Source organism: Polypterus senegalus, chromosome 1 (genome assembly GCF_016835505.1).
Source record: "Polypterus senegalus isolate Bchr_013 chromosome 1, ASM1683550v1, whole genome shotgun sequence".
In the NCBI taxonomy this organism is placed as follows: Eukaryota; Metazoa; Chordata; class Cladistia; order Polypteriformes; family Polypteridae; genus Polypterus; species Polypterus senegalus.
In genome coordinates, this window is record NC_053154.1 from 187,578,615 (window position 1) to 187,650,703 (window position 72,089).

Here is a 72,089-nt window from a genome sequence, read left to right on the forward strand (position 1 = left end):
TTATCTGCTTAATTGATAATGACATAACGACGGACTTGCCCTCACCTGCCCATGAAATAGCCTTTGAGTCAATTGTCCAATTACTTTTGAGCCCCTGAAATGAAGGGATTGTGTTAAAAAAATGCTTTAGTTGCCTCACATTTTTATGCAATATTTTTGCTTAACCCACTGAGTTAAAGCTGAAAGTCTGTACTTCAACTGCATCTGAGTTGTTTCATTTAAAATTCATTGTGTTAATGTACAGAACCAAAATTAGAAAAAAGTTGTCTCTGTCCAACTATTTATGGACCTAACTGTATATTTTTGGCGCAATATATATTTGCTTCACTACTACACCTATTACTGTTGCACACATTTAGTCTAGACCCATGAATATCATTGTGTGCATAATATTTATTGCTTGTAAATACCTGTTGTACATTATTATCATGTGTGTTTTGTTTTGGGATTTATGCCTTGTCTTTCTGTTTGTATTGACTCTGAGAACTGATTGAAAAATACCTTATCCCAAAGTCTTTTTGTTAATACAAATGCAGCATAAAAGCAGCTGAGTCATTACTGCGTCTACCACAAATGCTTAAGTTTTTTGCTACATTGCTATTGTCATCGTATTTTTTACACTCTAAAAAGTCATTGTTGCTGAATAACATCAATGCTCTTCTGTCCTTAAAGTAAACTGAAAGCATGGCAAAGAGTTAAAACTGGGAGGACATTTGTAGAGTGAGATTAGTGAGCTAAAGCGTAAAGTAAATGTAAATGTCCTTAATTTGCCCGGTCAAAGCCAAGACTGGAATTCAGTTGAACATCTTCGATAAGACTTGAATATGAATACTACGGTCCATTAGCCAATGCAGGTTTGAGTTTGTTTTGCTAATAATAAAAAGTCACCATCTCACTCTACAAACTGACAGTTTCTTATCCAAAATGAATGATGGTTGTCATTGTTGATGAGAGGGATTTCATCAAGCCATACCTTGAAGTAGAATCCAGTATGCAACTGGATATGTACTTCTTATTTTTTGTGTATGTTTTACCATGATTACTGTTCATCGTTAGACCCTACTTTTATGTGGGGGTAGCTTTAGTGCAGCTAGCTTTAGTGTTAATGGTGCGTCTCCTAAAATTGTAACTTTTAGTATAGTGTATATAGATTGCTGAGGTAATCTCTTCTCCTAATCATCATATTTCTAGGTTGAGCTTCCATGGCAGAGATTCTATTTGAAGACAATTTGATGTAAAGGATATTGATCCTGATGGGATGAGATTTGATAGAGGTAAGACTTGCAAGAACTTTAAACTTTACTGTGTAGTTGACAGAAAATGTCTATTTCTGGAAAGAGATGACAATTTACACAGTCTGTTTGGTTTGTGTTATTTCACACATTTCCTTTTTCTTATATGTAACTTTTAATGATTTTATGTATTTATTACTGTGAGTAAGTTACATATCAGTAAAACACAGTATTACAGCTTATTAAAATCAGATCAGATACTTCACTCCTCTACACAGCAGGAAATCTGAGGAAAACTATGAAGTAAGAATCCAAAAATTCTGAAATATCCAAAAGGTTAGTAATTGTTCAGCAAGTTTAGTCAGTGGAAGACAACATTAATAATTGTCTTCCAGAATGTAAAGATCTGTTATTTACTTCATGGGGTGCAATTTTTTTAATCTCCCACTAATTTCAATATAATTTTGCTCCAGACATGCTGTTCTATAATATTTATATATTTTGCATGCATTTTGTACTTCACTTCCACAATCAGCATTTTTATAACTATTAATTGTTAGTTTGTATTGTCATTTATAAAACAGATCCATTTTTCTACCACACTGCTCTGCTTTTGGGTTCACCAATACACTAACAACAGAAATTAAACACTGCTCTAGCACCCTTAAAGAATCATTTTACTTCTGATTTTGTTCTGTTTCAAACTTGAACCCAAGATCCCTGAATAGCTGCTGTTTTATATTAAAGCTATTAAGCATTCAAATAAGAGCTGATTTCCTTTCTCATTAATTGTAATGGGAGATAACTACCATATTTCTGATTTTCCTTTTTTCTGTTATAACAGCTTTACAATTGTCATTATAAGAAGCATTTTCAGTGTCCAGAAAGCTACTACAACCAACACAAGTCTTTTGGAGGCTGCTGGCTTAACACATAATTCCTCAAACAAAGGCAAAATGAAAAATAAGTACTAAGGTTACATGTATTATATGTTTGGTTAATGTGTAGAGGGGGAAAAGAATCCCATTTAGTTTAATCCTGTTATGTTATTTGGAGCAGCAGGCTGGAGGAATTTTGTATACTTCATATATGCATTACATTAACTGGCATGTGAAGTGTCCGGATTCCACTTTTCTTTTCGATCATGTCACTTTCCTTGCACAGAATATTCTGTTTTTATGAAGGAGCATCAGTACACAAGTTGTAAGTGCGGCATGCATTGAAGATATGCTGCTAGCAAAAAAACGAAAACATTAAAAATAACGAAACATACAATAATATGTTAAATACAGACATACACATATTAGCACCTAGATTCTGACATAGACTGAAAGGTCAATTTTAATATTTACTTATTTTTATTGAGTATTCTAACCCATTTTTTGTAAGATTTCTCAGCCCTATTAATGGCATTACACCTTATTAGGGTCTTAACATTGGTACATTTTGGATACTCTGCATTGAGAAAGATGCATTCCATATGCAAGAGGTGTCCAACTCCAAACCAGGAGGACTACAGTGGTATCTGGTTTTCCTTCCTGCAACTTTCGTGATCTATGAACAATTTCTGCAGTAAATTTACTGCTTTTCCATTTATTTTAATCACTCCTCTGAGCTGCTTCTTTAATGGCAGCCATTCAAAAATTAGATGTGTAGGGAACCAACAGATGATTAGTTAAGAAGTGAAGGGGCCTCAAACTCCAACGAATTCTGCTCCAGTTAGTTTTTTTATCTAGAAGCCCATTCTTGTTTTTTTAAACTTGTTATTTACTTCCCTGACTGTTTGGTGCTCTCATTCTGCCACATACAACATTTATAAAACTGTTGATTTTCTTTTTTCTAAGACCACTGTCAAAATATTTGGGGACCAGAACAGATCATCATTCTGGAGACTTTCAACTTTCTTTCTTTTCAAGCATTGTAATGAAGACACTGGTTAGGTGGTCATGTGTTAGCTTGTTTTGTATCTCATTATTGTTTAGCTGCTAATCAAGAAAATGTTGTTCTTTAAATAATTCACGTCTCCTCAATCTGAGTGAGGCATAGGGGATAGTACAGTTGGTGTTTTGAGCACTCTCTGTTATTGTTGCAAAATGTTTCTTTTATTATTTGCAGAAGGGTGTCTAATACAGCTTCTCTTAAAACATTGGTAATAATTACAGGATCACAAAAGCATTTTTATTTTTGTTTTGTTTTTGCATTTTTCAGTTTCCCTGACTGCATTGTGAGAGTGAGTCGTTCAAGATGGATCTGATTATTGATGTAAATATTCAGATTTACCCTGTGGACCTCTGTAAGTGATTTATATGCAAGTAGCATAGCAGATTATTGAATACATTGCAAACTGAGGCATTAGAGTAGACTGTGGATTGTTCTGCTGTTGTTTCTCTATCTACATTGTTACTAATTTTGCTTGGTAATTGCCAGCACACTGTAAAAGACAGCATCTGCACACCGAATATTGAACTACTCAAGTTTGGACTGTCGGATTTCACCCATATTGTTTACCATGAGAGTTTAATCAATTATTTTTGACAGACGTTTACATACAACCGCATGCTGATGTGGGAGCTGCAGCTGAAACGATTCTTGAAACTTTTCAGAAACTAGAAATCAAATTACCTGGCTGTTTCAAGCTTGTGAAGAGTGATTTTAATTTATGCAATCTGGAATCAGTATTACCACGTTACCATCAGTACATGAATATTAATACTAGACAGGACAAATCACTAGACAAGTGTTATGGAAACGCCCCTAGCACCTACATATCGCATCACAGAGCAGCCCTGGGTGCGTCTGACCACGTTGTTGTTCACCTGCTACCGAAGTACAAACAGAAATAGAAACAAGAAAAACCAGCCAGTGGAACTGCAGGAATGCTTCTCCTGTAAAGACTGGGATATGCTGTCAACCTCACAGTCACTTAATGAGGCCACTTTCACTGAGAGTGAATATGTTTAATATTGTGAAGCTACAGTATGATCATTAAAGAATGAACTGTCAAGGTCTACCCCAACAGTAAACAACGGATCACTAAAGAGTTTAAAGCACTACTATTGGAAAAACAATACAATACAGTTTATTTTTGTATAGCCCAAAATCACACAGGAAGTGCCGCAATGGGCTTTAACAGGCCCTGCCTCTTGACAGCCCCCCAGCCTTGACTCTCTAAAAAGACAAGGAAAAACTCCCAAAAAAACCTTGTAGGGAAAAATGGGAGAAACCTTGGGAAAGGCAGTTCAAAGAGAGACCCCTTTCCAGGTAGGTTCGGCGTGCAGTGGGTGTCAAAAGAAGCGGGTCAATACAACACAATACACAGAACAGAACAAATCCTTAATACAGCATAATAATAAAAATTTTAGAAGTATGGAGCAGAATTTAACAGTAGATGATATAACATAATAAGATTTGGATATTTTTAGAGTTCTGGAGACCTCATCCATTAAGCTGCCTCCCCATTTGGCCATTCCACGGCTGAAACGTTCCGATGAAAGGACCTCTCTTTCCCATGATTCCTGTGATCCTTCATCAGGGATGACTTTACCATAGGCAGGCAAACAACTTGGCAGGTGGGCCGTGGCACCAATTGCCACATTTGGGTACCGAGAACAGAAACAGAATAGGCGAGGGTTAGTATTCAATTCTAACTATCATGTTACTTATGTTTAAGTGCTAACAACTAACAACAGAGATGCAGTATGTACAGTTAATCAGCAGCTCTAGTCAGGATATGCTAAACTGAAGTAGTGAGTCTTCAGCCGGGATTTAAAGGTTGAGACTGAAGGGGCATCTCTTATAGAAGCAGGAAGATCATTCCACAGTTTAGGGGCCCTGTAACTAAAAGCTCGACCTCCCACTGTTATTTTATTAATCCTTGGAATCCTAAGTAGACCGGCATCTTGAGATCTTAATGTGCGCTCAGGTTTGTAAGTCATGATAAGTTCAGACAAGTAAGTCGGACCTTGGCCATTTAATGCTTTATATGTTAAAAGGAGGATTTTGAAATCAGCCCTAAACTTAACCGGGAGCCAGTGTAAGGATTTAAGAACTGAAGTTATGTGTTCATATTTTCTTGTTCTTGTAATAATTCTTGCAGCCGCATTCTGGATTAACTGGAGGCTGTATAAAGAACAGTTTGAACAGCCAGTGAACACCGCATTGCAGTAGTCAATCCTACTAGAGATAAATGCATGAATTAATTTCTCCGAATCCTGTTTATTTAGAAAGCGCCTTAATTTCCTAACATTTTTAAGATGGAAGAAACATGTTTTGGACAACTTTGTAATATGTGCTATAAATGACATGCTAGAATCAAAGATAACTCCTAAATTGCGGGCTGATTCAGTAAAATTAATTGGGATTAATTAATGTGACTGAAGCTGACTGGCGACTACTTTTTCTAGTATTTTAGAGAGAAATGGTAAATTTGAAATAGGCCTATAATTATTTAGTATGTGTGGGTCTAGGTCTGACTTTTTAAGTAAAGGTTTAATGACTGACACTTTTAGTGCATTAGGTACGGTGCCATGCAGTAATGAACTATTGATAACGGTTAGAATAGGCGCTGCAAGAACATCCATTGCACTGTTTACTAGTTTTGTTGGCACTGGATCTAGGGAACAAGTAGTGGGCTTCATTTTAGTAATTAAAGTTAAGACTTCCTGGTGAGTTACAGGATTAAAATTACTAAAGTGCTGAATGCAATGTGCGGCAGGGTAGTATTGGTTTGTACTGTGATGCTGAGATCTGGGATCTTATATTTTTCATTTTCTCATTGAAGAAGTTCATAAAGTCTGTACCGCTAATATCTGTTGGTATTTTGCACTGTTGATCTGAATTTGTTAATTTAGCCACTGTTCTAAACAGTACCCGAGGATTTTTATTATTGCTATCTATTAATGTAGAATAGTATTCTGAGCGAGCTTTAAAGAGGGCTTTTTTATATTTTTTAACACTCTCCATCCATACAATTTGAAAGACATGTAGCTTTGTTGTTCTCCATCTGCGCTCCAGTTTTCGACACTGATTTAAGAGCTCGAGTATTTTCATTGAACCAGGGAGAGTTTCTATGTGCTTTGATCACTTTTGTTTTAAGGGGAGCCACTGTGTCCAGAGCATCTCTCAAGGTCACATTATAATGTGATATTAGCTGATCTAAATTGTATTCCATGTTTACATTTGATGTTAACTGATCTAAACGGTTTTCCACAATTACGCTCGACTTACTCAAGGTATCTATAAATTTTGAAGCAGAATTACAATCTAGATGTCGTACTGTCTTTGTTTTAATCTGTGAGTGCGTTGGCATGGGCAGAACTAAATCAAATGTAATTAAGAAGTGATCGGAAATAACTACATTTAATGGAGTAATATTTAAATTTTGAATTTCAACTTTTTAAGTTATAATTAAGTCTAATGTGTGGTTATGATTATGAATTGGACCTTTGACAATCTGACAAAATCCTACTGAATTTTGTGCAGAGTGCTTTGTGCACATTATTGTTAATTAATAAAAAAGTCTTGGACTTTTATCCAGTGTCTGGAGTCGCACCTGAGGGTTGGAGAGGTGGAGAAATGCCTCACTGTCACACAGGTTAATTAAACAAAATAAAAAGATGTACAGGGAAATAATCAAGAGGTGGTTTAATGATAACAATCCAAAGCAGGTTTGGAAAGGCCTACAAACAATCACAGGACTAGGTTCTAAAAAGAATATGAACTTTTCAGTTGACAAAGACCAGAAGCTTTTAACAGATGAACTTAATAATGTTTTAACCAGATTTGAAATGTGAATTCAGCACCCAAAATACAGAAGTAAAGAAGATGCCTTATAATAACGCCAGGAATTCTGGTGTGATATGATTCAGTTTATCTGAAGTGGAGAAAGGATTGCGGTGGATTAAAACAAACAGGGCAGTGGGGCCAGGCAGCATATTAGGTTGGCTCTTAAAGACCTGCTTTAAGCAGCTCTCTCCAGTTTTCCGTTTGCTTTTTAACCAGTCTTTGACCTGTGGCATTGCACCTAAGCTGTGGAAACGATCAAAAAGTACCCCTGTTTCTCAGGTTTCCAGGCCAAGCTGTCTGAATGACTACAGACCAGTGGCACTCATCTCTATTCCAATGAAATGCTTCGAACATTTGGTGAAAAACAGAGTCAAAATGACAAAGTCTTTTCAAGATGACCACCAATTTGCTTACTGTGCAACCAGAAGTGTCGAAGATGCTCTGCTTGTTATCTTACATCAAATCTATACTTTTCTTGATCAGCCTGGTACATATGTCAGAGCACTATTTCTGGATTTTTCTTCAGCATTTAATACCATACAGCCTGACATACTGAGTAGAAAAATGAATGGTATGAATGTAAACCCATTTATCATATTATGGATTCAGGACTTTCTTTTAAATTGTTCACAGATAGTAAAGGTACAGGATGCTTTTTCAAAAGTAATTCATTCAAACACAGGAAGTCTGTAGGGGTGTGTCTTATCACCATTACTATTTATTCTATACACAAGTGAACTGAGACAGAACAATGGCCTCTGCTCCATTATCAAATATGCGGATGACACCATGCTCGTTAAATGCATATCTGGGGAGGATGAAAGCCACTATCTAAATCAAGTGGACTGTATGGTAAACTGGTGTAATAAAAACTTTCTCACTCTGAATGTAAAAAAGACCAAAGAAATTATATTTGATTTTAAGAGACAGAAATCTGTATGTCCACCCATTGTGGTTTTGGGGAGGAGGTAGAAATAGTGAATAAATATAAATACTTAGGAACTAACTTAGATAACAATCTTAACTGGAATGCAAACACAAAAAATACTCTCTAAATGCAATTAGTGTTTATTTATCCTCTGTAAACTCTAATTTTTTAAAGTAGACAAGGACCTCATGTTGTCCTTTTATCGCAGCATGATTCATTCTGTTATCACTTTCAGTTTCATTTCCTGTTTAGTGGTCTAACAATCCAAAATTTAAAAAGGCTCCAGCACAAATTACTAAGAATGCAAATAAAATTATTGGGATTGATGCAGATGATCTGGCAAGTGTGTGTCAGAGGACAAAGCTAAAGAAATTAGAAATAATCCCAAATGACGACAGTCATCCATTACATGTAGAACTTAACTTCAGTAAATCAGCAAGTATAGTCGCTTTAAAAACCCACACAAATCGCTCCAGAAATTCCTTTCTTCATAGTGCCATACAACTTAGGAATATCAGACAACATGATTAAGGTTTGATTTGTATCCTGTAACAATTTTTGTGTTAATATGCATTATTAAACTGCCTTATCTTAAACTGTCTTGTCTCGATATGTTTTGTTTCATTTCCTTCTGTCTTGTTATTAGATGCAACTGAGAAGGCAAATTTCATGTTTTCTTTTGTAAACATGACTACATAAAGCAACCTTGAACCTAGAACCTTGAAGGTGGGACCCCAGATGACAGAGAATACAATCCCACTGATGAGCGACCTTCCAGGTATCTTTCATTGGCAACAGTAAATTAAAAAGTTAATCGTGCAAACCTGCAGCTAATTTCAGTGGCTTGCGTCTGTTTTCAGGGCTGATCAACTTGACTATGTAATGTATGGAAAAGTTTATCGAATTGAAGGTGATGAGACATCAACTGAGGCTGCTACTCAGCTGTGAGTATTAATGCAGTTCAACTGTACTGTTGTCCTCTACAGTATGTTCAGCTGAACCTGTAATCCTAGGATTTATTTTTGTCTATCACTTCATTGATTTATCCTTCAGTTTTAGAAGAATTTAAAAGAGGGGGGAAATATTTGTGTTATGTATAAATGTTATATAAATGTTAGTATATCAGTAATTTACTAGGTTAAAACAGTGACACAAATTTTATAGGTGTTCTGTATCTTTATTGTAACAAATAAATAGGACACATTATTAAACGCTACATTTTACATTTTTTAACTAATCTAGTATTTAATGATTTCATGTTCCTTTTTGAGTAGTTTCCTGCTCAGTTATGGTTGTACTGTATACTGTGTGTAAAGGGAATGCAGAATATGCAGGTCGCAATACAAGCTGCATTTTACATTGCAGTTAATTAATGTTAATAATCACAATTATTATATCAACGGCACTAGCATGTTGTACTGTGTTATTCATTATGAATGTAGTGAGAAGTCAAACAAAATGACACCTTTTATTGGCTAACCAGTCCTAGTCCTAGTGTGTATATAAACACAGGGAACTCCAGTTTCTGTATTACATCTTGCCTGAAGAAGGGACCTGAGTTGCCTCGAAAGCTTGCATATTGTAATCTTTTTAGTTAGCCAATAAAAGGTGTCATTTTGCTTGACTTCTCACTATATCAAAGGCAATAAATGTCAAGTATTCATTTTGGTGTAGTCATGCAGTCCTATTAAAATGTTCCATTCATTGCATGCAACACATAAATTTGTAGCCTATAAACATGTGCTACAAGGTGAAATTATGCTTAAACCCAAAATGTCTATTATTACTACTAAATACCTCTTTGAATTCAAAAGAATATAGTTTCCTGTAAAACTGTGATTTGTTGTGACCATCAACAAAAGCCAAGATCAGTCAGTAGGAAAAGCAAAAATTGATCTGTTTTACTCATGGCCAATTGTATCTAGCAAATTCCAGAGTAACCAGCACCAGGGAACTCATATTAGCCCCTGATAAAAATAGCATATATAGTGTACATAAAAAGTATTCAGTTAGTTACATAGTACTTCTGATACTCCCAATTAACTGGCAGCGCTATAAACAAAACCCCTTGTCTTAGAAAATTTTCCAGGCAAGCTGGGTAAAACAGCTAGTTTATACTATTTAAAATATATTCGGTTCTTGTTGCCTGATTATCATCTCAATTCTGCCTTTTTCCTAAAAAAATCAATAAACATTTATTATATACACAAAAAACTTATGAGCCTAGTCCCCCTATATGGTATTCAGCAAGGTACTGGGATTTTAAGGATTTTGGCCCACACTGACTTGATAACATCCCTTGGATCTTGTAGATCTTTCAATAATACATTCATCCACTGAACCTCATTCCCAGTGGTTCTGTGTTGAGGTAAGATGTCAGAACTTGTACTTGTCTTCTTATATTGACAAGGTATATAAATATCAAAAATATAAAACTACAATTCACATAGAAAATTATACAGACTTTTGTGCAACCCATCTTATTTTTAGTCTATTAAATTTAGCACATAAATTAATAATGGTGTATTAAAATGTGCAGTAATGTGTCATATTTAACCTTTGCATATCAAGACTGTCCATTGTAATTGTTATTTTTGACAATGGTAATCTCTGGCATTTACATTTTCTACTCCAATTCTACAAATCAAATGTGTTATTTCATGTGCATGTGGAGCTGTACCTAGGACTAGAATCAGGCTAAACTAGTGACAGTGCAAACTGAGTGCCTTCTAAAGGGAAGTGTACTAGATACTGCCCAGGGCAAGCCCAGGAGATGCTGCAGATGTTATACTGCTCACCTGGTCTGGAAAATGTCAGAATTCTCTGAAAGGATATGGAAAATTGTGATAGGAAAGTTGGGACAGCCTTGCTCAGTGTGCTACCATTTTGATCTTCTGTATAACAAAGAGGTACAGAAGCTAAGACGTGAATATGAAAATGTATACAGTGTATACTGTACACTACCAGTCAACAGTTTTTACTACACCACAGTTTTTCCAGTTATTCTTCAAATTTAATCAGTTGAAATGTAATGAGTGGATTAAAATGGTTGGCGAAATCTGAAAAAAGAAAATTTCAGAATATTACAAAGGGCCTTCTTCAGGGAACAGCTAATAGGTTACAACCTACATATGTCCTGCAGCAATTAAAATAAATTAAGTCTTGCAAATTGAAGGAAACAATTTGTATAGGTGTCCTAACTTCTGTTGATTAGTGAAAACCCTTCTGTCTGTCATAAAGCAAACTTGCAACTTACCCAGCTCTGCTAACCTAAACTGTAAATTTAAATCTCTGGCAGTTTACTACTTACCTTTTCACCACTTTAGTTCATTCAACTGATTAAATGTGAAGAAAAACTGAGGTGTTCTAAAACGTTTGACCGGATGAGTACGTGCATGTATGTGTGTATATGTATATATGCACTCAGTGGCCACTTTATTAGGCACACTTGTTCAACTGCTTGTTAAAACAAATATCTAATCTCCCAATCACATGACAGCAACTCAATATATTTAGGCATGTAGACAAACTGCTGAAGTTCAAACTGAGTATCAGAATGGGGAAGAAAGGTGATTTAAATGACCTTGAACGTGGCATGGTTATTGGTGCCAGATGGGCTGGTCTGAGTATTTCAGAAACTGCTGATCTACAGGAATTTTCATGCACAACCATCTCTAGGGTTTACAGAGAATAGTCTGAGAAAGGAAAAATATCCAGTGAGCAGCAGTTCTCTGGGTGAAAATGCTTTGTTGATGTCAAAAGTCGGATGAGAATGGGCAGACTGGTTCAAGCTGATAGAAAGGCAACAGTAACTCATTGCAACGAAAATGCGCAGAAGAGCATCTCTGAATGCACAACATGTTGAACCTTGAAGCAGATGGGCTACAGTAGTAGGAGACCACACTGGGTGTCACCCCTGTCAACTAAGACTAACTGAGGCTACAATTCACATGGGCTCACCAAAATTGGACAATAGAAGATTGGAAAAAGTTGCCTGGTCTGATGAGTCTTGATTTCTGCTGCAACATTCAGCTAGCAGGATCAGAATTTTTTGTCAACAAAATGAAAGCATAGATCGATCCTGCCTTGTATCAATGGTTTGGGCTGGTGGTGGTTTAAAGGTGTGGGGGGTATTTTCTTAGCACATTTGGAGCCTCTTAGTACCAACTGAGTGTTGTTCAAATGCCACAGCCTACCTGAGTATTGTTGCTGACCATGTCCATCGCTTCATGACTGTAGTACTATATACCCATCTTTTGATGGCTACTTCCAGCACAATAACGCGCCATGTCATAAAGCTCCAGTCATCTCAAACTGGTTTCATGAACATGGCAATGAGTCCACTGTGCTCAAATGGCCTCCATAGTCACCAGATCTCAGTCCAATAGAGCATCTTTAGGATGCTGTGGAACTGGAGATTCGTATCATGGATGTGCAAACGACAAATCTGCAGCAACAGCATGATGCTATGATGTTAAATTGAATCTATCCCATTGAATCTATCCCATCAAATATTATGGCAGTTCTGAAGGCAAAAAGGGGTCCAACCCAATACTATCAAGGTGTACCTAATATAGTGGCTAGTGAGATTGTGTGTGTGTGAGTGTGTGTGTGTGTGTGTGTGTGTGTGTGTATCTGTATAATACAATTTTGACTGACTCACTCATTCATCAACAAAATCTATTTCTCGTTTAGTTAAAAAGTTAAAATTTGGTAGGCTGTTACATCTAGGTAAGTAGGTATCCATAAGCAAAGAATATTTCAATATACAGTATATCAATTTTTAGGGGTAAACCAACAACACTTTTTTATATTTGTCTTAATTTATTTATTTGATATTTAATAATATTATACTAACTTACATACTCCTGGGGCTCTATACAGACAAAGGACACAGCAGAAGCAATTGACTGCAGCACTATCCTGTAGGGCGGATGGAAGACTGAAGAAAAGGTGGCGTCCTGGACAGGGAAAACCAGATGTTATCATGTTAGCCCAATGGTTAGCAAGCCCTATAAAGCTCCAGGGAGGGTGATAGTCACTGTGGCTGTGAGCGTTGGCATTGCTTTTTTAGAAACAAAAAGGCAGGGAAGACACATTGCTACCTGGTCTGTCCTTAAGGTAAAGGAAGGAATGGCATCTGTGGATCCAAGACAAGCTTCATAAGAGGCATACATTTAAGCTTAACCCCACAAGCTACTCCGTTGTATTATACATTTCTATCTACGGATTTTAAAAGGGGACAACCACCACACCCTACAAAATCATTTACATTTACATGCATGTCTGCTTACTTTGAAAGAGGATGCCCCAAACCACTCCCAGCAACCACCACAACTTTAAAATTTTCGTTATTGAATCATCCGCAGAGCAAATACACTTTTAAACAACTTAAAAGTTTACTCTTTCAAGATCAGCTGCACTCAATAGCTCATAAATCATTTATGGATTTAAAGCCAGCTGACTTACCCAGTATTATGTTCTCTGTCCCGTCCCGTAGACCCCTAAGATTCTACTCCTGACTTCATTGAACTGAACACTTCTGAGGAAGATGAATTCTTTTAATCTGAATGAACATCCAACGGGACAAAACAACTAAGAACTTGTCAGATTTGCTGTGTATTTGAATAAAGCTCCCATACTAAATAAAGCTACATCTTGTATATTCAAGTGCCAGAATAAAACTCTCTTTGTCCAGTTCTCTTTTGGCTGTCATTTTGTGAAGCTCAGGAGACCAAGTGCAACAATATACATTTGTATCTGTGGACTTTAAAGGGGGATCCCCCAATCATTTAAGAAGCAGCAAAAACAGTAATGGAGGTTATTTTCTTCCACTTCAAACACTACAGAAAACAACCCAAAAAGTAAACACATTCAGTTCATTGCATAGGCCACCTACTGTATATGTGCAGAATGTAAGTGCTATTGCAATTTGTAATAAGTTAAAGTAAAATAAAATTTGGTTTTAGCACCTTATTGTCTGCCTATGCCTATGGCAAAAAAAAAATCTTGAACTTACAGATGATAAAAACACGTAAAGAAATATCTTGAGTGAACAATGGAGACAAGTGAAAACTGTAATAATAATACTTACATTTTCACATTATTCCTACTGATTGCTCGATTCAATTCAAATAAATACCGTTTTCAGTAAAATTGTGTTTTTCAGTGACCTTCAACAAATGCTAAGTCACTTGGAAAATCAGAATTTGACCTAATGGACAATTAATTGTGCAGTATATATATTTCTGGGAAAAGGAGAATAAAAAAAGAGAACAGAGAAGTATGGTATGAGACTCAGGACTGCTTCGTGTTTCTGATATGCTTTTCACCATATCGCTGTGGCTACACCCTGTAGCAACAGTGGCTTGTACCTGGCCCAGGTTCCCATAGGCCTGAGGTCGGTAGCACATACATGAAAGTAATTAGTTATGTAGTACTTCCAATACATCTGATTAAGTGATGGTACTTATAACTGAGGCCCATTGTCTAATGAAATTTCCCTGGTGAAGCTGGGTTACCCAGTTAGTAATTAAATAAAAGCAACTGTTCCACCCAAACCACATGCTCCTTTTGAGGTGTGTTTTTAGTACTGCTTTAATACCTAAGTGGTTATTATTATTTCCTGCCCATTCTTTCGCTAACAATAAGCAAATGTGCACAATTCAGATGCCTGTACAATTGTGTGTGGTGTGGTCATCCAAATGAGGACAGCTTAAAATGCAGTAATTAACAGCATCAGTAAATTTTTAGTGCTTATTAGATATGTACATTTTAAGAAATGCAATAGTTTTGTATTGAAATGAGTAAAACAAGACCATATCATGTTGAAAGAATGCACATCTAAAAAATGATGGTCTAACAGTCACTGGTCAGTGGTCTTGTTTTAGTAAGTGAGGCATCACAGCACTTGAGGGATAGTAAAACCACTGCCTCTATGTCTAGAACGTGCAGTCTTGTCTCAAGATACTAAGGCATGATATTAGATTGAGAGATTGTCTGTATGTTTATGTAAAAAGATAACTGAATTGGGCTCTGTATTTTAAAGATTGTTTAATGTTTTTTTTTTTTTTTAATTTCAATCATTTACAAATGCAAAATGTCACCAAAAAACACTTCAAAAATTAAATGTTAATTAAACCCATTTGTTTCCATTCTTTAATTATTTTTCTCCTTAGACTCTTGCTAATGTTGAAATGACAGATGGTGTCCTGTAGGATCTCCTCCCAGATCTGGACCAGGGTATTACTGAGCTCCTGGACAGTCTGAAATGCAACCTGGCGGCGTCGGATCAACCGAAACATAATATCACAGAGGTGTTCTATTGGATTTAGGTCAGGCACATGTGGGGGCCAGTCAATGGTATCAATTCCTTCATCCTCCAGGAACTGCCTGCATACTCTCACCACATGAGGCCAGGCATTGTCGTGCACCAGGGGGAACCCAGGACCCACTGCACCAGCATAGGGTCTGACAATGGGTCCAAGGATTTCATCCCGATACCTAATGGCAGTCAAGGTGCCATTGTCTAGCCTGTAGAGGTCTGTGCGTCCCTCCATGGATATGCCTCCCCAAACCATCACTGACCCACCACCAAATCGGTCATGTTGAACGATGTTACAGGCAGCATAACATTGTCCAAGGCTTCTCCAGACCCTTTCACGTCTGTCACATGTGCTTAGGGTGAACATGCTCTCATCTGTGAAAAGCACAAGGCGCCAATGGTGGACCTGCCAATTCTAGTATTCTATGGCAAATGCCAATCGAGCTCCACGGTGCCGGACATTGAGCACAGGGCCGCTAGAAGATGTTAGGGCCTCAGGCTACCCTCAAGAAGTCTGTTTCTGATTGTTTCGTCAGAGACATTCACACCAGTGGCCTGCTGGAGGTCATTTAGTAGGGCTCTGGCAGTGCTGATCCTGTTCCTCCTTGCCCAAAAGAGCAGATACTGGTTCTGCTAATGGCTTGAGGACCTTATACGGCCATTTCCAGCTCTGCTGGAGTAACTGCCTGTCTCCTGGAATCTCCTCCATGCCCTTGAGACTGTACTGGGAAACACAGTAAACCTTCTGGCAATGGCATGTATTGATGTGCCATCCTGGAGAAGCTGGACTACCTGTGCAACCTCTGTAGGGTCCAGGTATCGCCTCATGCTACCAGTAGTGACGCTGGCCGTAGCCAAATGCAAAACTAGTGAAGAAACAGTCAGAAAAGATGAGGAGGGAAAAATGTCAGTGGCCTCCATCTGTTAAACCATTCCCGGTTTGGGGGTCATCTCATTGTTGCCCTTCTAGTGCATCTGTTGTTAATTTCATTAACACCACAGCAGCTGAAACTGATTAACAACCCCCTCTGCTACTTAACTTACCAGATCAATAGCCCAGGAGTTTCACTGACTTGATGCTATACTCTGAATAAAAAGTGTGTACCTCCTTGAACAGACATTTCAACGATCGAAGTTCAGATGAGTAAACTTGTTTTGAGCGATCAATTTGACGATTTAACAAGTCTACCTTTAAGCACCTGAAATTAAAAAGCTAACTAAGATAAGGGTACTTGCAGAGACCTCTGCCTTTTAAATCTTTCTTGAGCTTTTGGAAATTCTGTGATTTATTGTTCTTGTAATTTCACAGAATATCTCACAAAAAATGACACAGTATTGGCCCAGTTCCTATTGAGTTGATTCGGCCTTCTTTGTTTATTCGGTGTTGTAGCTGCGTTTTCATAAAATTACCAAAGTTCTACAGCTTTAGTTTCCTTCATGGGATTCTAGATAGTAATTCAACAAACCAAATATTTTCATTTTTAAAAGCTTTAGTAAAAGTTCAAAGAAAACAGTTCCCACAAAAATAGAGAAAAAATAGATGTTGCAAAGTAAAGAGAAGTTCTTTTATAGCTTATACAGTATCTTGTTTTGTTTCTTTAAGTTTGCTTATACAGTCGAACCATTTCAAATGGTCAGAAAACTGTATTCCTATCCCATTCACAAACTGCAAATGGGTCTATCAGTCCATGCTAGCAATGAGACTAATTCTAAACACACAGACTCAATTAACACACTGTATTACTGATATAGCAAGAAAATCATATTAACTTACAGGGGGTGAAAGGCTATACCATAATCTATAACTATGAAAGAAAAGTATATTGTATTCTACTTAAGCAGACATTAGTATGAGTTTAGCTTAAAGCTTTATCCTTCTAAGATTGGCTCTTACAGGTGTAATGCTCTTTCTCACCGTACAGAAAGAGCAAAAGCGAGAACAGAAGAAATATTTGTGATTCAAAAACAACCATTTGCAAAGGAGGGGAAAAAGAAAAGAGTTTTAATAAATCACACAAACATAAATGACCTTTTGGCCTTTTGTCAGTAAGGCATATGCAAAGTTGCTGGAGGAGAAAAACAGTCTGATGGTTGAGCAAACAATACAGGAGGAATAATGTGGTGTCGGTCATGGCCATGAATCAGTAGATCAGCACCTCTCCCTGGCGCAGATAATGGTGGGTGCATGGGAGTACAATAGACCAGTCTATATGTGTTTTGTAGAACTGGAAACAGCATATGGCCATGTCTTTCAGCATGTGCTATTGCCTCATCTGACTGTGACCTTCGACGTACACTCGAGTGTTGCTGAGTGTTAAGCGGCAGTGATGAGGATTAGCACCTCCAGATTTAAGGTCATAATTCTGTCTCGGAAAAGAGTAGGCTGCTTTCTCCAGGAGTCAGGTTTATAGACGTAGACAAATTTATTAGTACACTTATAGCTCATTGAAAAAGTGCTGTATAACTCCAGTAAAGTGAATAAATGAAAAGGAACTGTCCCATGTATACCTGCACGCATTTGATATATCATAGAGTAAAAGAAGGCAAATGTGAGAAGAGGTATTATTTATTCAGTGTCACTACACTGGTTGCCTGTGTCATTCAGGATTGACTTTAAAATACTGCTTATGGTTTATAAAGCCTTAAATAATCTCGCTCCATCTTATATATCGGAATGCCTGACACGTTATATTCCAAATCGTAACCTTAGATCTTCAAATGAGTGTCTCCTTATAATTCCAAAAGCTAAACTTAAAAGAAGTGGTGAGGCGGCCTTCTGCTGTTATGCACCCAAAATCTGGAATAGCCTGCCAATAGGAATTCGCCAGGCAAATACAGTAGAGCACTTTAAAACACTGCTGAAAACACATTACTTTAACATGGCCTTTTTATAACTTCACTTTAACTTAATACTGATACTCTGTATGTTCAATTCTTCATAATAACTATTCATGGTGGCTCTAAAATCCGTACTGACCCCTACTCTCTCTTCTGTTTCTTTTTCCGGTTTCTTTGTGGTGGCGGCCTGCGCCACCACCACCTACTCAAAGCATCATGATGCACCAACATTGATGGACTGAAAGCCAGAAGTCTACGTGACCATCATTATCAGGTCCTTCCATGAAAACCCTAAATACAAAGAGGACTGTTTGACTTATGTTAGGTAGATTGCCCAGAGGGGACTGGGCGGTCTCGTGGTCTGGAACCCCTACAGATTTTATTTTTTCTCCAGCCTTTGGAGTTTTTTTGTTTTTTCTGTCCACCCTGGCCATCGGACCTTACTCTTATTCTATGTTAATTAATGTTGACTTATGTTTATCTTTTATTGTGTCTTCTATTTCTCTATTCATTTTGTAAAGCACTTTGAGCTACATTTTTTTTGTATGAATATGTGCTATATAAATAAATGTTGATTGATTGATTGATTGATTGATTGATTCTATACAATATCCTAAAATGGCCTAGTCACATTTGTTGGTACCCTTAAAAAAGAATATAAATAAACAGATTGCAGTGATTTTTCAAACTAGCTGTTTTCTTTAATTAGTATCACACACTTCTCCAATCATGCAGTCAGTCATTCAGGCTATTTAAATGGAGAAAGGTAGTCACTCTGCTGTTTGGTATTCTTGTGTGTCCCACACTGAACATGGACCACATAAAGCAAAGGAAAGAGTTGTCTGAGGAGCTCAGAAAGGAAATTGTAGACATGCATGTTAAAGACAAAGGTTAACAGACCACCTCCAATCAGCTTGATGTTCCTGTAACAACAGCTACAAAATTATTAAGACATTTAAGGTTCATGGGACTGTAGCAAACCTCCCAAGATGCGGCTGCAAGAGCAAAATTGACCCCAGAATGGACAGATAGTGAGAATGGTACACAAAAAGCCATTGACAACTTCCAAAGAGATGCAAGCTGAACTCTAAGGTCGGAGTTCATCACTGTCAGATCAGACCATCCGTCGCTTTTTGAGTGACAGTGGGCTCAATGGAAGAAGACTGAAGAGGAATCCACTGTTGAAAAAAAACATAAAAAACACAGTGGAAAGTGCTAAAATCGCAATAACAAGCCACAATTCTTGTGGGAGAACATCCTTTGAAAAGATAAGAAAAAACTGGAGCTTTTTGGCAAGTTACATTGGTTCTGTGTCCACAGACGAAAAAATGGAAGCTTTCAAAGGAGGCTTGGTTATGTTTTGGAGCTGCTTTGCTGTGTCTGCAATGGAGTACCTTGATCTTGTGGAGTAAACAAAACATACTGCCCAGTGTCAGAAAGCTCTGTCTCAGTTGCAGGTCATGGATCACCCAACAGGATAATCACCCAAAACACACAGTTAAAAGCACTCCAAGAATGGCTAAGAACAAAACATTGGACATTCTAAAATGGTATTCTATGAGCCCTGATTTGAGTTCTTTCAAACATCTATGGAGAGAAATTAAACATGCAGTTTGGAGAAGACACCCTTCAAACATGACCAGTTTTCTCAGGAAGAGAGGGCCAAACTACCTGTTGACAGATGCAGAAGTCTCATTGAGAGCTTCAGGAATTGCTTGTTTGCAGTGACTTCCTCTAAAGGTTATGCAACAAAGTATTAGATTAAGGGTCCATTCATTTTTGTCCTTGCCATTTTCATTTGTATTATTCTTTGAAATGATCTTTTGAATTAAATCTCTAAAGCAAAATCTAAATAATGGTGGCTGCTTTTCTTATTTTTAAGTTATTTCAGAAACAATTGTGGGTTCTTCTATTTTGTGGAAGGATATTAACAAATTTATCCAGATTTGTATAAAAGAGGCTTGAAATGTAGTCAGGATTTATAAAAAAACTAAATGGGAGAATGTGCATATATTTTTATATCTTTCTCTCTCTCTTTGACCCATCAATTTGCAACATTTCAGAGAGAAAATTTGCCATCCTTGATCAAGGAAATCTAGCCAAACCAGCTAAATCACAACTCATTCATATAATTCATAGCTCTGAGCCATTATTAGAATGCATTGACGTGACAAACATAACTGAAAAGTTCTGAATATGATGTACAGACGGTATTTTATTTCCTTTATATGAGGGTCATTGCTGCATATTTGCACTTTTGACAGTTTGGGTTGAATGCAGCTACCATACCTCCTGAACTCAGGACTATCAATAGTCATAAACCAAGGATGAACTGGATAATGACAACACTTAACAACAAGAGGTTTGGTGCTTAAGTGCTTTTATTTTCAAACACAAAAGTTAAATAGGGGCTCAAAACCTCAAAATTCAGAAGTGCAGTGCCTCTTAATAAATACATGCAATAAATATTTGTCAATAAAAACAAGTGCCTTCATTGAGGATAAATAGTCCAATAAATAATCCAAGCTTTTAAACTCCCCAAGGTTAACACACAGTCAGAATCTTCTTTTAAAACCCACGAGAGCCTTGGTGCCTTCCTCTAAAACTGATGTCTCCTCCATTCAAGGAGTTATTGGCTGACTGGTGCAGTCGTCCCACTGTTCAACTTGGGTCCTGCCACCTCAGTATAACTTTCCTTATACTGTTAAGTAGCTTGCTTTGCAGATTTCAGCAGTTTGCCAGATGCCTCAACTTAATAACAGTCTTTGTCAATGAATGTGTTAATTTTGCAAGACAACAAGTGTTTGGTGAGACAGCTGACTCCTGAATTGTGTCTTAATGTAATGCACCATGCGGAATGCTTTCTACATCAAAGTTAGAATTTGGAAGCACCAAAAGCAGCTTCATTAACTGGCAGAGCTCTTTGAATCTCAACTACCCTGAGCTAACAGATTTTACTTTGGACAGCTTCTCCTAGAACTCATCAACTGACAAACGTCTGTAGTTTTGGGACCAGTCCTTCAAGGTTACTTGAGAACAAATAATCCAGGAGTTCTAAGTGGAGCTGTTCTCTTGCAGCTCCCTTGATCACATTTGGAAATCTCTCTGCCAAAGTCAAAATCTGCTCTGGACTAATCCTTATCTTGTGTCTTTGCATTGACCACTGACAGATTTATCAAGATTTGCTGTCCAATTGGGAACCTTTCCAATATTTTTTGAAAGCTCTGGCATCTTTAAAGGACGGCTTAGACTTGTAAGATGGCATCTCTTGCGCTTCCTCACTTAGCAGCTGCCTCCTGGTCAGGTACCCAATAAAATTATTTTCATTTGGGCAGTGAATTTCAGGGTTGCTCACATTTATCTCCTGAATGTTCTGTTCTCTCAATATCTTTGGCTCAATAAATCATCTTTATATTTCATGCAGGAGCTCTTCTACATTCTCATCCAACTTGAAGGGGACAGGTGCCTTGTTTTGGAAAAATCAAACTGAATTTGTCAAAGCATTGCATGACATTATGGAGAAAGCATGTGTTTTATACTTTCATTTGTGGGTCATTCAGCCTCTTCAAAATATGTGATGACTTCAGGTGACATTGATAGCTCCTATGCAGCAGTTTTATGACAGATGTTACCAGATGACTTGGACAGCCAACAATATAAATATGAGGGAGTTGTGCTTTCACTCTTGACAAGGCAGATTTGCTTTTGCCAGTCATCACATTTCAATTCTCACTGCTAAATCCAACACAGCTGGGCCATTCAAGGCCTTGGTCATGTATGAATGATGCAGTGCAGCTGAACTTGTTTTCAGCTTTGGCATCATTGCACACTGGCATGTCTACAAATCCAACTATTACCTTATCTTGTGCTTCATTAAAGTACCTGGCTAATACTGTATATGGCACATTCCTTCTCATACAATATCATTACTTTCATCAACCAAAATACTGTATGGCCTTTTTTCTGTATGGATGAACTTGCAAAGATCTTCTGAACATTCAGGTTCCAGTGCCATGTTCACAATAGCTGTCGTCTTGGTTGATGGGCAGGCTTTTTTACTTTTGCAATCTCTGAATCTGGAAACATAATCCTGAATAGCTTGCCTGCTAAACAATGAAGATGTAAAATAAAATACACCTAAACTCTGGTTACCTTCTCTGTGAAATTGTGGTTCTCTGTTGAAAAGAACTATGAAATACTTGAGTAGCCTTCCCTGCACTTAGCCTTCCTATAAGCTGTGGTCCCTAAAAGTAATAAAAGCATAAGGTATATATTTAATATATATAATTGTATAGACTGTATAGTCTAATCTGTAAACCGAACTGGGTAGGCCTATACTGTATGCAGAAAACTCACATAATCGTTTTATTCTATTATAACTTTAAGCAAGTCTATTGGGAGATTGGCTTCATGGCGTAGCTCATTGGCAACTTGCCAGCTACTTTAAATAACGTGAGGTTTAATAATGAATACATAACATCTAGTAAACTCACTACAAAGTGTCTTTTACAATCATTTAAACCCCATAGGCAATGGTGAAATTACTGTTGCAAACTGTGCAGCGCGCAACACTGTTATTACTTTTTTACAGCTACGAGACAGGGATACACCTTCGTATACAGTAATCCGAAATGAAATGCGTTTTGTCTTAGTTTTTTTCGGGCAGTCCGCAATGGCATTGCTGGTCAATACAGTAAACTGACAGATTAGAGACGGAGGTCGACTGTAAAGTTCTCCCACAAAGAAAACCGATAGGTTTACTTAGCTGAAAAAGACAGACCACTCAGGATGCTCTCTCTGTTACAATAGTCAGTCACCCGCTCTCCTTGTCCAAATATTCTACAGTAGATACGCTCTGAGATCTTTGCTCTCTTTCACTCTAAAAACGAATCTCTGGGATATTGTATGTAATTTGCGGGAGTCAGGGAGGCGTTATCAATATGCGGATGACTCCCGGAATTTCATGACAGTCGGCATAAATGTGTAATAGTCCTTCCGTATTCTGATCCGCAGCTAATGGGGTATCTCAGCTACAGTGCAACTGACCGTTGAGCTTCGTGTAGCTGATGCAACGACTTGTTAAATCACTGACTTCCTACTATTTACCGCGATTTTATGCTGCCAAAATATTTAGCTTTTATTATCAAACATCTCAAAAAACAACAAAAATATTGAAGATAAAACTGTTCCGAGGATGCATTTAATTGCACCTAGATATATTGTTAAATAAAAACAAAGAAACAAACAAAAATCTTTTTGGAATATTCGTTTCTGAAAGTAATTATTTCAACACCATTAGTATTGCTGGTGTAGGAACCTTTTATTTTGACACATCCTGCATTCACAACCATACGATATTTACTGTTGCACGGAGAGCGGAATCTTTAACCGGAAGTTGTTTTCTCCTTTTTTTGTGAAGTCACTTGCTAATCGTGGCAACGGCTTTACAAAAATGTATTAAAGTTAGTTTTAGGCGGTCTGTTGGTGACATGGATTTATTTATTAGATTTACCCGAGGGTCCGAGGATGAAGGCCGCTGGTTGGAGAGCAAAGGAACAAAAATTGCCTGTGAAACGCAAGACGCTGAACGTCTAAGTGGCGAAGAAGTGAAACGCTTCTATGAGAACTTGTTGGAGTATCGAGAGTCTGGACATGTAGACCGTGGCGGAGGCGAAAATCAAAAGGTGCTCGTGAGGCCATCAAAGACTGCGGACTGTGTGCAGCGTATAAGCGAGCAAGGGAGAGAGCGTCTGGGTCACCAAATGCTGGGGTATGCTCAGGACGGGGACCTGAGGCGCCTGCGGAATGTAATAGAGAAGCGCGGAGTCGACATCAATTTCAAGGACGATTTTTTCTGGACTGCTGTAATGTGTTCCGCGTATGCAGGCCACTACCATGTTGTGCAGTACCTCTTGCAGGCAGGGGCTGCCTGGGTGGGTGTCGTGGACACAAAAGGCCGCGATGCTGTGGCGCTGGCAGAGGAGGCTGGACATGGCGAGGTAGTGCGGTTGCTGCAAAGCTTCAGGCCCGTTTCGTACGAGGAGGAAGTGGCACCGGCTGAGAGCAGCAGGTGAGTCCGACAAATCAGTCAGCTCTGAACTACATGGTGTAGTCAGGCTGTAAGACAGGATACAAAATTGGTTGTGTATTCTTGTTAAATACTCTTACACTTAATAGCACAGTACATAATTGTGCAGTTCTGCATTTCGCTGTCTATATCTGCGTAAGCGAGAGATATCAGTCAAGCTTGGCAGATATCAGTTGGAATTATAGCCTAAAATATCCATAAAATAACCCCAAAAGTAGCCCAGTTGTAATGGTCAGTAGGATCATAGCATTTGCATCCGTATATAATAATCTGGTACAGAGACGCATGATACCGTACAGCAATTTTACAGGAGATGCAGATCTCCGTTCTGCAGCCCACCTTTGCGTAGAGGATAGGAGTTACCAGCAACGTTTTACAGCAATGTTTATTTGTAAAGTGTTGTTTTTATACGAGTGCATAGAACCCATATTCTACTGCGGTATAAACACAGTGTTAATCTGGGAAGAGAGTTGTTTTATCTATAGGTAATAATATTGTACTAATAAAAAGGAAGAAGACGGAAACAGGTTCAAAGTGATAAACTTTAACAAGTTCTTTTACTAAGATCGTTTCATAAACTTTAACAGGTTCTTTTACTAAGATCGTTTCAGAGTACACCTTACACAGCCTTATTATTATTAGTATTGTTATTATCTACTTCCTAGCAGCTCCATAATACCCATAATTCCTTATTACTACGGAATCCCCAAAAGTCCAGACTTACAATATACTACAAGAGTATTTTAGTAAATGGATGATTTTAAAGGATTATGCCATGTTGGTGCATGGGCTTTTTCAGAATCGCATTTATTGGCCAAGAATGTATGCATTCATACAAGGAATTTGACTCCCAGTTTTTTGGATGAATCTCCCAAGTATAGTTACATTACCAATGCATACCAAAATATTTTATCAAAAGAGAACTGATTACTGCATTGATAGACTCAAAATTAGTTTACAGACCTCAATTGGACATCAAACAAGTTCCTCTGTCAAAAACATAATTTTCACCCTCAGGTTTATTCTGGTGAGCAGTCTGCCCTTTACAGTGTCATACAGCTTTAGTTGAGCACAGGCAGTGATTCATGTATACATAGGGCAGGTTTTTTTTTTTTTTCCAGAGTTGATTTTATGACCTACAGTGACTGTTATCCGACCACCACCACTCCCTCCAAAAAAGACAACTGTTTTATTTGATATCTTCACTGAGCAGTCAAAGTAGTTTTCTAATTCTAGCTATGTCATTAGGTTTGTGCAGTGGCAAATAGTTGTGTTACTGCTTTAAAGCGTTTGATCCCAATGTTTTTACAAACATTTCTTTGGGCTTCACATTTTCTCTCCTTGCACTCTGGTTATAGTCCAAGAGCTGTCTAGTAGATTGTTTCCCGAAATTAGTCTGTTGTCCTACCACAGATTGAACTGACATATAGACATGACATCCCATCCACTACAAATTCCTGTCTTGCATGTATTTCTGCAGCCACAACTTGATCCTGAATTTTAAGAAAATGGTTGGCTGGTTTTTGGTGTATGTTGTCCTGTGTGACTACAGTAACTGATTTATTTCTGCTTAGTTGAAAAAGTAGAAAATACAGTGGGGGAAATAAGTTGACCGCATCAACATTTGTTTTGGTAAATATATTTCCAATGAGGCTATACGCATGAAATTATCACCAGACATAACCAGGTGTTAACTCAAGAAATCAACAAATGTAAAGAATTCACAAAATTAACGGCCATAAATAAAGTTATGTGTAATAAAATGGAATGATACAGCTAAAAAGTGTTCAACATACTATAAAAAGCATTACACTAAGGCAAGGAAAGACAAGCAACCAGCTGAAATCCATAAGTAGTTAGAAAATAATTCCACTTCCTATCTGTGCACATTTATATCAGCTGGGTTAGTACATGTTGATGGGCTAAAAAAAGGTGTTTTGATACTGAAGTGTTACACAAGAAACATCTCATGGTGGGTAAAAGCAAAGAGCTCTTCCAAGACCTTCACAACCTGATTGTTGCAAACCAGATCAATGGAACTGGTTACAGACGTATTCCAAACCATATCAATGGAACTGGTTACAGATGTATTTCAAAACTTCTGAATCTTCCAGTAAGCACCATTGGGGCCATTATCTGCAAGAGAAGGACCATCAATCAGTTACGCACAGGAGCTCCACACAGGATTTCTGATCAGGGAGTTGGAAGGATCTTAGAATTTTAGCCCAAAAGCTAATGACCACTCGGAAAGAGCTCCTGAAAGGCTTGGAGGTAGCCGGTGCAATTGTTACAGAGAAAACAATAGGCAGTGCATTCCACTGACATGAATTCTATGAACATTTGTGCCACAAGACTCATTTAAAGTTTGCTACACAACATTTGGACAAGCCCATGAAATAATGGGAAAATGTAGTCTGGTCAGACAAGACAAAATTTGAATTTTTTGGCTGTCGTACTACACACCATGTTTCAAGGAGAACTGCACATCACCCGAAAAAACATTATAGCAACAATGAATTTTGGGGGTGGAAGCATCATGGTGTGGGGCTGTTTCTCATCTCATGGTACTGGCAGACTTCATGTAATTGAAGGAACAATGAATGGGGCAATGTGCCAAGAGATTTTTGAAATGAATGATGAGATTTTTTGAATGAATGATGAGGATATCATGAGACGTGGCTAGACCTTCCAGCAGGACAACGATCCAAAGCATACAGCAAAGGAAACACTCATTTGGTTTCAGAGAAGGAAAATCAAGTTGTTAGAAAGACCCAGTCAATCACCTGACTTAAGTCCAATTGAATATTTTTGGAAGGAACTAAAGATTAGAGTTCACAAGATAGTCCCCTGGAATCTTCAAAATGTAAAGACCATCGCTTTAGAAGAATTGGTCAAAATCACACCTGAGCAATTGGTTTCTACATATAGGACGTGTTTGTTATTACAAACAGAGGCTTCTCCACTAAGTATTTACCGTAACATGCCAAGAGGAATGCCAGCGATTTCCTTGTCAGTCCTTCTTTTTAGTTCAGCAATGGTTGTAGGATGTGTACGGTACACTTGGCTTTTAAGATGTCCCCATGGAAAAAAATGACAAACAGTGAGATCTGGGGATCTCAGGGGCCATGGAATGTCACCATTGCGTGAAATGACGTGCCATCCAAACAATTGTTGAATAGCTGCCATCAATTGTCAGGCAGTATGCAAAGTGGCTCCACCTGGGGACTCCTTTTTTAAGGCTGAACCTGTTTCTACAAAATTACGCACCCATGTTGTAATCGCATGAGCAGATGGGACAACTTGTAATGATGTTGAAATTCCCTTTGCACAGCAGTGACACTGTCACTATTCTTCTATTCTTTTAAAAGGCTTTCACAGAAAATGCTTGCTGCGCACCACTGCTCCATTATAAATGGCAAGGATTTCTAAACAAGGTCACATTGGTCCCAAACAATAGCCAACACCCCAGGGTCTCCAACACCTGGTTCCAAAATTTCCTGTTTTCATGCGCAACACTATATTTGTGGATTTCTTGAGTTAATACAAATGTCTGGTAAGAATTTCATGTGACTTACCTCATTGGAAAAATATTTACTTAATAAAATGTTGACATGTTCAATACTTAAAAACACACACACACACTGTAGATCAGGGGTGCCCAATGCGTCGATCGCGATCGCAAAGGTAGTGCAGGTAGATCACGTTGCGTTCAAAAAAAAAAAATAAATAAATTTTTAAACGTTAGTCTATTATATCCTCCCTATGGCATTTGCCACCTGATTGACATACAGGGCGGCCAGTCTGAGATCTCTTCTCTTCTAACACACTGGTCATCCCGCACGCACGATCAAACACGCGAGCTACTGCAAAACTCCGGCTGTGATCTAGTTAGCCTTCCAAGTTATATTGACTAAAGAAGGGATTTTTAAAAAAAGAATGTTTGGGGAGGGTCTGGGCTGGATGTGGAATTGGAAGAGGATTTTTTTTCTCACAATGTCACAATCGAAGTGCGTTTGTCTGAACTGTCAATCTATCATTGCTATTCCAAAGAAGGAAAATGTGGAAAGGCGCTTTCGAACTGTTCATAAAAACTATGAAACTGACGTCCATCCAAAAAGCAATCTGAGAAAGAGAAAGGAAAGGGAACTAAAATCGCAGTTAATCGGACAGCCGTCATTTTTCACTTGGCTGAATTTAAAAGCTCCTTGACTGCATTATTCGGCTCTACTTATTTATGCGAGTCAGCCTTTTCCCACATGACGATTATTGAATCCAAATACTGTAGTGACCATAAATGTATTGAATTGTTATTGTGCCATAAAGGTTACTCAGTTATGCAAGGTACAACAACATACATTTTATGTATAAAGTATACTCAGTATGTATATGTGTGTGTGTGTGTATGTGTATATATATAATATATATATATATATATATATATATATATATATTTTAAATGTAGGTAGATTATTTCGGCACGCAAGCCGAAAAAGTGTGGGTACCCCTGCTGTAGATTATAGACAAAATTGATTCTCTTTGTTAACTTCACAGTTTGTTCGGTGTGATTTTTGTTTGTAGTAATCAGTTAGATATTCACAAGACAGATTTATCCTATTGAGAGTTATCTATAGGTTCTAATTTCTTTATCTTGACTTACATTATTTCTTTCAAAGGATGGCCTGCAAAACAGCATATTTGTGAGAAGAATAAGATATTGATTGAGCTCCTATTGTATTAACGTACAGATGAGCTTACCTGATACATACATACTCTGTAATTGGAGGTAGTAGTCACATAGAATATAGAATATTTGCTGAATTGACAATTCATATTGTGTGAGGCATAAAAGACATCTGTCTGTTGACTGACTCCATCATTGTGTTAATTACAGTAGTTCCTATTATCTGAAAACATACGATGCAAGTTGTATGGGGAGATTGAAAGTGAAGTCCCCATACAGTGTACAGAGTGTATTGGTCATAGATGTGCAATGTGTAAAACTTGGCAACACTTTCAAGTCCAAGCTTTGAATGAAGAATGATGATACTGCCCAATACTGCAAATAACTTATTAAAATTATTGTTTTGATTTTGCATCTGCCCAGCACTACAAATAATGGAGAGAAAATAAAAAAAAAATTCTATTTTCACAAAAGTTTCCTGTAATTGGCATATGTTTATCTGCACACTGGATATTGTTTGCCCTGCACATTTCAGCATCAAATGCCATGAAGGCCAAATTAGGCTGCATCATATGCCCCACCTTGGATACTGCGTGCATGTTTCTGTCTGACATGGCTGCAGAATGACTTTCTGTTTCTTGAATCTTTTATATGATCATGGACAGGCAGCATGATATCAAATAAACATGCTGAGTTAAATATCTGTTGGTAGAATTCCAAGCCATCAACAGTAGCTTCAGAAATAGACATTTGCTCCATCACTTTTGTTTAGCCCTCAATCAATCTTTTCTTACTGTTCCTGTCTCAAAGTATTCAGAATATGTTTTCTTCTGTGAAGGGTGACCAACCAGGGAAGGAGACGTTGTAATGACCAGGATCCAATCAAGGAATATCCACGTAATAAGCTCAAATCTACCTGTGTACAACGGAGTCTGCACATTTTCAAAAATCCTTGTTTTCATCATTCCACATTAAAACACTGTACCAGCATTTTCAAAAGTCTTCAGTTCTGCAAAGCTTTTTCAGAGTATTTGTTTTTGTCAGTTGAAAACGCCAAGGTAGTGTGAACAGAAGGCAAAAACTCATACAAATGTCTGAATTTTTAAATGAAAACCACTAGTTTGGATGGGGCCTTATGTTAAATCTGTACTGAATTCCGTTAGGTTGTGAGTCATGAATGTGCTGACAAGATATTGTAGATTCAATTTTAAATGGGCAAATTTGTAATTTCTGCCAATAACCCAAAATGACAAAGTAAAAATATTTATGTATCATTTGTATAAGTAATCAGACCATTTGCTGTGGCTTTCTAAATTGTGCCAGATCGGTGATGTTCAGATAGATTCTACTCGGCCATGCTGCAGTCTATGCAGAGTCTGGTGGTTTTCCTTAGGCAGCGTGTGCAATAAATGTAAATGGAAGCTGTATCCCGATAATCCTCTGTGCTTTCGACACAATCCGCTGTCAAGCTTTCTCATCAGCTGCTATGCAGCTATGCTACCACATACACATACAATGGGGTAAAATACTCGGGTGTGGTGCACTGAGAGTAACAACACTAAAGCAGCTATGGTATTTGGAATAGTTTGTAAGTAATTAATTTTGATGTATTTGATAAATAATGCATCAATGATGCAAATCTGAAAAAAGGGAGACCACAAACAGTAGCACTGCTTTGAGGCTGCGTGCTGCCGGTCGGAAAAGTACGTACGCAAGGAGTGACACTGCCAAGTTTACACCAAGTTTAGTTTGTATACATCACAATGTGTGTGTGGACATGGGCGTATGCACCGTTTATATATTAGGCCCCAGGTTTGAACAAATAATGTGATACATTTATGGTAGGAGTTTTAAGCTATTTTAATTTTTTTACCATCTATTAGAAAGCAGTTTGCTGCAAAATGTATAAATAATGCTATCTCACTTGAAAATATTTACTAAAACTAATTAAATTATGTAGCATTTCATGCATATGAGAAAGGAGAATATTGGCATTGTATGACAGCTTATCTGGTGTTTAGTTGACAAATCTTAAATAAATTATTAAGTTGTGATTTTAATAAAGGAGCTAATATACAGCAATTCAGAATGAAATTTGAAGAGTCAGCAACAAAAGAAACATAAGTGTAGTTGACTAAAATATGAACGGTCATCCACAGTTTGAACACTATAGCCAACAGAGATTCCTTCCTAGAGTGTAGGAGGGAGCCTCGAAGAAAAATGAACTTTGGCCTCAAGCTGTGTAACAAGTCTTTGGAATGGAAAAAAAACCTTTGGCATCATGGAGTCTCATGTGTCTGGCCAGTGGATATGAGGTTAAGAATGATGACGACTGTACTTGTATGGCAGCAGATCATGTCCTGTGACGGAGTGACATCATGTCTGTGGTCTGTTCATAACCTGCAGTCATTGTTATAAAGACAGTAACTAAGACACTTTGTCAAATTTTAGGACAAGAACAGACTGGAGATAAGCATTTAGGATATTTTTGTTTCTTTTCTATCTGCCTCTCTGTGCAGCCAGAATTTGATGTGCCAAATAAGTACCATATTGAGAGTATGGTGTTTTAGCTGTGTTTTTCTGCTTGACCCTTTTTGGATTAAAAAAAAGAGAAAAAAAATGTCTGCTGTATAGATTTTAGACATTGAGCTTTTCATGTAATTTTTGAGAACAGCTCATTGTGTGACTTCATAGTTTCCTCGCTCCTTTGATTCTTTACTGAAAAAACTGGAATGATAAAATGAATGTATCAACTTACTGATGTAAAAGCAAACTTAAATTGACAGAAACTGTATTGAACAGGAGACTTCATTCCAGCTTAATTTCTAATGTTAAATGAAGTCATAACAATAGTTGTCATACCAATTGGTGGACTTCGATCATTTGTACAAATGGTACCTGACATTTAGTGCTTGTTTTTGTATTTAGTATAGTGACAGGAATGCCATTCATCAGTTAATCTTAACCCAACTGCTAACTTTTTGCTTTTTTACTTGGACATGATAACAAATGAATGCTGTCGGTACTTTGGTTAGTTATCCCAGATTGTAATGGCAAAAAGAAAAGTTTGGCATACTGAAAAATGTTTTGCTTACAAACTAATGTGGAATGTTTTGAAAAAGAATGTCTTAAAAATTCATAAAATTCAAAACAATCGAAATATATCTGGGGCATCTGCATTGTAAGCTGCTTTAGTTGATATGGGGGACGGGCAGGAATATACAAGGTCTTGCTCAGCCCAGAAGAAAGTTATATGGGCACTGACAATGTAAGTCACTATGCCAGTTCAACAACCTAGTGAGAGCTAGCTAGAGATGTGCCTTAGGTTGTCCCAGAAGGGCACTGAGATGGCCAGAGGTGGTAACACTTCCAGAATGATGAAAGGTATTCCGCTGTTTTGCTAAGCAAATGGGACAAAGCTATACTCTGAGAGAATGGACCCCACTAGTCTTGCCATGGAGCCCTGTTTCTCTGTGGCAGAAGGAAGGCCTGGGGTGTAGGGACACCAGGTGCTACTGGTGCTTTAAAACAACACAGCTGTGTATTCTGTGTATATAAAGCAATAGCTGACTTCACCTTGCTGTTTACATACTCTACATTTATTGGGCTTGGAGAGAAAATGTGTGAACATTTGAAAACTAAACCTGAACACAAGTCAACTGTGTATTTGTTGTGGGCATAGCCCAGTGAAATTCCTCCTTGGCGTCAGTCTCTATAAGGAAGGGGTCAGGTGACCCCGTCTACAGTTCAGTTGCTTGTGCACGCGTGTTCTGAAAGAACGTTACAAGCCTCCAGACTGGTTGAGGTTTAGCTTTTCCACATGCTGATACCAGTGACTGAAGACTGTCTTTCTGGGACACAGTGCAATCCTGTACAACCTCAAAGCTTTTTGCAGGAAATGCTGGTGGTGCCCTTTCCTTGCCAACCAATGGCTCCTTATTTATGACAGTGGTTTATGGCATTTAGAAAATCAAATGGTTAGGAAAAAATATGAAGACAAAAAGTACCTTCCACAATGCTAGGCAGCATTAAGTCTGTATCTGGACAGCTACATTGCATGTACATTAAATGCCAAGATGATGATGTACATTCATCTTGTATGAAAGTAAAACTTGTACTATATGGACATGTTTATGACATATATTTGGGGAAATAAACAGCGTAAAATATACCTGACAGTGAATACTATGAATGGTATATTTCATAATACATTAGTTGTTTTTAGTTGTTTTCAGTATTTACTGTTGGTTTTTATAGTTCCTTTCCACACAGTAATTAAAAATAAAGGAATTGTGACTATAAAATTTTACAGTCTATTTACAGGGTTATATTAGGTGCTGTTATCCAGTTAGCAGAAAATGTAATTACATTTCAGACTAACCTTTTGACTCTAACAATAACCACTGTACTCCTTGATCTTGCAGCTCTGAAGGTCCAGCCAAGCGTTTCTGTGCTGCATGTAAGGTGGAATACAAGCAGGATAGTGTGCAGCAGCATGAGAGGTCGACTGTGCACTTGCTGAGCCTTCACCGGGCCCCACCACCCACCTACTATGGTGTGCCCGAGAGCAATGTGGGCTTTCAGATGATGCTACGCAATGGCTGGGATTCAGAGACTGGCTTGGGACCTGCTGGAAAGGGACGTCGATTCCCAGTCAAGACGCTACTGAAAAGGGACCACAGAGGTCTTGGCTACACGACCAGTTTGAAAGCCAAAGTGACCCATTTTCAGCCCCATGACATTCAAGCTGTCGAACGGCCTTTGAGCAGGCAGGTCACGCGGACAGAGAGAGTAGCCACTGTGAACAGGCGAGAAGCAAAGAGGAGACAGCAGAAAGACAAGGCTTGGGAAAGAGACCTTCGTACCTGCATGGACTGGTGAATGACTACTGCACATGACTGTTTCATCTTCAGTTTTATGGAGCTTCAAGTTCTGAGTAATTCATTTTGTTTTTAGAGATCACCCATATTCCCTCGAGTTCCAAAAGGTTCATACAGAGTGCCTTGCTGCTATGACCACTTTTATTATATCTGTGTCCTCTCTGGACCATCATTTATGGTATGTCTGATTGGGCTGGACTAATGAGTGAGGTTAGCATTTACAGCAGTGATGACCAGGCTGGCATTGGTAACCTCGATTTAGTGTCTGGTTTCTGCTTACAGTGGGGCTGGGGAGGCAGATATGGACAGAAATCTGTACCAAGGAATTTGAAATGTAGCACAATATAAAATGTATCAAAAGAATTGTCTGCTGCTCATGATCACTTTACAGTTTAATTTTTTTCTTGCAAAAAGTCTGTGGAGCACAATGTAAATAAATTCCAATAACCTTACTCTGTTATGTACAGTCGTAAAAAGTAAGTACACTCCATGGCATTTATTTAAGACATACAGTATGTTGACTGTAAAGATACACAAAGAAGGCAGAAAAAGGTTTGAAAACTGCCCCCTATATTGTGCAGTGTACAAAACAAAACAACTCAAAAGTTTCAACAAATGGCTCCAGAGCAATGTGTAGTTCCGTGTCCAAAACGGAGACAACTAAACACAAAAGGAGTTGGGCTTTTATAATAGCCAGGGAGGAAGAGGTGAGGTCTAATAATTGAGGCCGGAACTGATCTTGGTAGGAGGCGTGGTTAGATTCTTCCATAGAAAATCTCTCCAGTTAAATTTGATGGCTGCCGAGCATGGACAGCCTGCTTCAAATCATCCCATAGATTTTCGATAATATTCAAGTCAGGGGACTGTGACGGCCATTCCAGAACATTGTACTTCTCCTCTGCATGAATGCCTTTGTGGATTTTGAACTGTGTTTTGGGTCTTAGTCTTGTTGGAATATCCAACCGCTGCGTAACTTCAGCTTTGTGACTGATGCTTGAACATTATCCTGAAGAATTTGTTGATATCGGGTTGAATTTATCTGACTTTCGCCTTTAACAAGGGCCCCAGTCCCTGAACTAGCCAAACAGCCCCACAGCATGATGGAACCTCCACCAGAGATTTGACAGTAGGTAGCAGGTGTTTATCTTGGAATGCGGTGTTGTTCATCCACCATGCAAAGCGCTTTTTGTTATGACCAAATAATTCAAATTTTGTCTCCTCAGTCCAAAGCACTTTGTTCCACAATTAATCTTGCTTGTCTAAATGAGCATTTGCATAGAACAAGTGACTCTGTTCATGGCATGTGTACTCAAAAGGCATCTTTCTCATCACTCTGCCAATCATGATCTTTATGCAAGTTGTGCTGAATTGCAGAACGATGTACAGATACACCATCTGCAGCCAAATGCTCTTGCAGGTCTTTGGAGGTGATCTGTGGGTTGTTTGTAACCATTCTTACAATCCTGCGCATATCCCACTCCTGTATTTTTCTTGGCATTCCAGACCTGCTGGGTTTAACATCAACTGTGCCTGTGGCCTTCCATTTCCTGAGAACATTCCTTACAGTCGAAACTGACAGTTTAAACCTCTGAGAACTTTTTTTAACCTTCCCCTAAACCATGATACTGAACAATCTTTGTTTTCCGATCTTTTGAGAGTTGCTTTGAGGATCCCATGCTGTCACTCTTCAGAGGAGAGTCAAAGGGAAGCACAACTTGCAACTTAAATACGTTTTCTCATGATTCTCATTTCACCTGTCTATGAAGTTTAAGGCTTAATGAGCTAATCCAACTAAATTGGTGTTGCAAGTAATCAGTATTGAGCAGTTACATGCATTCAAATCAGCAAAATTACAAGGGGACCCAAATTTCTGCACAGCCAGTTTTTCACATTTGATTTAATTTCATACAACTAAATACTGATTCACTAAAAATCTTTGTTCGGAAAACACCCCAGTACTCAGATGTTCCTAGGGAATGAAAGACATACCACTGTTATCTTTTGTTGAAAGTAGAGTCAATTATTATGCAGGCTGAGCAAACTTTATCTGTCCATGACTCTTTAAACTACAACCCAACAGAAATTATAATACTAATTTACAAAGTATTTGTAAGTATAAGTACAGTACTTATTTACAAAGTCACACAAAACAACAGACCGACAGCAAAGTTCAGGTTACCACAGGCACTGATCCAGTTGGACTCTGAACACGTATGAAACTCCACAAACAAAAGGTTCATAATCTTACAAGACAGAAAGAATGGAAGGATTGTTCTATGCCCGTGGAAAGGAATCCAGGCTGATCTCACAGGTCTGTAGGTGTCTACAGGTATAAGCTAGTGCACCCTTCACAACACAACAGACAATGCATTGTTTAAGTCATAAAAGGAAAAAAGAATGCTTTTTTATGATAACTACTGGTTCTGAAACAATGCATACAGAGCTGTTTCCTTATAGTGATACAGCTATGAGTTATGCTGCATATCTGTTAAACATCTCTGGAATGTCAGCGCCTTGCTTACTTACCTGTGTTCAACCCTGGAGATGACCTCTAAAGGTTCAGTTGTAGAAACCAATGTACAAAGTAAGTTCAGTTGTTTTTGTGAATGTAAAAGAGCACTAGGATAGGTGTGGAGGGCTAAGATGAGGTTTACATCTCCATTACTAAAACCTGTCATGTGTTTGCAGTGTGCTGTAGTGGACTTGTTTGGAGGGTAAGATTTGTTAAGGGAAGGAAGTCCTTTCTATGCTACATGCACACTGTTCCCATGCAGAACCTGGTAAAGAGTTGTGTGTTAACTGGGTTCAAACATGCAAGCAGAGGTGGAAACAAAAGCTCTATATTGCCACCAAGGCACCACTTCACTTACAGCATCAGACCTTAATAATAATAAAAAATATAATTGATTGCATTTATATAGTGCTTTCCAAATTAGTCAAAGCACTTAGCAGATGTTAAAGGGTTTCCCTCTGTCTAATTGTGTAGCATCCACCTAAATCATACATGTCAAATTTAAGATCCACAAGTCAGAATTGGCTGGACCTACAGTTGTATTTGGTTTGCGATATTGTAGCTTATGTCATCAGAGCTGTATACACACACACCACTAATACTGTAAATCTCAGAATGCACTGGAATAGCTATTGCTTTTAACTGTCAATCAAGGCCTGCAAGTGCCAGTTCTCCCCGTTCCTCTGCCCCTCATCAGTCACGTCACGCTTTAACATGGAATCACATTTAAGTTAGCCCCTGAAAATGGCCAACTGCAAGGTGGACTCTGGAAAGAGGAGCGTTCAAGACAGGTGGGTGGCAGAGTATCTATTCACTAATGTAAAGTGTAAAGCTGTTTTTCTTGTATGTGGGGCTGATATGGCAATAATTGAAGAATATAACAAGAGGACACTATGAAACGAAACACCTGGACAAGTACAAGGATCTGGACGTACAGCAGAAACTCCTGAAAGCAGAAGAGTTGAAAAGAAGTCTGGTCTGACAACAAACTGTGTTCACAAAAGCAAAATCACAAAGTAAGGCTGCTGTTAAAGCTCGTTTTATTGTGGAAGCAGAGATAGCTAAATCAGCCCGGCCATTTACGGAGGGAAAGTTTGTTAAAGGATGATTAAAGTGTGCAACATCATGTGTCCAGACAAAAAGCAAACATTTTTAAATGTACTGTAAGTCTGAGCAGAAGCACCGTTGCTGATCATGTATGTGAGCTTGCCTCTAATCTACAATAACAACTGACGGAAAAGTGAAAACATTTTATTTCATATTCCCTTGCTGTGGATTAGAGCAGTGACACATCTGATACTGCTCAACTGTCAATAGTTATCCGTTTAGTGGACTTCACATTATGTTTTACAGAGGAACTTTTGGGAATTAAATCGATGCATGGCACAACCACAGGAATATACAGGGAGTGCAGAATTATTAGGCAAGTTGTATTTTTGAGGATTAATTTTAATATGGAACAAACACAGTGCTATCAGTCAATCCAAAATGTTAATAAACCTGAAACCTGAATGTTTCACAACGGAAATGTGAGTGTGAACATCATCAGGGGAATACATATGTGCACAAAATTTTTAGGCAACTATTAGTGTGCAGATTTATTATGCAACTAAAGGAAAAATGAAAATTTTCCCATCTCACTTGTTTATTTTCATCTGTTATAGTGAGAATAATAAACAAACACCTCAAAATTTACAAATAAACATCTCTGACATTTCAAAAAAAATCAATCAATCAATCAATGACCAATATAGCCACCCTTCTTTCCAATAACAGTCATAAGCCTTTCCATTCATGGAGTCTGTCAGTTTCTTGATCTGTTGACGATCAGCTTTTTGTGGAGCAGTGACTACAGCCTCCCAGATACTCTTCAGAGAGGTGTATTGTTTTTCTCCCCCGTAAATCTAGCGTTTAAGAAGTGCCCACAAGTTCTCGATAGGGTTTAGGTCAGATGAGGAAGGGGCCATGTCATTATTCCTTCATCTTTAAGGCCTTTACTGGCTGGCCACGCAGTGGAGAACTTCGATGCAAGTGATGGAGCATTGGCCTGCATAAAAATCATGGTCTTTTTCCTGTATCACTGTTTGAAGAAAGTGTCTTCGAAAAACTGGCAGTAGGTTTGGGAGTTGATTTTGAGTTCATCTTCAATGCAAAAGGTCCAACTAGCTCATCTTTAAAAATACCAGCTCATACCAGTACCCCACCTCCACGTTGGAGTGGAGCTCTGTGCCCATTACTGATCCACAGGTCCATCCATCTGGTCCATCAAGAGTCACTCTCATCTCATCGGTCCATAAAACCTTTGAAAAAAATCTGTCTTCAGATATTTCTTGGCCCAGTTTTGACGTTTCAACTTATGTTTCTTGTTCAGTGGTGGTTGGGTTTCAGCCCTCCTTACCTTGGCCATGTCTTTGAGCACTGAACACCTTGTACTTCTGGGCACTCCAGGTAGGTTGCAGCTCTGGAATATGAAAGTACTGGAGGATAATGGGTTCCTGGTAGCTTCACGTTTGATTCTTCTCAAATCTTTGGCAGCTAATTTGCGTCTTTTGTTCTCAACACGTTTCTTGCGACCCTGTTGACTATTTGCAACAAAATGTTTGATGGTTCTGTGATCACACACCAATATCTTAGCAATTCCAAAAGTGCTGCATCCCTCTGAAAAACTTTTTACAATTTTTGACTTTTCAGAGTCAGTTAAATCTCTTTTTTGGCCCATTTTGCCTGAGGAAAACTAGCTGCCTAATAATTCTGCACACCTTGATATAGGGTGTTGATCTCCTTAGGCCACACCCTCCCTCATTACACAAATACACATCACCTGACGTACTTAAATCCAATAAGCATTCAAGTTAATACAGCTTGGAGTTGGAATATACGCATTAAAAATGATGATATGGTCAAAATACTCACTTGCCTAATAATTGTGCACACAGTATATATTGAAGAGATATCTAAAAGTGTAAATGAAATGACGCTGCCTTGGGACAAACTGGTAGGACTGATGACAGATGAAGGGCCTGCGATGTGTAATGAAAAGAGTGGATTAGTGGGCAGGATTCAGGAGAAGATCCTGGAGGGGAATTGCACTGGTGAACTGATAATTTATCACTGCATCATACACCAGGAATCGTCGTGTGTTAAGGCCCTGAAAATGGAGCATGTAATGAGCACCATAACCCAAGCAGTTAAGCATCAAACTACTGATGGCTACAAATCTTCATCAACAGTTTTCTGACTTGAAGGGAAGGGAAGACACAGCAGAATGCTTCATAAGCACATGGAGACAGTGACATGAAAAGAAAAAAGCAAAGTCATCCTGTATTGTGTGAAACTACTGTTAGTGCCAAACAACGCAAATGATTTTCAAAAAAGGGGGGAAAAAAAAGAAAAAACACATCTCGCTGTTTAATTATGTTCATGCAGCAAACATATCCATTTCTACCCATGTCCCCAAATAGCTTTCTCCATTGCATGGAGCTGAAATTTATCCCCACAGCACTGGGCCAAGGCAGGAAGTTCTGAAGTAAGATTAGTGAAGCGCCTAAGAAAGAATTTCAGAAAACACACCTCTGATCACCGTGCCTGAAAAGGTGGATGTAATGTGATGTAATGGTATGAATTCTACAGATCACAAATGGAATACAAGCCTTTGAAGATGGTTTACAACTGTTGCAGCCCCAAGAGAGTGTAATGTTAGCAAGGTCAGAGTGAGGCACTGCCCCACAGTAGTTTTCCCAAGTAAAAAATAAATACCTATAAAGACTGCTAATGGCTGCATTTAGATAGTTGAGATTTTTTGGGCAGAACTCCAAAATCTCTACCAAGCTCAGACCGTCTACTGTCTAAACACAAAGTGTTCCTGGCTCACCAGGGGTGATGCTGTGCTGTAGTCTGCTGGGATAGATGGTCACTAACAGTCCTCATTATGTAAAAATCTCTTGCATTTCACACAGTTTGACTATTCTATATTTCTGTAAATATTGTACTAATCCTCATTGTTCAATGATGTCTCCTGAACACTTCTGATACACACAATTTGTTTATCCCAGCAACTTTGGGAGCAAGGCAGGACACCACTCTGGAAACACACATGCAGGCATGACACTCACAGGGGGTCAGTTTAATGATGTTAATAGACCCACCCTGTATGGCACTGGGGGAGTGGGACAATGTGTAATCTCTGCATTCAACAATTACCAAATGCAGGATTTAAAGCCAGGATGTAGGAGCTGTGAGAGTGCGACACTAACTGCTCCATTGAGCCGCACAGTATTATTAACTAGTTTAATTAATTATGTACAGCCTAGCCTTTAATTGCAGTATATTAGTAAAGGCTGTTTTAATGTACTATCTAATCTGAAATATATCCTTGCTTTGTTCATAAAGTGCAGTATATAAAATCATAGCAAAATACCCGCGCTTCGCAGCGGAGAAGTAGTGTGTTAAAGAAGTAATGAAAAAGAAAAGGAAACATTTTAATAATAACGTAAGATGATTGGCAATGTAATTGTTTTGTCATTGTCATGAGTGTTGCTGGCATATATATATATACAGGCGCAGAGAATGTCAGAAAGAGAGAGCGAGATTAAAGCAAACAATCAAAAAATCAATACGTGTGCTTTTAAATATGCTGAAGCACCGCAATAAAGCGGCATTTTTTAGAGGAGCATCAGTATCTTTTAAGCAAACAGCCTCTGTGCAAACAGCACCTCTGCTCACACCCCCTCCGTCAGGCGCAGAGAATGTCAGAGAGGGTGAGAAAGAGGCAGAGACGAGCAAACAATGAAGCACTGCGCGGGAAGCATATCTTTTAGCATTGAGGAGTTTCAGTTAATATGTAATACATGCTGTGATTGGGTAGCTTCTAAGCCATCCGCCAATAGCATCCCTTGTATGAAATCAACTGGGCAAACAAACTGAGGAAGCATGTACCATAAATTAAAAGACCCATTGTCCGCAGAAATCTGCGAACCAGCGAGAAATCCGTGATATATATTTAGATATGCTTACATTTAAAATCCGCGATAGAGTGAAGCCGCGAAAGTCGAAGCGTGATATATCGGGGGATTACTGTATGTATATATATATATATATATATATATATATATATATATATATATATATATACTAATAAAAGGCAAAGCCCTCACTCACTCACTCACTCACTCACTCACTCACTCACTCACTGACTCATCACTAATTCTCCAACTTCCCGTGTAGGTAGAAGGCTGAAATTTGGCAGGCTCATTCCTTACAGCTTACTTACAAAAGTTGGGCAGGTTTCATTTCGAAATTCTACGCCTAATGGTCATAACTGGAAGGTATTTTTCTCCATTAACTGTAATGGAGTTGAGCTGGAAGGGCGGAGTTTCGTGTGACATCATCACGCCTCCCACGTAATCACGTGAACTGATTGTCAACGCAGTGCGTAGAAAACCAGGAAGACCTCCAAAAGACGCTTAAGAAAACATGCATTATATAATTGAGAAGGCAGCGAAAAACAATAAGAAGCGAGCGAGTGACATATACTACCATATTCATGAGTGTTGCTGCCTCGGAAAGAAAGCAAGGTGTAAACCTAAACTTTAAATTAAGTTCATAGACAGGCTACGCTGGCGTTTCACATGCCCACAGGTAATGCGGGATACAAGTTTAATGAGAGGGCGCGGGATATAAGCGAGTTTTGATCACTTTGTAACTAAGTTAAAATTGTAGGTGAAGGGGTGTGCTTATGCAAATTCCGAGACTGTGTTTGTGGGGATTGACAGTTAAAGGCGGGTGGGGAGTCACGTCATCATCTCCCTCCCATTCATCTAATTTGGTCTGAGCTGAGCTCAGGCTAATGCCGTCTTCGAAGCAACTTGTCAGACTGCCACCAAATACTCACAGAAAAATCCACAAGTTAATACACACGCTGTCTCTATAGAGTTTCTCCACACTGAATCCTCCAGGCACTACTTACAAAAGGTCACATTGACAATCGTGTTACGTTATTTTTAAAATCTTTCCTTTTCTTAGCACAAGCACAGCTGAGAAGCTTCGATGCATGTGCTCCATAACGTTAAAAATAATGCATTTAATCACACTTTGCATTACAAGCAAAGGGAGCTTTTGTCAATGCATGATTTCCTGGTACACGATTACATTGATCAGCGCATCCCGATTCATTTTACCCTCGCACCACCTTAGTTTGAGAAGAAGTCTGAAAAATATGAGGTTAACACAGAAAAACATCACCAATTCAAGCTTTATGAATAATCGATTAGCCATCAATAATTGTTTTGGTAAAGCCATCCTCCTTCCATTTTATAATTTTTCCGCCAATAGCCATGATTAAATGAGCGGTAAATAAAGTAAGAGCAAAGCGAGGGTGACTTATTTAGGCAGGCATATATATGACAGCAACACTCATGACAATGTCAATCATGTTACGTTATTATTAAAATGTTTCCTTTTCTTTTTCATTACTTCTTTAACACACTACTTCTCCGCTGCGAGGCGGGTATTTTGCTATATATATAATATATGAATGACCTCCAAAGAGCGCTGAGACTTTTGATATCATGAACGTGTCTGCAAAACTGTGGTCTCCTGCCCAGCAAAAGTCGAGCAGCCTGCATAGCTGTGCCGGCCTTTGAGACGCTGACTGCGCTTCTACCTTAAGTCAAAGTGAGAACTTTTAATTTTTTCATCCTCCCCTGCGCTATAGCCCAGACAAGTGCAAACACGGGACCCCTTTTCTACACCACGGAAAAATAATATTAAGGCGATTCACACTTTCTTTTGCACGATACGATTATGAGGTCCTCACCTCGGATTATGAAACACGCACACGAGTGGAGGACTGACAGTGCCATCACAGCCGATTAATGGCGGGACGTCTCACCAGTTTACACAAGGCGATCATAACGTCAGCGAACACATCTCTCTATACTATATAAAAGAAAAAGGCAACTTTCCTTTCTTTACACCTTTTTTCCTTTTATCCCAAACCAAAGCCTTTCTCTCTTAACACTGCAGAGGACACAAAACTAATTTTCTTTAAATGCCGGTAAGGCACATTACCAGAGGCACAAATTTGAGCGTTCACATAGAAAATGTAATTTCTATACCACAGCCGTCGTGTAGCGCCTTTCAAAAGGGATCTACTACTGAGAGATGATCCATATACATTTTAGCTGCTGTTAGTTACTTACCTGTTGTGTTACACAGTCTTTAAAATGTAGTTTACCTAACCACTCCAGTAGTGCTCAATGTACCTGTACTTCTTAAAACGTTAATGTTTTACTGTTTAATAACTTATAGACTATATTTTATTATTTTTCCCTTGCACTCAGTGACCAAAGCTATACACACACATATAGACACATACAAACATACACACAAGTATATGTATGTGTATATATATGTATGTATGTATATATATATATATATAACACACACACACCTATTATATATATATATATATATATATATATATATATATATATATATATACACACACACACACACACACACACACACATACATACATACACACATATATATAATTTGTGTGTGTGTATGTATGTATGTATGTATATATGATGTAGATAGGTATGTATATATATATATATGTGTATATGTAGATATGTATATAGATATGTAGATATGAAGATATGTATGTGTATATATATGTATGTATGTGTGTGTGTGTGTGTGTGTGTGTGTGTGTGTATATATATGACAGCAGCAATCAAGCTGTGAGAAAACACTAAAAGGAGGCGTGTCAGGCGTGTGGTACATTTTCTGATGCAGCTAGGCGAAAAACTTTGTGGCGCTGCCGCCAAATACACAAAACAATTACTTTGACAATCATGTTACATTATTTTTAAAATGTTTCCTTTTCTTTTCATAACTTCTTTAACACATGACATCGCTAAGCTGGGTATTTTGCTATATATATATATATATCACAGCGACACTCATAACAGTGACAAAACAATTACATTGACAATCATGTTACGTTATTTTCAAAATGTTTCCTTTTCTTTCTCTTTCCTTCTTTAACACACTACTTCTCCTGCCAAGCGGGTATATATATATATATATATATATATATATATATATATATATATATATATATATATATATATATATATATATAGATAGATAGATAGATAGATAGATAGATAGATAGATAGAGATATATATATATATATAGATAGATATGAGAACAACACTCATATCAATGACAAAACAATTACATTAACAATCAAGTTACGTTGTTTTTCAAATTTTTCCTTTTCTTTTTCGAACCTTCTTTAACACACTACTTCTCCGCTGCGAAGCGTGGGTATTCTGCTAGTATATATATATATATCAAAATACCCGCGCTTCGCAGTGGTGAAGTACTGACTTAGTTTTTATTAAGAAGAAAATTAAACCTTTTTAAACTGAGGGAAAATATACCAATAATTATTTGTTAAGGATCTCTATGTATACCACATTGTGAGTTCGGCCCTCCGGTTGTAATATGACCAAGCTGTGTGCTGAGCTTACTCTTGAGTATGCAACGTACAGTTGGCCATGTGAACAGTAATCTTGTTTCAAATCTCACAGCTTGGATTGCTGCTGTCATAATCGGTTTGAGTTTCATGGTTTTCTTTCAATTACGACAGTATTTGTAGGACTTGTGTTGAAGAGACATTCGGCATCTGTGAAGCGTTGTAAATATACAACCCGTTTCATCGATAACTTCACATCCAGCTTTTGAGAGTTTAAACATTCATAAACATCAAAGTGTCCACTACTGAAATCATCACCTGTCAATGTAAGATGTTTAAGAGGCATTGGCGGTTGTCGAAAAGTGTAAAATATTTGGCCATTTCGATACACTTGAAAGCGACAACCGAACAATTCACTGGCAGCCATCAACTCACATGCAGATGCATAGGTGAAGGGCTTACGCATTTCACTCTTATAGTGCTCCTGTGTAGTATAATTATCTCCTGTACTGTCCTCAGTCCACACCTTGAACCTGTCCCAGTCATTCAATACATAAGACACAATGTTCCTCCGGATATCAACAGTGAGCCTGATATGGCCGTGCAATATGTAACAAAGAGGATAGAAAAGGTAGGTGCCATCTCTGGGCTTGGAAACCACTTGGTAATTGACAGTTCTTTGATCGATGGTGATCACCTTGATAGACATGTTAATGAGGGTACGGTTGGAATGATAAAGGAAATGGGTACCTGGACAATGTAAAGTAAGTCTAAAATACCTACACAATAACTGTAATCGTAATAAATGAACAATAAAACGGCGGAGAAGCGTGGATTAAATAAAAAGGCTGTAGTTATCAGCAGGGAGACGTGAATCCCGTGGCGAAGCAAGGAAGGGAATGTAGAGACTGGATCGACAGACGGCATTATTTATGCAGACAGCCAACAACGTGGGAGGCGTTGGGATGGGGGACCCAACGCCGCCTCACACGGTGACCGAGCTGCAGGCTATGGACGTATACTGTATATGTACATAAGTAGGATTCAGTTAGCGTTGGGAACCCGCGTACCAAATTTCTTGAAGATGGGCCCATAAGTAACAAAGTCCATTGAAAAGTTCAATATGGCGTGCCAACAGTGGAATCATACCACTGAAATAAGTACCAAATTTCAGCCTTCTACCTACACAGGAAGTTGGAGAATTAGTGACGTTGGAAAGTTGAATATGGCGGCTGACAGTGGCATCATACCACCGAAATAAATACGTACATTGGTCTCGGTTAGCGCAGGGAAGCCGCCTACCAAATTCCGTGAATATGGGGCCATGAATAAGAAAGTTCAACATGGCGGACGTTGTTGACCGTTATGACCATTACGCGTGGAATTTCGAAATGAAACCTGCTTAACTTTTGTAAGTAAGCTGTAAGGAATGAGCCGCCAAATTTCAGCCTTCTACCTACACGGGAAGTTGGAGAATTAGTGACGTTGGAAAGTTCAATATGGCAGCCGACTGTGGCATCATACCATCGAAATAAGTACGTACATCAGTTTTGGTTAGCGCAGGGAAGCCGTCTACCAAATTTCATGAAGATGGGGCTATAAATAAGAAAGTTCAACATGGCGGACGTTGTCAACCGTTATCGACCGTTATGACCATTATGTGTAGAATTTTGAAATGAAACCTGCTTAACTTTTGTAAGGAAGCTGTAAGGAATAAGCCTGCCAAATTTCAGCCTTCTACCTACACGGGAAGTTGGAGAATTAGTGATGAGTCAGTCAGTCAGTGAGGACTTTGCCTTTTATTAGTATAGATTTATTGATACTCTCCTCTGCTTTCCTTTTCCTTTCTTTTCTCTAGTAGCCATCACCACCTGTTCAAAAGTACTCTGCATGAATTCCTCTGGGATTAAACCTTAAAAAACAATAAGGAATGACTGATGAACATTTATGTTAGATAGAATGCCCAGAGAGGGCTGGGTGGTCTTCTCTTTTGGCCTTGAAACCCATGCAGGTTTTGCTTTTTTCTCCAGCCTCACGGAAGTTTTTACGTCTGACCTTGTCATCTGGCTTATCTTTAAAGACTTAGAACACAGTGCTATATACCGTATAAGGAATCTGTTTTTCTGCTATTTATCTATCTGTTTTATGTAAGCCTGTATGATATATCTTTGTTATTTATTCATTACTAGGGGGTCTGCCCCCTGCTCGCTTCGCGCGCCAACCCCCCCTGTCTGCGCTAAACGCTAGTCTCTTTGCGGCTTTGTCGCTCGCTTATGGGGATGCAGTTATACAATTTAAACAGATTTTTATTTTCATGGGAATTGTTACATATGTATAATAGAACTATTTTACATTACAGCGAGTAATTAACCATATTAAAAAAGAGTAAAACATAATAATTTGAAAGTAAATTATGTTTCACGTTGTGTTAGAGTTTCGTTTCGTAATACGAGTTTGTTCTGTTTGGCTTTGAAATTAGCACGCAAATACTTTTTAAACTTACACTTTTAACTGTAAAATTTCAGTAAAAACTATTTTTTTAATTAAATTTTCTTCAATATCGCATTGAATTTTGATTCTGTGTTTGGACTTTCATCATGACAATGCAACGTATAACTGCCTGTGATTGAATTTCGTTTCTTCCTCTCTATTAAATAAAAAAAACTTTTTCGAATGTTTGGCTCTGAGATTTGTTAATTGTCTGTGCAAAAGCTATTCTAATGGGAAACTGTTAATGTTTTAATACGAATGGCATATCAAGATCTCCTTTGTTGTGTAAAGGTATCTGCGGAAGATGTACTACATTACATTTTTTGGGTACATCCTTCTTTCTACAGTAATTTGTGCAGGGGAAGACAGGATGGTGTCAACGGTTGTAGATATTCTTTGGGATATTGCAAGTTGATGATTTTATGTTCCGCATGATCACCACCAACTGTTTCAGCATAAACAATTGATATGCATTTAACCCATTTGCCGTGTAATCGATCATTATTTTTGGCATTAATTTGTGTGACTTCATCATTTCTCGCTGCTAGGATTGCCTGTGTACTCATTTTTTCTGTTGATAACTCTTTGTGATTAAATTCTTCAATAACATTTGGACATAATAAGTCTTCTTTTATTGGGAACTTAAAGTGAGGAAAATGTTAAAATTTATAAGAGCTGAGAGAGCAGGAACTGTGTCTGTCAAAAACATTGACACTAATGAGGGGTGAGAGGACCATGTGCGTGGTTGAATATGGTTGAGAGAACTTGAAAAAATCTCATGGACAAAGTATTGTCTTGCGGTACTTGAAAAAATCTCTTGAAGAAAGTCTTGTCGCACTGCAGGATTTTAATATAATAGAGAGATTATGGGTAACTAATTTTATTTCTTTTCTTGCCACTATTTCATTAACATCTTGTAAAGCACTTTGAGCTTCATCCTGTGTATGAAAATGTACTATAAAATAAATGTTATCTATAAACCTATCCTGAACTATGGTTCGGCAGCAATAATATTTCTGCTGTTTCAAGCACAAACATCATTTGACTTTGATGTTTACACCTCTTCACTTTTTGAACGATGGTTCCATATTCATAGTGTAACTAAACAAGAAGGATGAGTCTAATGAGAATGTAAACATTTTTCAAAACATGCATATATTTCCCCACAGCTTCTATTGGGACACCTACACACAATGAAAGGCTCACACCCTCACTCCCCGAAAAACCTAAAGGGCTCCATATGGGTGACAGGAACCACACAAGAGAAAAGCACAAGAGTCACAAAACACACCAAAGCAGCAATCACACACTGGGCTGTTTGCTAAAGGGTCAGTGCACTTCTGTTCAAGTACAGTATTTCAAAGCACTCTATTTCCGATTATATATGGGATCCTTATATATTTGTCTGCTTTTTCTCAAAAATCACAATTATCACTATAGTTTGTTGAGGACAAACATATTTCCAAACGTGTAAAAGCCTGATAGGATAAAACTCCATCTTGTCCAGCAGCAGCAGCACTAATTCCTGTGATGGTGGTGAGCACCTCATGGTAAATTGTTTGTTGGATATGTGTGTGCAGTCCTAAATAAGCAGGTAAGTATCGCTTACCACAGAAATTGATGTTCAGAATCAAAAAGCACATTGGCTATCAAACAGGCAAAGGTCAGGAGCAGTCATGCCAAAAAGAAGAGCTGCACTGCATTCAAATTTTACTTAACCTTTTCAAAGTAAAAAAAGACAAGTCAGTCCAGTCCACCTAGTATCATTCTGTAATCTATCAAAATGCTGCACTAAGCAAGTAAAAAATTATAATTATACCATTTTTTATTTTTAAGCTAAATGAATGAATGCTACATTCATTTTTTTTTTAAATAGCGACTAAGTATGCTTTTCACTTCTCATATTCAGAAAGGAAAACAAGAAATAAGATCAAATATTTATCTACAATCCGCTGGTGACAGGGTGTGTTGAGTGTCGTATTGATTCATTAAATGCCATCATCACCTGGACTGCCTCAGGGCACCAATTAATCTTTCAATAGAATACAAACACCTGGACTCCATTTCCCAGAATACACTGCATCTCAGCTCTGCCAGATCTACTCTTGCCCAAAGTACAAATATTTACATCTAAAACACTATTGATGAAAATGATTAATCCATCTCTCTGGCTATGAAAGTAAATACAGCTGTCTTTCCACACTTACAATTTTTTTTGTAATCGCAATATAAATACATAGCAAGTTTTAAGTGGACACATGTGGTGACAACCTGACCTTTAATAACAGAAGCCAAGGGTAGCCATAAGCATAATTGCTTTTAATACTTAAGCAAGTCATAAATGTGAGCTTGAGTTCAACCTGAAATAGCAAAAAGTGTGCTCAAACACTACTTAACATATACGAAAATTGACAACAACAACATTTATTTATATAGCACATTTTCATACAAACAATGTAGCTCAAAGTGCTTTACATGATGAAGAAAGAGAAAAAAGACAAAATAAATAAGAATTAAAATTAGGGAACACTAATCAATATAGAATAAAACTAAGGTCCGATGGCCAGGGAGGACAGAAAAAACAAAAAAAAAAAACTCCAGACAGCTGGAGAAAAAAATAAAATCTGCATGGGTTCTGGGCCCTGAGACCACCCAGCCCCCTTAGGCATTCTACCTAACATAAATGATCTCAATCAGTCCTCATTGTATTCAGGGTTCACATGGAAGAATTTGATGATGATGGTCATGTGGACTTCTGGTCTTTAATCCATCAATTTAAGGACATCACGGTGCTTTGATCAGGTGGTGGTGGCACAGGTCGCCACCACAGAAAACTGGAAAAAGAACAAAAGAGAAAGTAGGGGTTAGTACGGATTTTGGAGCCACCATGAATAATAATGATAATTAAATGAATATACAGAGCATCAAGATTTAACTAAGATGAAGCTATGAGAAAGCCATGTTAAAATAATGTGTTTTCAGCAGTTTTTTTAAAGAGCTCCACTGTATTAGCCTGGCAAATTCCTATTGGCAAGCTGTTCCAGATTTTAGGTGTATAACAGCAGAAGGCCGCCACACCACTTCTTTTAAGTTTAGCTCTTGGAATTCTAAGCAGGCACTCATTTGAAGATTTAAGGTTACGATTTAGAGTGTAAGGTGTAAGACATTCCAAAATATAAGATGGAGTGAGATTATTTAAGGCTTTGTAAACCATGAGCAGTATTTTAAAGTCAATTCTAAATGACACAGGTAACCTGTGTAGTGACATCAAAATTGGGGTGATGTGCTCAGATTTTATTTTCCTAGTAAAGATTCTAGCAGCTGCATTCTGCACTAGTTGTAATCGATTGATGTCTTTTTTGGGTAGTCCTGAGAGGAGTGCGATACCGTAATCTAGGCGACTGAAAACAAAAATGTGAACTAATTTTCAGCATCTTGCAGTGTTTTAAGAGGTCTAACTTCTGCTATATTTCTTAAGTGAAAAAATGCTGTCACAGTAATCTGATTAATATGTGATTTAAAATTCAGGTCAGAATCAATAGTTACCCCTAAATTCTTTACCTCTGTCTTGACTTTTAATCCTAATGGATCAAGTTTATGTCTAATACCCTCATTATATCCATTATTGCCAATCACTAAAATTTCCATTTTCTCCTTATTTAGTTTGAGAAATTTACTGCTTATCCATTCATAAACACAAGTAAGACATTGTGTCAGTGAATTAAGAATGTCCGGGTCGTCAGGCACTATTGATAAATACAGCTGTGTGACATCAGCATAGCTATGGAAGCTCACGTTATGCCCCGAGATAATCTGACCTAATGGAAGCATGTAAATCGAAAAGAGCAACGGACCCAGGATAGAGCCTTGTGAGACACCATATAGAATATAATGTGTCTTTTAAGTATAATCACCACAACTAACAAAGAATTTTCTATCTGCCAGGAAGGACTCAAACCAATTTAAGACACTGCCAGAGAGGCCCACCCATTGACTAAGGCGACTTCTAAGAATGTTGTTGACATATAAAACTAGATGCAGATAACACAGCATTTAATTTAAATCCCCACAGAAAATACATGTCATAATTTTATGTTACTGTACAGAAAATGCAACGTTGATACACACAAAGTGGGAGTAATAATAAAACAATCAATGGTACCAAACACATTTGTTAATTGTAGGCACACATTGTTAATCATCCACTTACTCAGCATGGCATGCAAACAGGACTGAATGAAGCAGCAGTGCACCCCAAATTCACATAATGAAAATACCCCTCTCCCTAAAATTTTATTTGTTACCAGGTGCAAATATACATGCCAAGTTCTAACTTGTGTTTACATGCTAACAGAGTTGCATCTTCCCACTTCAAGACTGAATCATTCATGTGAGTTTCTGGTCTCAGTATTGGTAGAAACATGAGTTTGATGGTGATTTATTATAAACTGTATTTTTTCATGAAAATAAATAGCAAACTAAACATATTAAAGGTCACAAAAATGATGTTTCTGGCTGAGCAGATGATCTTTATTCCTTTTGTTTTTTCTGCTGAAAGAAGCTATAGCTGTTCACCTGATTACATCCATTTCACAGTTTGAACACTGACAGGTAAAGAGACTTGTTTAGGGCCACACCATGTGTTGGAATTGAACCTGTAAGTTTAGGGCTTAAGGTCCTGTGCTTAAGCCACACCACACTGCTTTCCTCACTTTTGAAAAACTCAGCAGAACTGTTAATTCAGGAGCTGAGAAAAATTGGATATAAAGCCTGCAGATTCTGAACATACTGTAGTATCCCTTCCCAGGCGGGGAAATAAATCTCACAAGCAAGTGGTAGTAAATGTCCAAAAAAAAACTAAACAATGGTTTTATTTCTTTTTTTCTGACTTAACAGGCAGAAAACAATGTAGTCAGGACAAACAAACAAGCACTGAGCAAAAACCACTCCACACAAGATAAACACACTCTTTCCCTGAACCTCCTTTCCAAAGTCCCTCCTCTTCAGCACCCAGAGGCTGCTTATTAAGAGAGGCAGTTGTGTCTCCTCTGCCCGCCCCTCTCCACAGCACTCCGTGCAGCCCCCTTTTTTTAAAATTTTTTTAGAACACACTGTCTCTGTTGCAATTTCTTTCCCAGATCATTACACTGCCCCCCCACTAGCTCCTCACCCCCGAGGACACTTTAGAATGTTGATAACGAGCTGGCAATAGGATGACTCATCTGGGTCATCCAGGAAGCGTGGCGTCTGCTGTTGAAGGCGTTTCTCTTCCTACTGTCTCCAGAGCCGAATCAGGCTGTTCTTGATTTACATCCCAGTTGGCTGGTGCCTTGATCCTTTCAACACCAAACCATCCCTGGTAAGGCGCCAACTGATCCTGATGAAGAACACCCAATGTCCCCTTGGTGACATCTGCACCCAGTACACCACTTCGCCCACACGCTCGAGCACTTGGTAAGGACCCACCCATGCACTGTCAAGTTTGGGGGAGTGACGTTTTTTTCGTCAGGGACTATACACCCACACTCAGTTGCTAGAGGAGTACAGGTGTTCCCTTGCTCTGAGGTCATAATGCTGCTTTTGGGTAAGGCCAGCCTTGTGTAGATGCTCTTGTGCGAACGTGTGAGCCCTGTTGATTCAGTCCTGAAGACAGGACCATACTCAGGTCCAGACTGCTGTTCTTCCGTTTCCGGTGGCAAACCATATTCGAGAGAGACCGGAGTTCTCAATTCCCGGTTCAGCATCAATATGGCAGGGGTGCATTGCGTAGCCTTCTGCACCACTGTCCAGCATGCCAGGAGAACCAAAGGCAGTTGATGATCTCAGTTGCGTTGGTCCTTGTTTACCACCATAATCCAACTGAGCGGATAAGGTACGGATGAATCGCTTGGCAAAACCATTGCTCTGGATGTGAAGAGGAATGTTGAGCGTTTTTCGATGTGTAGGAGGTCACACACATGATGAAAAGCTTTACTTTAAAAATTACGCCCCTGGTCTGAATGGAGCATGCCAAACCTACTAAACATGCCCTCAACCAGGGCAGCAGCCACCTCACTCCATAGGCAGACCAACTTGATATTGCTGAAGGGGAGCAAATAATTGTTTGGAGGGTCCTATTCGCATGGTGCATACATTGCAACGTCGGCAGTGATCTTAAATAACTTGTCAGGACCACGCAAAGTAAAACATCTGTCGGAGCTGCTCCAGCGTCTTACTATCCCCAAAGTGGGCAGACCCCACACCCCATGCACCAACATTATCCTGTTTCCCCTTTGGCACTATCACCTGCCAAGTGACCTCTCCAGTGGCAGGGGCTCACCATCTTCTGATTAGCACCCCATCCTGAATGGCCAAATTGTCCCACTGAGCCCCTCTGGGGCTACCTCCTCCCAACTACGTCGGTGATTGTCTGTCACCCAGGCTCTAACTTTCTTTATCTCTGGATCCTGGTTCTGCCAAAACCCCCAATCACATTGCCCCTTTGGCTGCACTAACATGAAGCAACTGTGTCGCACCTCCCTTGTTCGCACTCAGTCTTCCTGACAGCGGCAGTAGTCACAGTTCGTCTGAGCACACAGCCTGCGGGATAGAGTGTCTGTGTTTTGATGTTGACCCCCCAAAGGCAATGTTGGTTTTTAAAACTGAAATGAGTGTAGCCATTCCAGCCACCTTGCCACTTGCCCCTCTGGCTCCCTAAAAGACATCAGCCATTGTAAGAATGCATGGTCACTGTGCAGTGTAAATGCAGTCCCTTGTAAGTAGTGTCGAAAATGCTGGATCGCTTCCACTACTGCCAGGAGCTCTGTCCGCGTGACACAGTAGTTTCTTTCTTCTCTGCTTAGGGCTCGGCTGAAATAAGCAACTTCTCGTTCTCCCTGGGAGTATGGTTGTGACAGGACGGACCCCAGGCCTACATTGTTGGCATCGATGTCTAAAACAAAAGGCAGGGCAGGGTCAGGTGGGGCCAAGATGGGAGCCTGGCATAAGGTATCCATCAGGGTTTGGAAAGAACACTGTTGTTCTGCTCCCCAGCGAAAGGTTGCAGCCACCGTAGGGAACCTGGGACCAAAATGCCCGTAGTAGGATGCCAATCCGAGGAATCCATAGATTTACTTTATGTTAACTGGAGTCAGCCAGTCATGGATCTTGCTGTCTTCTGTGGCCACCCCCCTTTCACTTACTCGGTACCCCAAGTAGGTGACTTCTCTGCGCGGCAATTGGCACTCATCAGTGTGTAGCTTAAATCCTGCTTCCCTCAGTTTTGCTAGTATGGGTCTACGGGAGTGCAAAGCAGCTTCAAACATGGGTCCATGTGCCATTACATTGTCCAAATATACCAGGTATCTGGAACGAGGGATGTACGAGAGGACAAGGTCCGTTAGCCGTTCAAAAGTTGCCGGCACATCCACAATCCAAATGGGAGCACTCGGAATTGCCAAAACCCGCCCCGAGTCGAAAATGCAATTTTTTCCTTGTCTTCTGGAGCCAACTCCACCTACCAGGAGCCACGTCTTAAATCTAGCGTGAAGAACAAACGCGACCCAGACACCAGATCAAGGGCCTCATCGATTCTAGGAAGCAGATACAAATCTTTTCGTGTAACTGCATTCAACCGGCGGTAATCAACACAAAAACGCAATTCTCCTGATTTCTTTTTAACCAAAACAACAGTGGAGCACCAAGGAGAATCTGATGGCTCGATAATTTCAGAATTCAAAATACAATAATATCCACAGCCTAGCTGTCCCATAGGTATCACTGACTTGTCCCGGCCTGCATTTGTTGTTGGTTGCAGCGGGACTACTAAAGGGTCCAGAAACGTCCCACGTACTCCGAACCCTGGACAATTCCTGGCATTTCTCTGGAGCCCAGAATAGTTGCTGGACGGAAAGGACAAAATTGATGATGGTGCCCGGGTTGGCCACAGCACCAGAAATTAGGGGGTGTAGGGGATGTAGCGGCCAAAGTTTATGTTCTCGCAAGGTTTAGCCCCACTGAGGGAGTTCTTACTGAAGGCTCATCTACCAGGCACAACACATGGTCGCACAGTGGCTGGTGGCACATCCTTTCCCATTCCCTCTTGCGACCCTCCATATAGGCCAATTCCCCCTCATATACCAATTCGAACTCTACAGCATGCTTGAGCACCTCTTCTAGAGTTGCTGATCGGGCAAGTTGAGCATGGTGGTGCAGTGCTTTAGGCTCAAGTCCACGGAGAAATACGTCACGTGCCAATTCTTCCCAGACCTTGCGGGAAAAATGTGCATAGGCTCGCCCTACCAGTCACTGCACTTCCACGGCAAACATTCCTAGACGTTCTCCAGACCTCCGAGTTCATTCATGCAATTGCCTTTGCAGTCCTAATATGGTTTCTGTCCACCCGGAACAACACCCAATCATCTTCAAAAGCAGTTCTAATTCTGTTAAAACCTCTTGCGGAACATCCTCCTCAAGGGTTTTGAAGGCTTCTCCTTCCAACGCCGCCACCAACCGCACTTCTCTATCCTTGACCCCCCACCTATTCACCTCTTCAACAACTTCGAACCTGTTCCAAAGGGCTTCCCAGCTGCCTATCCCGTCGTAGAGTCCTGGTTTCAACCTTGGTATATCGTGCTTTTTCCCTCACGCCTCTTGGTTCTTCATGTTTGTCCGCGGGGTCTTCTTTGCACTGCAGTAACCACCAGGATAGAGGGGGAAATTCTTTGTCAACTATTTTCACATCCTCTCTTTCTTGCAACAGCCGTCTCAATGGGATGCCTCATCCTGCTTCTGACACCAGTGTAGTACCTATTCCCAGGCAAGCAAATAAATGTTTCAAACAAGTGGTGGTAACTGTCCAAAAAAAAAAAAACTTAAACAATGGTTTTATTTCTGTTCTTCTGATTTAACAGGCCGAAAACAACGTAGTCAAGACAAACAAACAAGCACTGAACAAAAACCACCCCACACGACCAGTTATTTGCAGTTTTTTTAGAATACACTGTCTCACTGTCAATTTTTTTCCCAGATTGTTACAATACTTTTTGATTTCAGGATGCTTGTCTAAGAAATGAAGTGTTTACATACACCTTTGAAGAGACTACAATTTGAATGAGACTACAATTTTATCCAAAATTAAATTGAAAATTGTAAGTGCCTCTAATCTGGTTTAATTCTGACATACTTTGAAATATTAGAGAATCTGTTAGGCCACTATCTGGTATGTATTTCCTTATCGGGACTGTAATGTTTGGCTTTGCTCTGATCAACCAGATTTGCTCCTTTATGAAGTGTCAATTAATACTAAATGATAATAAGCCCCAAGATCAAAACACAAAAGTCCTGTACTTAAGACTAAGGGATGCTAACCTAACCATCCCAGGATATTTTTCCTTTTTTGATGGCTAATTAACAAGGCACTTTTATCAGTTATTTAATATTTAACATTAGTAAGTGAAGCCAAAGGTTTGAAATATGTCACTGTGATCTGTTTTATCTCATAACACCTGATTTTATTCAAATTAAGAACTATGCACTGGTTTAGCAGAAACAGTCCAAACTATGCAAGCCAGCTGACAAAGAGAAAAACTGATACTGCCATGAAAGCAATCAGTTATTTAACATTAGTAATAGAAATGGAAAATGTACAAGATGTTAATGAATAAAGTGCCTCATACAGGACTGTACTTATAATAATAATTCTTTACATTTATACAGTAATCCCTCCTCGATCACGGGGGTTGCGTTCCAGAACCCCCCGCGATAGATGAAAATCCGTGAAGTAGAAACCATATGTTTGTATGGTTATTTTTATATATTTTAAGCCTTTATAAACTCTCCCACACTGTTAACATTATTAGAGCCCTCTAGACATGAAATAACACCCTTTAGTCAAAAGTTTAAACTGTGCTCCATGACAAGACAGAGATGACAGTTCTTTCTCACAATTAAAAGAATGCAAATATATCTTTTCTTCAAAGGAGTGTCTACATCAGGAGAAGAGAATTTAACAGAGAGAGCGAGCGCTCGCAAAGAAAAGCAAACAATCAAAAAATCAATACGTGTGCTTTTAAGTTTGCCCGAAGCACCGCAATAAAGCAGCATTTTTCAGAGGAGCGTCAGTATCTTCTAAGCAAACAGGCTCTGTGCAAACAGCCCCTCTGCTCACATCTCCTCTGTCAGGCGCAGAGAACGTCAGAGAGAGAGAGCGAGATTAAAGCAAACAATCAAAAAATCAATACGTGTGCTTTTAAATATCCCGAACACCGCAATAAAGCGCCATTTTTTAGAGGAGCATCAGTATCTTTTAAGCAAACAGCCTCTGTGCAAACAGCCACTCTGCTCACACCCCCTCCGTCAGGCGCAGAGAATGTCAGAGAGGGTGAGAAAGAGGCAGAGACAAGCAAACAATCAAGCACCGCGCGGGAAGCATATCTTATAGCATTGAGGAGTTTTAGTTAATATATAATACATGCTCTGATTGGGTAGCTTCTAAGCCATCCGCTAATAGCATCCCTTGTATGAAATGCAAACAAACTGAGGAAGCATGTACCATAAATTAAAAGACGCATTCTCCGCAGAAATCCGCGAACCAGCGAAAAATCCGTGATATGTATTTAGATATGCTTACATTTAAAATCCGCGATAGAGCTGCGAAAGTAGAAGCGCGATGTAGCAAGGGATTACTGTATAGCACTTATTCCACTACTCAAAACACTTTCACACAGGAAGAACCTTGGACATAAACCAATGATCTCCTTACTGTGAGGTAGCAGCACTACCACTGAGCTGATAGTCCTAAATGTTTTAACCCAGAGTTGAAAATATTCAGAAAAAGAAATATTTTTAATACAAAAAAATAAATTTATCAGTTGTGAAGAAAAGCTAATGCAAGTAGATATGGTGGTAACTTAGACATTATGTCTGGCTCATGTCACGACTCTAGCAGTAACATTTTTAACTTGTTGCATTTTTGTAGAAAGATAAGTGAATTACAAGAATACAATGAAGAGATGGTGAAGATATAACACAACACTATTAAACGTACGGAGGACAGGTAAGGCTCACAGGTGCAGCTATAGTTTAAATATGCAGTTCCAACCTCTGGGTGTCAGGCATAGCTCTAAAACTTTATTATTTGCATGTTACCTCTTGGCCAGATCACTCAGAAGTATGGTATGAAGTTACATTTTTATGCCAGTGATATTCAAATGTATGTGAACTTTAAACCTTTTCAAATGGTTTTTTTCTTGTGTATTAGCAGATTGTTTATATGATATGAATGTTTTGATGTGTGCAAACTTTCTGAATATAAATTGCAATAAATGTCAAACTCTCATTGTTGCATTGTATATAGTGCTCAAGAACTGTGTTCACCTACCACTGTCTGTTCCCTGTTTTATAACAGTCAACACATATGAGGTGAAAAGCATTGTTGTTAGTTTGGATTTTACTGTTTCTTTTGATTCACATATTAAAATTTTACTAAGACAGCATATTTTAATTTTAAAAACATAGGTTACATCTTTTTTCTTATTCATTGCAGCTGCTAAGACGCTTATACTTACTTTTGTGACCTCACAACTAGACTACTGCAATGTACATTGAAATGTCTAGTGGTGCGTTGAATGCTGTGCAGTACTGTATGTCCAGAATTCAGCAACAAGGGTTCTTACATTGGTAAATCATGGAACCATATCACTCAGATTCCATCTGCTTTGGCCCCCAGTAGAATATAGTTTAGTAAATAAGGTAATTTTACTGGTATTCAGATCTCATCATGATTTGGCACCTCTGTATCTTCATAATTTTAATTGTTCCTTTATTCCATCTCAGTCACTATGGTCCTCTCCAGCATAACTGCTTTGTGTACCTTTACCCAGGTTACACTCTGTGGGTGACAGGGCTTTCAGTGTAGCAGGTGCTAGACTATGGAATGACCTGCCTCTATCTCTGTGAACTTGCTAAAATAAATTAATAAAAAATCCTATTTTATAAGTATGTTGTTGTTTATATTTTATTAATTTTATTTATACATTCATTTTTTGAATTGTTGACTTTTGATTTTATAGTGACTTTCTGGGTCTTGAAAGGTACTTAAAATGTATATAAAAGGGATGGCTGAGGGATTTGATCTGTAATTCAATGACAGAAACAATGACAGAGAGCTTAGCATTGAATTGCAGGTCCCACAAAAAGAATTTAACTTTTGTATCTGAATAAATTAGGACAACCAAAATGTGTCCAGTAGTTTAAGTAGGAGAGTGAGGACCATAAGAAGTTAAAAACAATGACGTTAAAGTCACTGAGAATTTTTGACATTACTTGTGATTTTTTTTGACATGAAAACATTAGTGGCACCATACCAGAATAAGACTATATGTGTGAAGACTTCTCCAATGTAAACATGCACTTACTTAACTAATAATGTGTGTCCCACTTTCATTAATTACTAGTAAAACATGCAAGTTCAGGCAGCTTTCACGTCACAAAAAACATCTGACATTACGGTGCTTGGTCCATCTCAATTTTCATTACATCAATGTGTGATGATATAGTTATCATGTAACACAATAAAGCCATACGCAGTAGATTTAGACATTAAATTAAGTATGAGACACATCACCACTTGCTGCTCAGCAAACTTGATTGGCTATGAACTGGTTAAACTGAAACAGCAACACCTCAGGTTTAAAATTGAAAGGCATTAAGGTGAAAAAGGACAAGCCACAATTTCCTGGAAAGAAGGCACACGATAAACACATTGCACAACTCAAACTGCACACTCCACATTTAGTAGCAGTGCTAGCCACAAGCTACCGTACCTTAGGTGTTTGCTGGTCAATGCAAGGCCAGCAAACAATTACAAAAATATTTTTTACATACAGTACATACCTCAACTATCTGCATCAGGATGTTACACTTCTTTGAAACAGGAGCATCATACATCAGGTTTCTTTTCCACACAGTGGAAGGAACATGCATAGGCTTTCCAGGTGGCTTTTTAAAATTTATTATGGTCCTTCACCGCAGTGGGTGAAAATCATGATACTGCAGATTACTGTGGCTACCATTAAGGGAGAACATGGTACTGAAAGTGCAAATGCACAATTAATAAACAAACAAACAAAGAACAGACACAACAGGCACTCCTCATTTTATTGTGTGAATACACCATGAACTGAAAAGAAGACCACGCTGAGAAGTACAACTTGGGAGCCATATTGAGACAGGCATGCGGACTATCCTAAAGAAAGCCATAGAATGATGACTTAACTAGACACATTTTAAATAACTAACAAGTCTGTTTGAAATTACACTTCAGCATGTATCAGGTTGTAAAACTTTTAAAAATAGCCAAAACCTTATCTGGCCCTAGAGTGTGGTTGGTGGGTGGGTGGTTCACCCTGAGATTGTCTCAGGAACCCTGAGATTTGTTCCTGCCGTACACTCTAAGCTAGCTGGGATAGGCTCCAGCAGACACCAATGACCCTGTTTAGGACTAAGTGGGTTAGAAAGTAAATGATTGACTGACAAAAATGTATAATTTATTGATATTATAATTCTATCATTGATTTGTGAAATAAATAGCCTCGACACACAGAAAAGGTTTGGGGCAGCCCCCTGTATACTTGAGCCCAGGCAGTAAAAATGCAAATTAAGTTGCAGAGATATGCACAGATTTGAGTCCAACATTTGACTGATTGGAAACAGGAAGTGATGTGGTTTTTAAGGTTTTTAAGGTGTCTGCCAGGAAGTGGTTTTTTCAGGGCCAGAACCAGAAGTGATATAGCCCGAGCCAGAAGTTACGTCTTCATGGCCAGAACCGGAATCCAACAGAATTTCCCATTTTTGATCTGCAGAGGTAACAGGGAAAGGATTAGTGTGCCCCGCCACCACCTGACCTGGCATGGAATTACCTTCAGTTGGTCCTTTTAGCTGCTTCCTATTTGCACGTGCGTGACGAATTGTTAAAGGATGAATAGGCTAGCCTGCACTGTCTATATAGAGTTTATGTGTCCTTCCAGAAAGACCAAATGACTGAAACAGTTTCTAATGAAAAATGACCAGGAAAGTCTTAGTAAGGGCACAGGCTGAAGGTAAAAACACAAAGAGAATGAAAAAAACTGATTGTTGAAACCTAATACACAAAAGCACAATAGTGAGTTCAAAGAAACAAAGTCCTAATTCTAAAGCATTCTTGTAAGTGCCCTTTAGCTTATTTTACATTAAAAATTAGATCCAAAGCCAGGATGCTAGAGGCTGTATACCAACATCTTTTATAAGTAGAACAAATGATGTAAGGCATCATGTGACATACAACTAACATTCAACCCTTTTGCTGTGGCCATGAAACTATAAAACAAAATAGAATCACTAGAATAAAAGTAAGGTGAATAATATCCAAAAAATGGAAACAAGGCTGCAGTAAATAAAGTATTTTTGTGAGCATCCAATACTAAGCTTCATTCCAAAACTTTTCTCCTTAGGTGTAGACTCCTTAAGCATTCATCAACATGTTTGAGTGAAGTCTGTGAAACCAGGCTAACAGGTGGAGTATATGAACATCAGAAGCTGGTACCCAATTCTGGAATAAGTGGATAAAACCAAGGATTTGTAAGAAATGTGTCCCACTTATCGTATAATTATATAACACTAGCCATGTGTGCCCAACTACGTTGCGCGAGTTAAAGTTGTCTGTGAAGGGCTCCCTGTTTAAACGCGGCTGCCAGTCGTGAACTGGGCCCTTCGACGCAAAGCATTATGATTTTTTATAAGGGAAACAAAATTACAAAAGAAAACCCTTGGGCACTGATTCAATAGGAATGGCCTACTCAGAATCACTGTCCGAATAGTAATTATATGGTGATGTAGGAGCATTTCTGCTTCTGTCCGTTCACAGTCCGTCTCGTTTTCACAACGCTATCGTTTCCTCTAACGATGTCTTATCAACCTTTCTCCAATCTCGCAGGTTGCTTTCTGGCAATCCAAAGAGTAAGGCAATATACATGAAGCAATGGTTATAAAAGGGGGACACTTAGGTATCCAGGCTCATTAAAGCATAAATAGGGATCACTTCACTGACATGTGAGCAAGCCATGGTACAACTGTGAGACGCGCAGCACTCGCCGGCTACAACGTAACAATAATAATTTCCGGAACGTGCTGTTACGTTGTCATTCATTTTACCCACTGTCTTTCTTTCATTCATATGTTACGTAGGCATGTAATTTTTATCTTCAGCAATCTCATTCTCTAACCAGGCCTCAGGAGCTAACCAGCGTAACACTGTCCACCACCCCCATTGTTGACATCCGTGAGTAACAACAACGTACTAAACTGGAAGGTGGTCTACGCATGCGTGGAATTCGCAGACAAGCAAAGATCAAGATCTAAATGAAGATCTCTTTAGTTAATTTAAAGCACAACAATTTGTTTAGTTTGAATGTCTATGTTTTGAGGTGTGACTGGAGTACTACAGTCTTCAGTAGTATAAGCCTGGAGGAGATTCTTAATGCAATGCCTAAGTTTTATCTGTCTCTCTACTGCCATCTAGTGCTTCTTCTTCTAATTCATTCGCGGACAAACAAAGATCAAGATCCAAATGAAGATTATATATAGAGATGGTGCAACTTTCCTGGAAAAGAATTCTTAGATGAAACTTACAAATACTTGTCCATCAATTTGTACTGCTTGGTTTGGAGTGGTTGGGTAATGGGGTTTGTGTAGTTCAGAGCCTATTCACACACCCCTTCACTGAGTCACAATGGGTTAATTCAGAGCTGCCAATCAACACATTATGTGTGAAAAAAAAAATCAAAACTTGGAGAAAGTGTTAAGAGTGAGAATGCTTGCCAAAAAGGGAAAGCTGAGGTGAGCAAATAGCCAAAGGAATAAAGGGGAAAATGGCAGAAAAGTGGTGCAGGGGTTAGTCCTGCTGCATTCTGAAACCAATGTCCAAGTGTCTTGTGGATTAAATCACGTGTGTGCCCTGCAATGTAGTGACATCCTGTCCAGAGTTCGTACCTGCACCATGTCAATCTCTGGCATTGGCCAAAGGGACCGTAAACTGACTAGAAAATTAATTTTAACAAAAGTGACCAAATTAAATGCTTTCCAGGTTGTGACAGAAAATGGTAAAGGTTGCAATAACCCTAGAGGGCAGCCTGACAATGTTTTAGCCTGACTGCAAGCTCCACAACCTAATACCTAGTCCTGCAAATCCTTTCTAACAGTTGTCTTTCAGAAATATGGGTGAATAAGGTCCCATGTTTTTCAGTTGCATTGGTGTTCTGTGACTACATGATGAAGATCACAGAAATTGACTTTCTGGCATGTGGTTATCAAGTACAAATTCAAGACACTCGAAAATATTTTCAGGAAGGTTTGTGATCATTTCTCAATTTTACCAATTTCTTTCACAAAATTCAGAACATCTTCAAGAATCGTAGCAGCAGCAAATCTCTCAGAAGGGATTATGTATTTATGCATCTTCCTTTACTTACTGCATTATTACTTACTGCCCTATAATACTGTAAATATTAAATATGAACCAGATACAATTAATGATCAACAGGGTTATCTACACAACAGTTTTCAATTTTGTCACATTCTTGTGGTCTATAAAGATGATAGATGAATATTGTTCTCCTGCCAGTCATGCCACTAATGATATTTTATAGACAATTTTTATTCTGTTGATGTTAACTTCTATGAAAAGAAAGAGCAGCTTCCCAGTGTCTGGGAATCCTTGAGAAAGCATTGCCCCAGCTTACTGTACAGGGATCTACAGTGTTTCTAATTTAAAAGGACAGGGAGCAGTCCGGGTGGTGTAGTACCAGTGTGGAGGTGAACACAATTTACATTTCTGGTAACCACTTAAATCCCTGTTTGGTTTTCATTGTCAGGGACAAAATGAGAGTAATTATAAAACTAAAACTGTGAATAAATCCCTGATAGTACTATTTGATACACACAAATTAGAACAGAACATTAGAAACATAGAAAAGTTGCAACGAGAACAGGTCATTCAGCCCATTTATCTTGTCCATCCTCATTGTTTAGATTGTCCAAAATAACATCAAATCCAGATTGGACGGTTCCTAAAATTCGATTATCCTTTACACTACTTGGTGATTTATTCCATGTGTCTATGGCTCTTTACCTGAAGGACAACTTTCTAACATTTGTTCAAAATCTGCCCTTAACTGGTTTCCAACTGTATCTCTGTATACTTGTTGCTGAATTTATTTTAAAGTAACAAATTTGTGCTAATTCCTTTCATAATTTTTAACAATTCAATCATGTCCCCCTCTTAATCTCCATTTACCTAATATAAAAATATTCAGCTCCTTCAATCTCTCCTCATAGCTCATTCCTCTTAGTCCTGGAATCAGCCTAGTTGCACTCTTCACGGTATTTTTAGGGCTGCTGTCTTTCTTGTATTATGAAGACCTAAACTGAGCACAGTACTCTAGATGAGGCCTCAGTAGTATGTTATATGACTTGAGCATTAACATCCCTTGACTTATACTCTGCATATTGTTTTATATAACCTAATGCCCTATTAGCGTTCTTGACCACTTCTATACTGTCTGAATATGGATAGTGATGACTCCACTGTGACTTTCAGGTGCTTCTCATAAAGTGTACTTTTAAGTGTCACACACAAATTTTGTATTCAAATCTGACATTTTAACATCCTAAATGTAATACTTTACATTTAATTACATTAAATTTAATCTGCCACAAATCTGCCCAAGCCTGTATGCCGTCCAAATTCTTCTAAAACAAATTAGCTGATTGTACATTATCTGCCCTCCCACATAGTTTGGTATTGTCTTCAAATCTAACCAGCTTATTGATTATATTCTTGTCCAGATCATTTATGTATATTAAAAAGATCAACGGCCCCAGCACTAATCCCTGAGGAAAACCAATTTTAACTTGACCTGAATTAATTCCGAAAAACTTTCCCTCACCATAACCCTTTGCATCCTGTATCTGAGACAATTTTGCACCCACCTACAGACCACAACCCAAATTCCCACTTCCTTTACTTTGATCACTAACCTTTCATGTGGTACCTTATTAAAAATTCAAGATGAATAACATATACACCTTATATAAGCACTCAAGGATAAATTTGATCTGGCCTCTGGTGATTGCTAGATTTCAGTATATTTAGTCTAAGCAGAATGTTACCCTTCACAATATCCAAGTCACTAAGTACCTCCTTAGTAGTCATTGTTCCTTTTTGAAGGTTACTTCTTCACATGTATGAACTTCAATAAAGTGCAAGTTTATGTCACCTTTGCCCAATCAATTCTATCCCGATTATTAGCCAGTCAGTCAGTCATTTTCCAACTTGCTATATCCTAACATGGGGTCACGGGGGTCTGCTGGAGCCAATTTCAGCCAACACAGGGCGCAAGGCAGAAACAAATCCTGGGTAGGGTGCCAGCCCACCGCAGGGCACACACACACACACACACCCACACACCAAGCACACACTAGGGACAATTTAGAATCGAGAATCCACCTAACCTGCATGTCTTTGGAAACCAGACCACCCGGAGGAAACCCACGCAGACACGGGGAGAACATGCAAACTCCACGCAGGGAGGACCTGAGAAGCAAACCCAGAACTCCTTACTGTGAGGCAGCAGCGCTACCACTGCGCCACCGTGCCGCCCATCCCAATTATTACAGAACACTAAATCTAGACAGGCCTTCCCCCTGAATTGTGCTTTAACATACTGTGTTTAAAACAGTCATGATTACATCTAAAACACCTGTTCTTGAACCCCACTACTTGTTAGGTTAGCACAGTTAATATTTGGGTATTTAAAGTTCCCCATAAGTATAATATGGTTCTCTAAATTTTCCTTTTAATATTAATATTAATATGAAAATTGAAACTACAGTATTGTCCGCATTGGCTCGATCACTAATATTGCTTAGTCAAATCCAGGTAATAATAATAAATTTTATTTATATTGCACTTTATATTTTAGCAATCTCAGCGTGCTACAGAGTAAAAAATAAAAATAATAACACAAGAAAATCTATTTATACTTTAACAAAATATCTTTCTAAACAGACGAGTTTTTAGATTCCGTTTAAAAACAGGTATCCTCACTAAGCTCTGGCTGACCATAAAAATGACCAATGAAAAAGCTTGGCATTTAAATTTGGTTTTACATAAATGGTAACTCCCTCACCTTTTTGGTTTTCCTGTTTTTCCTAAGTAATGTGTAGCCATCTATGTTATACTCCTGCCCATCTCTATTATTTAGCCAAGTTTCTGTTATCCCTATTATTTCAAATATTTGTGCAGCCATATGCAATTTCAACTTATTTATTTAATTCTTATTATTCCTAGCATTAAGCAGACCAAGCATTTTTTAATGTACTGTATTACTTATTCTACTACAGCACCTCAACTTTGGGCTAGAATTCATGCTATTGTGTGTATTTGATATTACACTACTGTGTGCACCTTCATGTGAAGTTCAAAACCTGGACTATCCTAAACTTGCTGCCCCCATTCCCTAGTTTAAACAATTCCTGGCTAATGTACTTATACGGCTTCCCAACACATTGGTGCCCCTTTGGTTCAAACGTAACCTGTCATGGCAGAACAGGTCCAGGTTGATTATTAAACTAGTTTCACGGACATAGGGAATTTGGTTCATTTTTTATCCAGAATATATAATTTCATAACCAAGAAGCATAATGAAAGTCTTGTAGAACTCACATTCTTCCAGTTTTACAATATTTTTGAAAGATGGACATCCTTGAAAATATGATGTATATGTGGAAAATATTTGTATATCATCAATATACAAACACCCAAAAACATCACAAAACATTGATTAATGAATGATTGGAATACTGCAGATGCATTGACCAACCAATAACCAACACATTGGTATTCATAATCACCATTGGGAGTTGAAGGCATCTTTCTACTTGTCTCCTTTCTGTACTTATACCAAATTATATGTACTGGATAGGCCAAATTGCAGTAACAATAGCAGCACAAGTTTCATAGTTTAGTAAAAAAAGATATCAGTACAAGAGAACAATTACTTTTGACGCTAATATTATTGAGTTCAATGCATGGCCATTAAGAACCATCTTTCTTCTCCAACAAGAAGAGTCCAGCTCCTGTAGGACTATTGAATGGTCTATGAAACTCCTGAGCAAGGTTCCTCTCATTCATCACCTTCATTCGAGGCCTGGACACCACAAAAACTATCATTTTTGGTAATGAGGCAGCAGACAATATGTCAATGTACCAGCCATACGGACATTGTGGGGTTAACTAAAGGGATCTCTGTTTGCTAAAAAAAATCCATCAATGAGTTATAACCCCATGAAAAAGTTCTCTAATTTCTCAAGTAAAAGAAAGTGTAACTGTATTCCCATAGAATATATCTACATTGTAGTTTTTAATTTTTAATCTCATGTTTTCATGCAGAATGGAGACAAATATGTTTATTACATAATAGAAGCTAATATTAACTAATGCTGTACTATGGCAAACAATGTGTAAACATCCATGGGAAAAAAGAGAAAAAAATATTTAATTTTACTAGTGTCACATAATTCACGTGTCAGTTATGCAGATGTATTTTACTTATTTGTAAAACACATGTGTTTTTGCTAATGTATTTTTAAACAGTTAACTTCCAGAATATTAATTGCACATTATCATCAGTAAACTAAAGTCTCATGGAACTATCTTTCTGAATTGAACAGAACTCTTGATGAATGAAAGAGGGGGAGAGCTGAGTCTTCAATTTAAAAAGTCATTCCCAAAATTTGGCCACCACTACAAACTACATGGGATTCCTAACATAATAAAAACATAATTTTTAGATGGACTATTCCTACAATCCCAAATTTGAACAGATGATTATTTCTTCTGTTGAAGTTTTAACAGCACCTGATCAAATGCCAAAATTCAACACAATAGAAGCATAATTCTTTCTCCATTCATCTGTTACATTCACTAGAACTTAAACCTGCATTTTCAGGTATCACAGTGTTGCAATTCTCATTATAGTGGTAATGATTTGTTCCTCTGAGTTTGATGTGAATTTCAGTACTGAGCTGACTATTTCTTCAAAAATGAGAACAGACTGCTTCCCAATGGACTGCAACTGCTAAGATACCTCAGGCATATTTTCCATTTTTTGGTAACTGTCTACTGATCCTAGCTTTTATTGTGACTGTGTTCAAATGAGCAAGTGATTGAGGCAGGTTTTTAAAGAAAAATTAGGGTGAGATAAAATTAATAAATTGGAACACATAAAGTCATGGGACAGGCAAAACTTTAAAACACAGAGAAAGAGAACGTAATAATCCAATGGTCAAAATCCAATATGCAAAAGTACAAAATGACGGTAAAGGAAGCAAAGCGAAAGGTCCTAATACCACTTCTTCCTGATAGTGCTTTTTAGCTTACACTAACAAAGATGCAGAAAAAAGAAGGAGACCCAAAGCTAGAATGCTAGAGGCTGTGCACCAACATTTTTATTGAAGGAGTCAGATTGCATAATGCATGATATGACTGCCAATAATACTAGTCAAAAACAGAGATCAAAATATTGTGCATTAAAAGCAAAAAAGAGTATGGCATCAGAACACTGAAATGTATGTGGATTAAAAAACCTACCATCTTTAGTCATACAGTAGTCTCATTATACTTTGAGTGGACTCAGAGAGACAAACAGGAATTTACAAAAAGTTTTTTTTTTACTTTAATGGATCTCATTGTGACTTGCTGATAGTCAAGTACTGACCTGTAAAGCACTAAGTCTTCAGTTGTGTGTGTTCTTCTGACACACCATGTGAGTCTGAGCAAGCTAACCTGGCAGTCGTAATAAGCATATACGTGAACAACTGTAACCCTTTGTTATGGTCCATCTCTGGCTTTAATTTCTTTTTTCTTCATATCTTGCCATTTTTATCAAACTCTTTTTTATTTTGTATAACTGTTTTATTAATATCACATCGATTAATTGCTTCTTACTTTACTAGGCATGCTACCCATCTAAGACACACACATTCCAATACACAATCCAATGCAGAAGATCAAGAAACACAGCAAAGGTTCAAAAATTCAGAAAAAAACACAGAAAAGCACAAAAGAAACACTCACTCACTCCAGAGCACAATAACAATGAACTGCCTGGAATTATGGGAGACCTTTCAGATTTATAGGGTGGAGACACATTCTGGTGGTTACTGGCATGTGGCCTCACTTTTTTGGGCACCACCCACAAAACACATGGAACATAACAAATAAACATTAACATAAAAAAATTATTCAAAAATTAAAAAATTACATAAAACAAGGAGTTGCACCTATCAGGGACGAAGCCCTTGCTGAAATATAACAGTAATGCATGTAATAATAAAATGCATTGCATTTGGCATTCCAACAGATGGTGCATTACAAATATCAGCACACCTTTCATGAATCCCATACCAAATGGAATATAATACAGACATAGCAAATCGAACAGACACATAGATACAGAGAAACAGACAGACATTTATCATTTTATTATGGTGAATATTAGGTAGTTATTTTGTTATATTCCTTGTTGTGATATTCCTTGTCTTATTTGTTGAGCCCAAGTAGAGTGGGACCATCTGAAACTGCAGCTGTGAAGACCACCCTTTGACCTAAATAAAGCAAGAATAAAGATGTTGGGAGTTACGGTACTTGTGGTAAGTTTTCAGACAATGTGTCAGTAAATGAGGTTGTTAATTATTTTCTGTCTATTTTGACCAATATTTAGGATTGTATATGTTCACTGTCATTTTGGGCACCCGTTATTAGGGCACACATAGTTGTCATGTGCATGTCCTTGAAGGTCATGAAGCTGATTTTGCCTGTGACAGCACATGCGGTCTTCTGGGGCAATTTTTCTTTGTTTTCTGCTTCAGAAAAATCATTTGTGTCAAATACCTTGAGTACCAGCCTTTGCTATTGCGTATTGACTCTGAGTTTGTCTTTTGTTTTGACTTGTTGACTTGTCACATAACTTTCTTTAATTTATTCCAGTTTTAACCTTTAACCTAAGTTTTACGTTTTTTCTTGCCTATTTCGTATGTTTTTCTCATGGTCATTCTCAAATACTGCCTGTTTTATGGTCATAACAGATAAGACCTTAACTTTAATTTTATTATTTGTAAATAAATCTGTGATTTTCTGGTTTATGACCTCTGTTTGGATTTTGAATACTGTATTTCAGTTTGATATGTTTTGTCTTTGCCTGAGGATAACATTATCTTCTCCTTTTGTTCTTGTTCTGCTCATTTTAAATTTGTTTTTGTAAAGATCATTAAATATATATATATATATATATATATACTATATATATATATATATATATATATATATATAAATATATATATATATATATATATATAGCGACTGGGACGTTTGTGAAACCCATACTTTGCAAAGAATTGTTTTTTAAGTCCTCAAAATGATTTTGTTATCATGGCACTGATTTGTGCTTAAAATAGACCTTTTCAGCCGATGTCATGAAGAGCTTCCTGTTTAAATGAGGCTGCGAGACGTGATCTCAGCTCTTCGGCACACCTCATTTGATTTTTTCCGGCAAACAAATTTTCAAAACAAACCGTATTTTACGACTCTAATCATAGTCGGAGTAATAATTATGTTGGCGTGGTCATTTTAGATCTGAGATCGGCTAAAATGTAAACAATGACCTTTGTTAATACCCAGCCGTCATTACTCAGTTTGCCAATAGATGTCAGAAGGATGGATGCCAAAACCGAACTGCCCAAAGATAGATTTCGACGTACCAAGTAAATGGCGATACGTTCTAAATTACTTATGGTTCCGGAGCTGTCGAAGAGTTTAAGTCAGTCGACGATGTTAATCCTGGAAAGTATGCCCCACCAAACAAACATTCCAAAAACCAACCAAACTTACTGTTATCTGCCCGAACCAACACCAACTTACTATACTCGACTGTCCAGTGGCATCACAGTAGCATTCGAACATTCTTAGCCAATCATGCAATACTGCGTTCGCGTTTGCAACATTATGTTCTAACTACAGAAGCAGAGTCCCATTGTATGGCTGTAACTTGTATTGAGTCGAGGTATTGACGCGAACACCATAAATACGGGTATTGACACGAACACCATACATACGGGTATTGACGCGAACACAATATGTACAAATAGTATCAAATTATATATAAGGATATATACACACACACACACACACACATATATATACTGTATATATACTAGCAGATTACCCATTGGCTTCGCTCACTGAGTGGAAGGGAAAAATTTGTGGCTCTCATGAGGCAACGGCATTAATGCCGTCTGAACAACACATCCCACGTGATTCAAATTTAACCCTCTGTGCTTGGCAGTACTCACACATGATGTCCATTTCTCCTATTGTAACTTTTGGATGTAGACAATAATCTTTTTCAATGTTATAATTGAATACATCCATATACAGACCCTGAAGCCTGTGTGACGTTGGAGCCTGTGAATAATGCATCCATCGAATTCGATTCTGTTCAGCACATTGTTCCGGTGTTTGTGAGGCCCTCAATTGTGATTGTCGTATACATTGATCAGCTAGCCTGCAAGCCTTCTCTCTCGATCTGCTTCTGTCTCACTTTCTCTGTGTAACCTGACTGTTGCAGGCTGCTTCTGCCTCACTTTGTCTGTGTAATCTGACTCCTGTGGTCATACGTAAGCACGTTGCTCGGGTGTTTGTAAGGCCTTCAATTGTGATTGTCGTATAAGTTGATCTGTGAGCCTTCTCTCTCGATCTGCTTCAGTCTCAGT

At 38.4% G+C, this 72,089-nt stretch overlaps 1 protein-coding gene across 1 annotated transcript; it reads left to right on the plus strand.

Moving 5' to 3' along the window:
* Positions 1 to 23,463: 23,463 nt before the first annotated feature.
* On the plus strand, positions 23,464 to 34,207 carry gpank1 (G patch domain and ankyrin repeats 1). The gene is made up of 2 exons (XM_039764553.1): positions 23,464 to 24,176; positions 33,300 to 34,207. Exons 1-2 carry the CDS (start codon positions 23,596 to 23,598, stop codon positions 33,754 to 33,756), a joined length of 1,038 nt encoding a protein of 345 aa, XP_039620487.1. The 5' UTR covers positions 23,464 to 23,595; the 3' UTR covers positions 33,757 to 34,207.
* The last annotated feature ends 37,882 nt before the right edge of the window (positions 34,208 to 72,089 follow it).

Excerpts from the sequence above, each read along its gene's own strand:
- gpank1 (XM_039764553.1), top strand. The coding sequence starts at position 23,596 with ATGGATTTATTTATTAGATTTACCCGAGGGTCCGAGGATGAAGGCCGC. Across the intron at positions 24,177-33,299 it reads GCACCGGCTGAGAGCAGCAG|CTCTGAAGGTCCAGCCAAGC; the intron begins GTGAGTCCGACA and ends TTGATCTTGCAG.